The sequence below is a fragment of the Mytilus galloprovincialis genome, chromosome 11 (assembly GCF_965363235.1).
Source record: "Mytilus galloprovincialis chromosome 11, xbMytGall1.hap1.1, whole genome shotgun sequence".
Taxonomy (NCBI): domain Eukaryota; kingdom Metazoa; phylum Mollusca; class Bivalvia; order Mytilida; family Mytilidae; genus Mytilus; species Mytilus galloprovincialis.
Window position 1 is genome coordinate 44,099,677 of NC_134848.1, and position 72,089 is coordinate 44,171,765.

Below are 72,089 nucleotides of genomic sequence, written 5' to 3' on the forward strand. Positions count from 1 at the left end.
TGTTTTTAAGTAGTGACACAGTAAATCTTTTCCACTGCTACAATATTGCCTTATTAAATTTTGTCTTGGCCAATAAAGCACTTGTTACACATTTTAAAAAAATATTCACCATTTTAAATCAAACTGTTGTTTGCATTATCTTTCGGACTTCCGTGTCATAGCTTATTACGATCTCTCTTTGTTTTATACTGGTAAATTTGACAACGAGCCGGCATCATATATGAGAACATATAATACGATGTTATGAATTGTATAACACCACTGAGACTAACATTATATATTTGATAAATGTACATACAAAATGTTTTTTAATCAAAGTCAGCTTTTAACGGATTTTAAAAGTTCATCAATATAGAAAATTAAAATGATGATTTGACTGTGTACAAAATAACACTGAGATGTATTGTCGGATTGGACATAAACGCGTGTATAATTAAAAAAAAAAAATGAATTTTCCTCTTTTTGATTGACTAATTTAATGTTCTTTAAAAATAATTTTATTTCAGAAAAAAAGTCATCCAATCTTTCCATGTAAACAAGTCACAAATCACTTAACTATAATAGTGCACCGTATCATTTTAGGAAATACGATTTAAGATTAAATACATGTATCAATATTTTTTGTTCGACATATTGCACTGAAATGTTTAATCTAGCATCGACTGATGTCTTATAAATATACTGTTGTATTGTTTATTTATGTATTTCTCTGTCCTGAATGTTCCTGAGTTTATTTGTACTGTATTCCTGTCATGAAATGTTGTCATTTTAGTGTTATATTTAACATTGACATAAAAGCGCGAGGTTTGGGTATCCAGAAAACCAGGTTCAATCCACCGTTTTTTTCTTAAATTGTTCTATACGAAAATGGCAATTGTTTTCTTATAGTTAGTTTCTGTGTGTTACATTGTCATTTGTGTTTTGTTGCACTTCAGTGCTTTTGTTTTGTTTTGTTGTTTTCCTCCTATAGTCGATGTGTTTCCCTCGGTTTAAGTTTGTAACCCCGATTTTTTTTCTCTCAATCGAATAATGAAATTCGAAACAGCTTACCCCAACGACTTTATATCAAGACCGAAATCAATTGAAAATATCTGTTCGCAGATTCCGTTAAACGGTGTCTACAGCACCAAATTTAAATGACCTTGTTTACTCTAGAATATAAGACCGAAAAATATGCTGTAATCAACAATCCCACAACATTGGTTTCAAAATGCCGAACATAATGATGTTAGATTTTTAATAGTAAATCATTGCAGTTTAATTAAAAACCAATTATTGTTTGTAAGGAATGCCCTTATAGGTTTGATATATGTCAGTACACATAAATCTAATGTTGCAAAATAGTGTAATTTATAGTGTTTCCGAGTCTTAATATAAGAACGTGTATTCCTTGCCTAATAGAAATAGAAGTAATGTCTATTTTAGTCCTGATTTAATATAATTAATACAGAAAAGCTATAAAAGGACCGATAATCATCCACACCACACTAAATTTAATCATCTCAGCAAAGTGCAAGCTATATTTATCAGATGTAGGTTTATGTATAAATTTGATCACACATATATTATACTATGTATACAACTGAGGACATGATTTAAGTGATTTAAGTGTTTCAAATTATAATTTATCCCTGCATTTACTTGTTTTATGTACATTGTTCATTACAAAAATGTACAATAACGCCCAAAATGTATAATTTCGATGCAAATGCAACTAAGACGAAATATTAAAACTCCATATATAAAAATCCAATTAAAAGTTAAGAAAAAGTTTTAAAATGCTAGACTGTGTTGCTCCTTTATCTTGGACACATTTTCTTTCGAGATCAATTTTATGTCAGACAATAAATGTAATTTAATCTGTCCATGTGAAAAAATTACAAAGGGAAAGAAATATGCAGTCAGTCCTATATGTTTAGGAAAAAACGTGTTTTACTGAGAAAACAAATAGATTTCTAGCCTCCAGTGAGCAATTTATATCATAACATATGTTATTGATTGCATTTTCTATCATGCTTCTCTTGATAGAAAGTTGCTGCTAACAAGAAAACTATTAAACCTATTACCGAACGCCATCACGAGTTGGTTGACCGTTATGGAATAACCGTTTCACAAATGGTATTGGATACGTTCCTTACGTCGTAACTGCAATCCACTTCTCTTTCATGAATGTGACCTACCGAATTAGACTATTTACCGGATTTGCTATAAAATGAGCAACACGACGGGTGACACATTTGGAGCAGGATCTGCTTACCCTTCCGGAGATCTTAGATCACCCCTAGTTTTTGGTGGAGTTCGCGTTGCTTATTCTTTAGTTTCTATGTTGTGTCATGTGTACTATTGTTTGTCTGTTTGTCTTTTTCATTTTTTGCCATGGCATTGTAAGTCTATTTTGGATTTATGAGTTTGACTGTCCCTCTGGTATCCTCCGTACCTATTTTATTGACCATTCATGACAAATCTTTAAAACTTATTTTCTTATACTGTTAAATGCACTTTCAGACTGGAAATAAACGCATTTAAAAAAAGGATAGACTGTATTTGTTTCTTTGTGATTACCTAACGTATATTCTGTTTCTAACAGCTTCCATTTGCAATTGATTATTTCCATATGATCAAATTCTGGGTCTGGCAAGTTAAAAAGAGACATTTTCTAACTAGTCACTACAGGAACTTTGATATTCAAAGACAAATTGCATATTGCTGTTATCAAACAGTTCACTGTACTCCTCAGATCTATTGCACAAACAAAATATCCGTTTAGCATGTTCAACACTTCTGATAAGCTGCAATTTTATTTTAATTTTGTTAAGACCCCTTGATTTATGAATTAAATTAAACTATCGAAGCTTTATAATAAAAGACTTATGAATCTTTATTCTTATTAGAATTCTTTACAGAATTACACTGGTATTGGATACTGTAGTCGATCAGAATTTTGTTAAGAATTACATTCAATTTGGTATTTGATGCGACCGTCTTGTTAGAACTCTGTAAAGAATTACATTGGTTTTGTATGTTGTAGTCTTATCAGAATTCTGTTAAAATTACATTCAATTCCGTATTTGATGCGACCATCTTATCAGAATTCTGTTAAGATTTGCATTGCATGGAACTGGATGCTATAGTCTTGTCAGATTTCTGATAAGAATTGAATTGTTATAAGATGCTATAGTCTTATCAGAATTTTGTTAAGAATTATATTGGTATTAGATGCTATAGTCCTATATATCAGAATTCTTTTAAGAATTGTATTGGTATTAGATGCTATAGTCCTATCGGAATTCCGTTAAGAATTATATTGGTAATAGATGCTATAGTCCTATATATCAGAATTCTGTTAAGAATTATATTGGTATTAGATGCTATAGTCCTATCGGAATTCCGTTAAGAATTATATTGGTAATAGATGCTATAGTCTTATCAGAATTCTGTTAAGAATTATATTGGTATTAGATGCTAGTATAGTCTTATCAGAATTCTGTTAAGAATTATAAGGTAGAATTATATTGGTATTAGATACTAGTATAGTCTTGTCAGAATTCTGTTAAGAATTGTATTGGTATTGGATGCTATAGTCTTATCAGAATTCTGTTAAGAATTAGATTGATATTAGATGCTAGTATAGTCTTCTCAGAATTCTGTTAAGAACTGTATTGGTATTGGATGCTATAGTCTTATCAGAATTCTGTTAAGAATTACATAGTTATTAGATGCTATAGGCTTATGAGAATTCTGTAAAGCTATATCATGATTAAATTGCTATTAGATGCGACAGACTTATCAGAATTCTGTTAAAAGTACCTTTTGTTTGAAAGGCACATTTCATCATTGAGAATAGCATCTTTCAAAAGTTAAAAGGCTTTAGCACATATATAGCTCAGTGTGCTCTGAAATACATTTACCGTGCATGCTAAATAAATCTGATATATTTGTGTTTAAACTTTATTCCTCTTAAAACGTTGAATTACCATAGCAATAAGGTAATTCGTTTAAATAAAAGGCGAAGCTTTATTGGATACATCAGAATATTCATAAGATCACAGTTTTTATTGTATTTTTCTTATATAAATATATTAGTATATGGTTAACTGGATCAAACACTAACTGAAAACAAGAATATTAAAAAAGCATAATCATATCATGGCATGTCATGTTAGAAAAATGCTTGCCTCGTATACTTGAAAAATTAGAAGCACCGTACCAAAAATAAAATCATTTCAGTGAATAAAAGACATATAAATGAATGATTACACATTACATATTCAACGGGAATAAATAATTAAGAGAATTATCAAAGAAAAATAACTGCCTTGCTGATCTGAAAACCGCTCTAGACATTACATCAACTCATTCATTTATAAAGTAAGCCGAGTAATATGTAACATAAGTAACAAATGCTATGGACATATCCCAGGACAAGTTAGTTGCAGTGAACTCCTCTGTGCAAGTTTTGTGCTGTTTAAGCATATTTATTTGCGTGTTATATAATCCAGCGTTATATACCCGCTCAGGTTTAACAACTTTTCAACTTTTTTTTTCACGCTAACTATAGAATTGTCTTTCCAATGGTGTATCGCCTTCTGATCTTGTAGATTCCAACTTCTAGTTCCTCCTTTATATACCGGGTAGTTATGAAACTTCAAATAAAATACAATATTGGATATAATTTCCCATCTTTAATCATTTTACTAATATTTTTTTTTCGATCACATGCATGTCAATTACAATTACAAATTGTACATTGCTTATCATAATTGAAGGTGTAAACTTTGAAGAATATTTCATTAGTTTAACATGTTTATGCTAGATTTCAGATGCCGTTCAATTGGGTCTGTTTGTTGCCACCACATTATCTGTGATCAATATATATCCAGTATTATATCCGTTTTAATAAGACAGAGATTCAAAAACAGGAAGTAACCAAACTCAAGATTTCATTATACCTAACTCTTGGAAGAAATATTGCAATCTCCTTGTCATTCAAACAAATATTTCCGTAATCTTATTCTCAGAAACTTGATAAAAGAATGACGTAATATTTGTAGCTAGAGCACAGTTTTCGGATCTGTGGGAGTTTCTCGCTGCACTGAAGACCCATTGGCAGCCTTCGGCTGTTGTCTGCTATTTGGTCGGGCTGTTGTCTCTTTAACACATTCCCCATTTCCATTCTCAATTTTAGTGTTTTGTCAATAATTGAATAGGCTGTAAAAATCTGCTCTTCCGCAGAAAGTAATTATCTATACTAATATAAAAACAAGAAGACGCGGTATGAATGCCAATGAGACAACTCTCCAACAAAAGTCTCAACAACTACAAGGATGTCAACTATTTTAATGTAAGATATGTAAGTCATTCAATAATGAGAAAACACATACCATATAGTTAGCTTTAAACATGAACATGTTAAAAGAGCAAAAGATCAACCTCTTTTTTTATTTCATATTTTTGTATATTCTAATTTCTGTGTCGTTTTGTCTCTTGTGGACAGTTGTCTCATTGTAAATCATACCACATCTTATTTATTATAAATAAAATAAATCACTATTGTTCGTCTGGTTTTTTTATAATTAACAGTCAAACTCTGGAGGCATTTGTATGTGCCTCGTCTCTACTCAAAGAGGAATGTTTGATAGCATCAGAAATAAGTCATTGCAACAGGGCATTTACGGACACCTATGAGAGTTGTCGCGATAGTTTTTTTTTAAAGACGACGCCATTGTGGTGCTTTCTGTACCCGAGGTCATCGGATTAAACATATTCATAAAACAAGAGCGGATGTGGCTGTTTATTTATACATCCCGAACAAACATACCTACATATGTAGACCCCTGCGCTTGAGTCGTCGCCTCTCAAACGATGAACTGGAGCCATTCTCTGTCTTCTGTAATACCAGCAGGAGTCTAAAACATATGCATAAAATTGAGAATGGAAATGGGGAATGTGTCAATATATGCTTCTATACTAATGAATGGGAAGACGTGTTTTTATGGTGTCCCTTTTTCGATTACAAGATAAACTGAGTCAGTAAGACAACTTTGGAGCCTACATGCGCAGTCATGACAGTGAAGTGTTTAATTATTAGAAAAAGAAAAATGATTTCCATAGGACTTTCAAAAATATCATATTGAATGAGCGTTTCATGTTTATATACTAAACACAAATGAATGAAGAATTTTAATTTAATTTGTAGTGCTGATTTAAATTAAATAATTGTTTAACTTCAACGTGTTGAACTAAGTTTTATTTAACATTTGTTTAATATAAAATTTAAGAACACATTTTTTTGGCAAATTAGTGAGCAACCCCGGCTTCAATTAGGATTCATACTTATAACACATACTCACGCCTCAATTTAATTGCAAGCCCTGGCAAATACTCTAGAATTTATTCTATTTTTAACCGGATTTTTGTAACAAAAATGTCGGTTATTGATTTGGGGATGTACGGCGGGCGGCCGGGCGGTCGGGCGGGCGGGCGGGCGGCAATCAAATGTTGTCCGTGCGTTAACTCATGAACCGTTCAACCAAAGCTTCCCAAATTTTAATATGTTGTTACTGACAACTAAATGAAGGTCAAGTTCAATAATGGCGATTTTGACTTTTACCGTTCAGGAGTTATGGTTCTTGAACGATTGAAAAATGGAGTTTCCAGTCGTGTCCGTGCATTTACGCATGAACTGTTCTACCAAAGCTTCCCAAATGTTAATATGTTGTTATTGATGGCAAAATGGAGGTCAAGTTCAATAATGACGATTTTGACTTTTACGGTTCAGGAGTTATGGTTCTTGAAAGATTGAAAAATGGAGTTTCCAGTCGTGTCCCTGCATTTACGCATGAACTGTTCTACCAAAGCTTCCCAAATTTTAATATATTGTTACTGATGACAAAATGGAGGTCAAGTTAAATAATGACGATTTTGACTTTTACCGTTCAGGAGTTATGGTTCTTGAAAGATTGAAAAATGGTGTTTCCAGTCATGTCCGTGCATTTTCTCATAAACTATTCAACCAAAGCTTTTGAAATTTTTATATGTTGTTACTGATGACAAAATAGAGGTCAAGTTTAATAATGACAATTTTGACTTTTACCGTTCAGGAGTTATGGTTCTTGAAAGATCGTAAAATGGTGTTTCCATTCACGTCGTTGCATTTACTAATGAACCATTCAATCTAAGCTTTTCAAATTTTAATATGTTGATACTGATGACAAAATGGAGGTCAAATTTGATATTGACGATTTTCACTTTCAGCATTCATCAGTTATGGTTCTTGTGATATTGCCAGGACACAAATAAATGTTAATAAATCCGGTTTGCTGTCGTTGTGACAGCCTCTTGTCTTATTTTTACCCATATAAAATTATTTTTTGATTATTTATTTTTTCTCGTATAGAAATAAAAGATGATCGCCTGGGTTATAAAGTAGTAATACATGAACTTTATAATATTCAGGCTAAATAATCAAAGGTATTATATGTATTTAATAAATTAAGTCAGGAAGATTTCAAGAAGGGGAGCGGGGTTACATGGAATAATAAATGTTTATATGCACGTTAATTCCAGCTGCTTTATTGACCGCAGAGGAATATTTGTGAGTTAACATCCTTCTGATTAATCAGGTCACCGTGGTCACTGTGATCCCTACAACACCATGTGTTACTCTTCATGCTCTTTAAACTTTGGACAAGGTCAAGTCATAATAAATTCATCTTTTACATTTATTATATATTTTCTTTTTAGCTAATATTGATCCTTAAAGGTCTAGCAAACATTAAACGCTTGCGATAACTTGGTGTCCGTCGGCATCCGTCGTACGTACATGTAAATTGTTTAAAATTCCATCTACTATTGTAAAACCCAATATCTCGATTTTGCCAATATTGCAAACTGGATTTGTGTATGCATGCAAGTCCTACACAGAATGGAGTTTTACATAAACGTTTTACTAGAGTTTTCTGTAATACAATTTTTGACGAAAGGCACGTACAATTGACGAATCATATCTATGAAAGACCCGTTTGAGGAATTCTTCACTTTGAATATTCTATAAGTTTTGTCATATTTCCGTAATCTTAATCAAGACTGTTATGGTACTAAGATGACTTCCCGCCTAAATAATTGCCAAGTATGGACCAAGACATGCAACGTCATTTGTTAAATTGGATATTCATGCTTTAAAGTGCGTCTCATTGGCGTCTAGCTTAACCGATTTTTTCTAAGCGTGACGCGTGAAAGTCAAATTATTGTACCGTGAAAACGTGAAATGAAGTCTAGCGCGACACGGGAAATTACAAAAAAAAAAATGAGAATTTCTTACCTACATAGTGTTAAGCGGGATACGGGAATCTGACAAAACAATAAGCGGGAATTGACGAATCATATCTATGAAAGACCCGTTTGAGGAATTCTTCACTTTGAATATTCTATAAGTTTTGTCATATTTCCGTAATCTTAATCAAGACTGTTATGGTACTTAGATGACTTCCCGCCTAAATAATTGCCAAGTATGGACCAAGACATGCAACGTCATTTGTTAAATTGGATATTCATGCTTTAAAGTGCGTCTCATTGGCGTCTAAGCGTAAAGCGGGATAACCGATTATTTCTAAGCGTGACGCGTGAAAGTCAAATTATTGTACCGTGAAAACGTGAAATGAAGTCTAGCGCGACACGGGAAATTACAAGAAAAAAATGAGAATTTCTTACCTACATAGTGTTAAGCGGGATACGGGAATCTGACAAAACAATAAGCGGGATCCGGGATCAGACCCCCCCCCCCCCCCCCCAATGAGACCTCCATTAAAGGAATTTCGAGACGTACGATGTAAAAACTCACTAGAGGCTGTGTCGCTCACCTGGTATATTTGTTTACAATCGATGCATTAAATAATGCAACTATTATACTCTGGCTTTAGTTTCAGAGATATAAGCCAAAATCTGCATTATACCCCTATGTTCTATTTTTAGCCATGTTCGCAATGTAGGTTTGCAGGCGGGTTCATCGGACACATATTTTAAACTAAATACCCTAATGATGATTGTAAAAATTCGGTTAAATATGTCTCAATTGTTTCAGAGGAGAAGATTTTTGTAAATAATTACATTAAAAAATGTAAAAAAATGACTTTAAAAGGCAATAACTCCTTAATTGACAATTTTGACTTATTTATAGGTCTTACTTTGCTGAACATAATACAGTTTATTTCCATTTTTAATACTATTCAAGATAATAAGCAAAAACTCAAATTACTTTAAGATTACCAATTCAGAATCAGAAACCCAACAAAAATTTGGCTGATTTTTCTGAAAATTTCAGGCCAGATACATGAAGACTTGACCACATAAACAATTTAACCCAATGTCAGCTTTGTCTAAATGCAAATTGATTCGGAGATATAGGCCAAAATCTGCAATTCAATATTATGTTCTATTTTCAGCCATGGCAGCCATCTTTGTTGGCGGGCCAGGATGTCGACACATATTTTAAACTAGATACCCTTATGATGATTGTGGCCAAGTTTTATTAAATTTTGCCCAGGAGTTTTTGAGGAGATTATGATTGTGAAAGTTAATGAACGACAACGACGGACGACGTTTGATGGACGCCGCCAAGTGATAAGATAAACTCAGTCAAGGCCTTTTAGGCCAGGTGAGCTAAAAAGGGGAAGGAGACAACTCCACAAAATTAATTTGCTAAACACAGACTCGTCATCAGTGAAAGAAAAATATCTCTTAAAATTGATCTCATTCACCTCCCCCTTTTTTATTCTTTCATTTCATTGACTAACAAAGGAAAATGGCATTTCAAATACATTGCCCCCTCCAAAAAAAAATACCCCAAAAACAACCAAACAAATCAAATCAAACATTATCTTTCTAAATTGTAAACTTTGAAACCCCTTAAAGATCCTAAAATTGAATAATAACACCCAAAATACGGTGTAATTTTAAAGTTAAATGAATACAACAGAATTCCCAGTTATTTGATCTCTCTCAATAGAGCTCGGTGGCGGATTTAGGAGTGGAGTGTCCCCGATCGGTCTCTTTACTCAGACAAGTTCATTGTCAATAAAAATAATAAAATATTATATAAATTTTGTCATTAAATTACGATTATGATACTACAAAAATTTTGATAAAATGGGAATGGTCTATTGTTTAATGGTTTAGAGTCTATGTTTTATCCGATAAAACGGTCTTCTATTCTGAATTTAATGTATTTTTTAAAATGTTAGCGTATCGCGAATAAAACAGGCAGTTAGTATTTGAAAATAAATAAATATAGTTCAAGATATATACTTACGTCCCGATATATTACTTATGTTAACCACGATTGCACAAACTTGCGCGAGAATTGATGAAGCAAGTTTTTTTTTAATATTAAGATATTGAGACTAATCATAACTGTGAATCATCACCATGCATCTGCTATATATGTCTTATGGTTTACTCCCATGTTAGGGGTACAGTTGTCATGGTCATGATGGTTGTAGCTCTTAATTTCTGCGTCATTTGGTCTCTTCTTGAGACTGTTGTCTCATTGGCAATCATACCACATCTTTTTTTTATATACTGAAAGTAAACCATCACTGTATATAATCACTATCAGACATGGGTACTCTTGACCTGGTTCCCTGCTCTTTGTCTAAGAAAAACAACATTACTGTAGTCTGTACATATACCTACGGCCAAGGGTACATATATAACCCTACCAGACAGTATACACCTTAAAATTATGTTCAAATATATTAAATCTATTGCATATAGCATTTATATATTGTATATATATATATATATATATATATAAAATGACTGCGAAAACTTAACCTTGCTCACTGATCTAGATCCGACTTACCAAATATAGTTTTCCTATTTCTCATATTCATATGACAAAAATATATACAGGGTTGAAGCAGTCGCTGAACTACGAAAATTTGGGCAGACACAATGAACATATGAAACTGCGTAGCGTAGTCATGCTAATGCATATATACTTGTGCAAAAAGGTATGAAGCATCCAGGGATTTTTCATATACTGAAATATAAAACTTCATACGAATAGTTTAGCACACCTACAGCATGTATGTCTCGCATTATGCTGTTTTGTGAAAGAGATAAAAATTGTGCCAAATATGTATACTAAGTCACAGTGCTATCACAATAAAACAATTCGTGTGGGTTTTTTTATATTTTGTTACACGAAATACCGTAAGGATTAGTCAAATCGTTTTGGCATTTTTTTATTAAACTTTTTGCCAAGGAAATTAATTTAATTGATATAGTTTTCTTAACGTACAGTGGCGAATATTTCATTCCTATTCGAAAGTAAAATAAACGTTCTTTAAGGTGCAGAGAGAGAGAGACAGAGAGATAAAATTGAGAATGGAAATGGGGAATGTGCCAAAGAGACAACAACCCGACCATAGAAAAAAAACAACAGCAGAAGGTCACCAACAGGTCTTCAATGTAGCGAAAAATTCCCGCACCCGGAGGCATCCTTCAGCTGGCCCCTAAACAAATATATACTAGTTCAATGATAATGAACGCCATACTAATTTCCAAATTGTACACAAGAAACTAAAATTAAAATAACGCAAGACTAACAAAGGCCAGAGGCTCCTGACTTGGGGACAGGCGCAAAAATGCGGGGTTAAACATGTTTGTGAGATCTCAACCCTCCCCCTATACCTCGAGCCAAGTAGAAAAGTAAACGCATAACAATACGCACATTAAAATTCAGTTCAAGAGAAGTCCGAGTCTGATGTCAGAAGATGTAACCAAAGAAAATAAACAAAATGACAATAATACATAAATAACAACAGACTACTACATGTAGCAGTTAACTGACATGCCAGCTCCTGACTTCAATTAAACTGACTGAAAGATTATGATTTCATCATATGAATATCAGGCACAATCCTTCCCGTTAGGGGTTTAGTATCATACATGTACCATCATAACATATATGAGAAGAACATAATCTTTTTTACAAGGTGATTGTTTGAAGGCAACAACCATTTAACATGTTTAACTTTAAGGGGACCGGGTATTGTTTTTTTTTTTTATTCTTGTTTATTGTAAAATTTGTGTTTCAACAAATGGACACATTTATATTCTTTTTTTTTTAAACAAACGAAATCATTGCTTTCTTACGTAGTATAAACAGAATATTTTTTGGCAATACTCCGAATTAAAAATGAGTGTGTACTCCTATGAAATCAACAGCAGTAAATAAAGCATTAATTGGTATAGATATACATGTAGTTGAATACCCACATTAGGGGCGTATTGAGGGTCCAAGATAGGGGTGTAATTGTCCAAAATGGTGAACAAATTTAAATTTTAGCAAAATCTTGTATTTTTTTAACAGTAAGTGGTACACCCTCAACAAACCCCCTCCCCCGAATCTGCCACTGGGCGTTTGTTGGATGCACATGCATTGTTTATATTTATCAAAAGAAAAATGCTTTGATTGATGCTCTCCATCTTGATGAACGATTAATAAAAGGTCAAGTATGAAGAAAAAAAATCTGTTCCAAACTAAAGAAAGTTAGGTAATATGTAAATATGGCTAAAGAATTTCTTATAATAATTAGCATTTTTCAGTCAACTGTTGAATTATTCATTTCGAATGCCCATGCAGGTGATCTTTCCCCATCACTAACGTCCATCTTATGTTATCGGCCGTCGTTGGCGTCAGTTGTTCGTTAACTTTTAAAACTATGCAATACGTCAAATTTAAGAATTTAAGTCAATTTAATGAGTAAGAATTTAGAAGCAGAAGTCGTTTGTGTCTAAAATACTCTTACATATTTTTTTATCATTTGATATTATTGACTCTGACCTGGCTTTCAGTAACTGCGAGTTGTTCTGGGTTGTATACAAAGCTGTATTTTGTTGTTCTGGGGATGGATAAATACCCTGCCACTCTGTTTTTTGTTAAATGTATTTCTGTTTTGTATCAATCTGACGAGTTAAGCTCTTCTCAACAGATTTTTTTTCATATTTTTATGCCCCATTTATGGGCATTATGTTTTCTGGTCTGTGCGTCCGTTCGTCCGTCGTACCGTCCGTTCGTCCGTCTGTCCCGCTTCATGTTAAAGATTTTGGTCGAGGTAGTTTTTGATGAAGTTAAATTGAAGTCCAATCAACTTATACACATGTTCTTTATGATATTATCTTTCTACATGTAATGCCAAATTAGAGATTGTTTCACATTTTCACGGTCCATTGGACATAGAAAATGATGGGGCGGATTTGGGCATCCGTGTATTATGGACAAATTTTTGTTTTCTAATGTTGCTCTGTCATGTTTGTTACATCACTGTTCAAGGTTTGCGCCTTCAAACTATAGTTTAACCCTGCACATTCTGTATGTGCCTGTCCCAAGCCAGGAAGGAGCCTGTAAGTCAGTGGTTGTCGTTGGTTCATGTACACATCATTTGTGTTTCATATCCGGAATAAACTTCCGGCGGACATAAACAACGTGACCACGTCATTTTTCTTCAAAATTTTGGGTTCGTTAGATATCAACTTGCTGTATTCGACACACAACAGTTGAACAGCTCGGTAAACCTCGCCCTTCGACTGTTTTCAAGCCTCATGCATACACGTTGATATGTTTCTGACGTGCAGTGACCGAATATTGTATATTTCTACATTTGTTTGTCCATTGTTCGACATTATATTAGTGTTATGTAGTTCCTAAAATAAAACTAGTTCAAGTCTATCAACTGTTCAAACGCTTGCAATTAGTTGTCTTTTGTCATTTGTACATTTCAATGTGTAGTTTTGGTTTTTATTATGACTGATTGTCCTGTTAATCGTACATTTGTATGTCAGTATCAACGTGTCTTTTCGTTGTTCGTGTCATTGGGTTGCTGTCTAATTTTCATTTTCACACCCCATACGTACCTTACTCATATATTTCGCAAATAAAGGATATTAATGCGCTAAGGCGTTGTGCACGATGTTCATACAACACGACGTTACACCAAAAAAAGGGACATCAAAGAGTATTTTTCTGAAATTTTGTCATCGATTAGTTAAATTTGTAAATTTTTGTGATATATTTGTACCATGAATTACCTCAAATAGCGGAAATCTATTTAAAACATTTACCCTTAATTCACCTTAAAATTCTGTATTGTCGTAAGAAATGTAGGAAGGAAAAATGAGATAAAGGTAAACGGTTTCCCAGCAATATATTAAAAGGATCTACTAGTATATCTATTTCATGGTACTTCCGCAATGTAACGAAAACTTCACCTTTTACATATCATTGCATATAGAGGACTGTTTTTGTGTCTCAAAATAGAACATTTCATTGGCATTTTGAATGAAAAGTGTTTGCCTCTAGCAACAATAAATCGATTAAAGCTATAATTGATAATAAAAATAGCAAGATTTAATCTGTATCGAATGTACATGATGTATGTTCCGAGTCTGTCAGCAATCTGTGTCGAATGTATGTTCCGAGTCTGTCAACAATCTGTGTTAAATCTATGTTCCGAGTCTGTCAACAATCTGTGTCAAATCTATCTTCCGAGTCTGTCAACAATCTGTGTCAAATCTATCTTCCGAGTCTGTCAACAATCTGTGTCAAATCTATGTTCCGAGTCTGTCAACAAGCTGTGTCGAATCAAATATGTTCCGAGTCTGTCAACAATCTGTGTCAAATCTATGTTCCGAGTCTGTCAACAATCTGTGTCAAATCTATGTTCCGAGTCTGTCAACAATCTGTGTCAAATCTATCTTCCGAGTCTGTCAACAATCTGTGTCAAATCTATGTTCCAAGTCTGTCAACAATCTGTGTCAAATCTATGTTCCGAGTCTGTCAACAATCTGTGTCAAATCTATGTTCCGAGTCTGACAACAATCTGTGTCGAATCTATGTTCCGAGTCTGTCAACAATCTGTGTCAAATCTATGTTCCGAGTCTGTCAACAATCTGTGTCAAATCTAATATGTTCCGAGCTCAAGTCTGTTAACCATCTGCGTCAAATCTATATTCCGAGTCTGTCAAGAATCTGTCAAATCTATGTTTCGAGTCTGTCAAGAATCTGTGTCAAATCTAATATGTTCCGAGTCTGTCAAGAATCTGTGTCGAATCTATATTCCGAGTCTGTCAACAATCTGTGTCGAATCTATGTTCCGAGTCTGACAACAATCTGTGTCGAATCTATGTTCCGAGTCTGTCAACAATCTGTGTCAAATCTATGTTCCGAGTCTGTCAACAATCTGTGTCAAATCTAATATGTTCCGAGCTCAAGTCTGTTAACCATCTGCGTCAAATCTATATTCCGAGTCTGTCAAGAATCTGTCAAATCTATGTTTCGAGTCTGTCAAGAATCTGTGTCAAATCTAATATGTTCCGAGTCTGTCAAGAATCTGTGTCGAATCTATATTCCGAGTCTGTCAACAATCTGTGTCAAATCGAATATGTTCCGAGTCTGTCAACAATCTGTGTCGAATCTAATGTGTTCAGAGTATGTCAACAATCTGTGTCAAATATATGATCCGAGTCTATCAATAATCTGTGTCAAATCTAATATGTTCTGAGTCTGTCAAGAATCTGTGTAGAATCCATATTCCGAGTCTGTCAAGAATCTGTGTCGAATCTAATGTGTTCAGAGTATGTCAACAATCTGCGTCAAATCTATGTTCCGAGTCTGTCAATAATCTGTGTTAAATCTATGTTTCCAGTCTGTCAATAATCTGTGTCAAATCTAATGTGTTCAGAGTATGTCAACAATCTGCGTCAAATCTATGTTCCGAGTCTGTCAATAAACTGTGTCAAATCTAATATGTTCCGAGTCTGTCAAGAATCTGTGTTGAATCTTAATTCCGAGTCTCAACAATCTGTGTCAAATCTATGTTCCAAGTCTGTCAATAATCTGTGTCATATTACATATGTGTTCCGAGTCTGTTAGCAATCTGTGTCGAATCTATGTTCCGAGTCTGGTAACAATCTGTGTCGAATCTATGTTCCGAGTCTGTTAACATTCTGTGTCGAATCTATGTTCCGAGTCTGTTAACAATCTGTGTCGACTCTATGTTCTGAGTCTGTCAGCAATCTGTGTCGAATCTATGTTCCGAGTCTGTTAACAATCTGTGTCGAATCTATGTTCCGAGTCTGTCATCATGCACCATTCTTATTTTTGACAGCCTTTGATATTTTTTGGCAAATTTCACCACACGATTTGTTTATTTATCAAGAACATTTATTTATAACGTCAGAAAAAAGCGAGGTTTTTATCAGGTAAAAAAACCCACATTAATTGCTATAACAAATAGAAAATTAACTTGGACCAAATGACAACCGCTTGAAAAACGACTGTATCACGAACAATGAGGCAAATTATGTCATTACGTACTTTTGTAAAAAGTTATTATTTTTATTTTACTTTATTGACATTTTTCTGATATATCTCACTTTCAGTCGTTGGGTTAGCGAAAAACATCGATGGACATTTTTCTTATTCCAGCTTAATATGCAGCCGCCGAGCCAAATGAAAATTGACAAAATGACGACTTTAATGTCACAAAGAACCGACACATGTCATTGTTCCCGCCAAGTTTCAGGAAGATCAGATATAAAGAAATAGGATCTCGCTACATACAGATATACATGACATAACAGTTAAAAAAGTTGTTCAAAAATGTAACGTTGGACATCCGTTTTTTTTTTACACTTAGTTTTGTTGTTTCAATCCTTAAATTTACAAGATATTACTATGCATATGACCAAGATCTATAGAACATAATTGAACACATATTCTGAATTTGTTTTTATAGTGGTTAGATAGTGCTTGCTAACATTTTTTCTTTATTTTAGCGGAGGAAATTTCGAAGATTCTCTTTTAAATCCTATGGGTTGTAGGAACAGCGTGCGGTAACGTTTAAACAAATTACATTTGCTATCTGTCCTCTACCGTTATGAACGTATTTATTCAATGAGCTTCTGAAAGCGACAAGCGAAAATACAAAAAAAAAAAAACAGTTTCTATAACCAATTCAGTGTCAACTTTCATTTGTTTAAAAAAAAAAAAAAAAAAATGGGGGCAAAAAAAGGGGGGGGGTGCAGTTTTTCCTGCCTCTCCTAATTTTGAGAGCCATTATTTCATCTTTCTTAAGAAGTATTTCATCCGATAAGAAATGTCGTTGTAACACTTCACAGTTGGAAGTCTCATATCTCGAAGAACATTTATTATTATATCTCTCAATCCATGTGTATGAACCATATGGTTTTCTAGCTGTCTAAACGGTGTTTGTAATTTATAGCGTGTGTCTCCCGCCAAAATACAGCACACGGTTTGTTTGTGAAACCTATACACAGCTATTTTACTCTTGGAATTCTTAATGAAGGTAGGTATATACTATTTTTAACATTCAAATTCATGAAGATATTATTTTAATAGTGTTTTTGTTAACCTTAAAATATTCTCATAGATGTTTTAAAACTTCAATAAGTATTAATTGAATAAATGAATAAGTAAAAATAATTATATATCAATACCCGTGTGTCTGGTCAAGAACAACAAAAATAATAATATAACATGTATAATCATGATAATACTATTTCTGATAATAATAATAAAATAGACGATGATGATTATGGTGTGAATAAAAACATGCTGAAAGTATTTTAGTTTTATAGCATACATGTACATGTAGTGCAGAACTTCACGGACGTATGATAAACTGATTATTTTGATTCTTCCGTTTCTGCCTTAGAGCAGACATTTTTATTAATGTTCTTCCTTTTTTTTTTTTAATTAATATATATTTTTTTATGGCCAAAGGTTTTATTCATATTAAACAAATGATATTCAAATACATAATTATATATAAGTTATAAAATTAACTGGTGGGGAGGTTCGTGTTGCTCAGTCTTCAGGGTTGTGTTCTGTTGTTTGTCTGTTTTTCTTTATAGCCATGTCATTGTCAGTGTATTTGTCAACCTACGAGTTTGAATGTCAATTTGGAATCTTTCGCTTCTCTTTAAAATGTCTTTTTGGACTAAAAATCACTAAACATAATTGACAATTTCGTATAATGACAACGAAAACTATGATATTACTTTCTGTATGATATAAGTCAAGAATTAAGAAACTTCAAAATGAAATGCGAACCGAAATTTATCAGTTAAAAGATTTATATTGGATTTGTTATACCAGTTCAGGGTCCAAAAGGGGGGGTAGAGGTTCGGAACCCCTGGTTTTGGACGATCCATGCATTTATATGGGAACTTTTATTTGGAACCCTTCCCCCTTTTTCCTGGGTTGGAACCCCCTTTGAAAATCCCCCCATGTTTACATATTTTAGAAAGGGCGAAGTCGAAATGATGATTTACTGGTTTAACTATTGTATTAGTTAAGATATTTTGAGAATTAAACATTTATTTTTATAAAGACACTTTGTGAATGAAAGAAACACTTACCATTTTGACTAGTTCCATCTCCATAATTGAACTTCTGTCATAATAATGTAAAGTCTTCCCAAAGTATCACAAAAAGATGTAAGACTTGCTTGTAAAGATTTCACCACACTGGTTGATAGATATTTGCATTGTTGTTGTTGTTGTTGTTTTTAATTCCACAACACAGTATATTCCAAAAATTGTGTATGACTAACTAACACGGTTTCACAAGTATCAATAATTTTCAATTTGTAATTTGTTGATACGAAACAAATATTCAGTATGCATAATATATATGTCTATAAGTTTTAAGATTATCATATGGCGTGCTAACATTTTTATATTCTGTAACTATATTTCCAAACGTATTTCAAACATTTAAAGTGGAACGGAAGTAGAGTAAGTTTGAAAATTTTGAAAATAAGCGACGTATACTCATTGGTTCAAAATTCAAATTCGATTCCAGGTCATGGAAGGCAATATTGAGAATGTAGTCAATATATTACGAAGAGGACGTTTCAAAGAAAACTGATAAAGGTGAGTACAAATATTGTATACATATTTTTCTTGTAATGGAAAAAAGGTTATTAGAAACGTAACTTTGTAGACGTAACTATTTTGTATAATCGAGAATGGTCGTAACAAGCCTTCCCAGAGATGGTGTCATGTTAGTCCAAATAATTATGACGTCTGCCCCTGTCTGGCAAGGCTATCTGTTTCGGGGACGCTTTCCTACGACGAGCGTCCCAGATTTATTTTTTAAAATAGCCTTGCCAGACGTCATAATTATTTGGACTAGTGTCATGTTGTAGCGGAAGGAACTTTCACTTAAATATTTCGACAGATGTTTTCAGTTTAAAGTTCTGTTTTTTCAACTAGTGATTCTTGTGCATCATTTATATTTTCTGAAAAAACTAACAGATGGGGTTATCTCACCAAGCCGATCAATGTATTCGTGTACAAATCCAATTTTATAAGATTTTTTTATAAGAAGTGTTATTTATAGATATAGGAAGATGTGGTGTGAGTGCCAATGAGACAACTCTCCATCCAAATTATAACAGTTTAAAAAAGTAAACCATTATAGGTCAATGCACGGCCTTCAACACGGAGCCTTGGCTCACACAGAACAACAAGTTATAAAGGACCCAAAACCATGCAAACGGGAAAACCAACGGTCTAATCTATATAAAAAAAAATATAATTATAATTTCTACATATGCCTCTTGTTTTTTTGAAATTATAAATACAAAACTTGTCTGGTGTATGGCAAAAAGACAGCGAACAAAGACTAGAAGACAAACTTTAAAACGCATTGTGTCTGCAATTTACCAAATGGAAGTGCAATATATTGAACAAATTACTATATGTGACAAACACGTTTTTCGATTGTTGACAGGGGCTGCTATCATGGCTATATAATTTTGCTGCTGCTATGTCTAAGCAATCTACACTTATTAAGGCACTTGTGAATATATCAAGTTTAATATTTTTCATGAATCACGAGATTATTATATGTATCTTTTTTTTTAATTATGTTAGACAAATTTAATGTACACACTATTTAGTTGTAATACTAGCGTCAATGATAAACGCAACTTTTATATGACAAATCAAATTCGTATAACAAAAGACTATTTTGAAGAAATTGAATAATTGTTAGGAAATTTCTTTTTGTTTTATGAAATAGCAAATGCTATTAATCTTGCGAGTGGAATAAACCATTTTGGGAAATAAATATATGCCTACATGATGTAGTATCGTAAATTTCTTTGTTCTCTTCTCTGAGATTCCCACCTATATACAAGGGTCACTGCATTCATGAAATATATTTATTTTTCTATTTTATTTCAAATTTGAATTTATTTATATTTAAAAAAGTGAGGGAAAAAAGAAAAATGAACTTGTATTTAGTACACTGTATATACATGTGTTTGAACTGACAAGAGATTCAAACATTAGAACATTTCTAAAATAAATAAACGTGTTGATAAAAAGGAGGTTGAAGATACTAAGGGATGAATTAATTAGCCATTCTTTGGTTTATGAGTGGATTAAAGTTTATCATTGTTAAGATCGATGGACAGTATTTACCGCACCGCTTGTGGTTTCTCAATTTTTATATCAATTTGAAATCTAAAAACTAGTATTTATAAAAAAGAAGATGTGATATGATTGCCAATGAGACAACTATCCACAAAAGACCAAAATGACACAAACATTAACAACTATAGGTCACCGTACGGCCTTCAACAATGATCAAAGCCCATACCGCATAGTCAGCTATAAAAGGCCCCGATAAGACAATGTAAAACAATTCAAACTAGAAAACTAACGGCCTTATTATGTAAAAAAAAAAAATGAACGAAAAACAAATATGTAACACATAAACAAACGACAACCACTGAATTACAGGCCCCTGACTTGGGACAGGCACATATATAAATAATGTGGCGGGGTTAAACATGTTAGCGGGATCCCAACCCTCCCCCTAACCTGGGACAGTGGTATAACAGTACAACATAAGAACGAACTATAAAAATCAGTTGAAAAAGGCTTAACTCATCAGATAGACAAAAAATACAAGTGGACGTGGCCGGGTATGTTATCAAGAATATGAGGGCTCAAGAATTATGTATTGAATATATGTAGCACAGCACATAGCATTAGTTAATGATAAACTATAATAGCATTAAGTTGTTATTATAATTTTTTTTATAGTATTGAAACAAATACTTGAAATATACACTATTTGATTATTGATAAGGACAATCTCTTGAGAATTTTTGCTTGTCTGATTTGACAATCCTTATCATTTTGTTTGCATTTAAATTATGATAATATTAGCCAAGAAATCCTCCGGCATACTGGAAAATAATCATATGGACTTGAGCTCTTAAAATTGACTGCTGCTGACACTGAATTTCTATGAAGAATTTTTTATCGATTTCATACATTTGTCATATGACTGCAAAAAAAAATACGTTCGTATATTGCTATCACGTCGTCGTCCGAAGAACATTTGGGTTCCGGACAATAACTTTAGTTTAAGTGTTCGGATCTGTATAAAATCAAAACCACAGAAGGGAGGTTGGGATTGTATATGGGAGGTGATGGTTACATACCTATAGGAAAAAAAAGGGCTAAAAAGGGGGCAAAAAACAAGCATTTTTCGAGTTTCAGGACAATAACTTGTGTTTAAGTATTTTCATTGCTCGAAAATTGTACTACAAGGTTCAATACCATACGTAGAAGGATAGGATTCATTTTGGGGTTAATTGTCCAAACCGTTCAGGAATCAGGTGCCAAAACAAGCATTTTCTAGTTTCAGACAATAATTTGTGTTTAAGTATATGGATGTCTCTTACAATGTAAATTGAACCACAATTTAGAAAAAGAAAATTTCTTCAAACACATTTTTTTAGGGAAAGGGTACAAAAATATTTTTATTTTAGGGGTCGGCGGTCAAATTTTTCCCTCCGAAAATATGAGAAATTATTTGTACAAAGGCAACTACATTTTATCTGAATTTCATTTTCAGCTTTTTTTTTTGTTACTTCTTGGTATTTCTTTACATATCTTGCACTTATAATGAGTTTTGATGATAATTAGTTTTATAAACAAATGCACGTGTCTTACTGATACAAGATAAGAATATGTGGGCAGTATATTGTGGTTAAGTATTAGATACAATACAAAGGTAACAAAGAAACAGTCCGGTAACAACCGTTGCCGGATAGTTTTTCTGCACGAGTAGTCAGGTCAGGTCCGAGGCGCTAGCCGAGGACCTTGACCTGACTACAAGTGCAGAAAAACTATACGGCAGTTTGTTTCCGGCCTGTTTTTTTGTTACTTTTGTTTTGTATCTGACTTGTACGACGTTTCAAGGAAGAAGTATTACATTTTGCAAGCTTAATATTTGAGAAACTTAAATGGCCTCAAATCAGTAAATGTAAGTTATAGAATAAACACATTTTTTTCATTTTCCTTCAACGGAGTTTTTTTTCCAGAAAAAAAAATCAGGAATCTAATAATTTGATAAAAACAAAAGAAACCATTTCAAGTATAAGATTTATGTTATCAAGTTTGAGACTTTTTTAAAATGCAACTTCGTTGAAATGTAATATATTTAAGAAATATTTTAGTGGTAAGTAAGCTAACGTTTAATTTTATGGGTGAAACGGAAAGCGGGAGGGGGCCTTAATGGATTTGAAATAAACAGGCTGTGATCTTTACTTTGATGAAAAAATGCAGGATGTGCCATTTCATTTCCCCATTCCCCCTTTAAACATTTCGTGAAAATCGCACGTTTGCTGTCAAATACTTGAATTTAATATTCAGTGGGGGGAGGGGTGCCGGGGGTTGGAATCCCTTTTTTTGGACGATCAATGCATGTGAATGTGGACAAATAGTGGAAACCCCCTTTTTCTTGGGTTGGGAACCCCTTTCTTAAAATGACTGGATCCGCCCCTGATAGATTTGAATTCAACTTATAATTAAATTTAATAACAATATAAATGTATCAAAAGAATGAATTTTCTACTTCATTATTGAGTGAAATGTTATATAAAAAAGGATTTTGTTCTGTTATTGTATATATTAAGACAAATACTTAAAAAAAATAAAATCATGCTCAGTCTCTACAAGTGTTGATCGCTATTAATTAAACACGTGTTACTATATGACCAATCGCAGCCAACCGTCCAAAAGTGAGGCCTGACATAAGTTGGATGATTTTCTTCAAGAGTTGCTGCTTATTTGGACATGTATTACACGAACACTTTTTATTTATAGGATCAATCGTGCATTGGTGAGTTGATAGGGATTTTATCTTTTGATGAGATTTGTTTCTTATTTACATATTTTCTGTCTTTTTTAATTGAAATATAAACGTCGGTATCATCATTTCTTCACTTTCAGCATTATCTAAAATTACTATTCATATCCATGCTCCATAAAAAGGGGGGAGAGGTATGTACTTTTCTAATTATATTAACTATTTACCTTTACAACACCATCACCCAACATATATATATATATTTTTTTTTTTAAATTAGCACTATAATATATATATACGGTATTCGAAAAATCAGGAATCATGCAGATCATTAATTTGTTATCTGCTTGACCATAGTAATTTTTTTCTCATAAAATTTGGGATCAAAATATCTTTTTTATTCGAAGAAAAACATACCCCCCCCCCCCTTTTACGAATCTATTAGTATACTGATATGAATAGTATTTTACTGGAAATGTTTTAAAAATTATATTGATGATAACGGAAATATTTATTAAAAAAAAGACAGGAAATATGTCGGTGAACCAAAAAGTTCAAATCTAATTGAAAGTTAAAGTGCCCATGAACTCATTGTTCATGCACGAGTGATTCTTTTCATAAAAAGTGTCCGTGTAACAACTAAAAAGAGTCCGTGTATCGTCTAAAAAGAGTCCGTGTAACACCCATTAATGTACTGTTTTTCTATAGCTCTGCGGGGGGCAAAGTCGTACAATCAATATAATCATTTCATAGCTTTATAACTACTGACACTTTTGAGATCATTAATAGTAGGTTTATCCTGGTGGGCGGAGTTTTGGCCATATCAGTAGCAACTGACTCAAGGTCAATAATGATATAACATCTCCCGCCAGATCTGATTTTCGATGCATAGGGTGTGCATTTCCATTATATATTTAAAATAGCTGAAATGGAATGCTTTCTTACTGGTCAAAACCTAATTGATATATGATAATTAAAAGGCCAATCCTGAAGTATCTCCATATTTTACATGTGTGAATTATATTGAATTTAATGGGGTGCAAGTAGGAAAATCCTTATTTAATCAATTGTCACACATTCATTGTTATCATGAAAATGAAGTTTTAAATGAAATTAGCTCCTAGATGAGTGCCCCTATATTCCTGATTTTCACACATGTTGTTCCTTGACCAGTTATCTTCAAAATTTTGTCTTAGATTTCCAAAAACATCAATGGAACAAATTGTATACTGGTATCTAATTAAATTAAGGTAGCACTACAGTCAGAATTTTCTGACTCCAACCAACAGTCTTTAAAGATTAATTTCTCAAAAACTACTCAAGGGATTTTTAAAATCTTTAGCTCATTATAGAGGTGAAATATTAATTCTTCTTAATCTGTAAATAAATTAATTTTTGGTATGATTAATCTCAAACTATAGCTCCTTAATTGCCAAAAAAGTGGTCTTCCAACTCGGATGAAAATGACACATTCAGGTCAAATGGTAGTGAAAATTTGTTTTCATCGCTTTAATCAACCATACACTATAAACAAAACTGTGTCTCAGATTTTTGATATATGCCTCCAGTAAGAAGATATATTGATTTAACTGCTGGGTACCACACCTCATTTCACCTTTCATCTTTGGACAACTATAAATTCATTTAGAAACAAATTATCCAAAAACTGGGACACGGTATTGTAGAAAATACTCCCTTTAATCACATATATCAAAGTCAAACCAAAAGGGGTACCAATGAAGTTTCTATTTTCATTTTTTGCTAACAATTCTCATGAAAATTGTTCAGAGAAATTACATAAAAACTGAATTTCCCCCTTAGAACCCCTATAAATGCATCATTAAAACAAAAGTTCCAATGAGAACACCCCAGGAGTGTCCTGACACCATTATTTTATCAATATAACCACACACTTTGTGTCTTTGATGCTCTAATACTGTAAATTTTGAATTATATGTGCACTGACCAACACTAACTTAGCATTTGGCGGGAGTTTGACGTCACAGATTTGACCAACATCTGTGATGTAGCAATTTTAAAATATAGACAAAGCTCCGCCTCTCTCCAGACAGTCTAAGATAAGAGAATAACAGGAATGACCAGCTGCATAAAAACAATTTTTAACATCATTATATTCACTATAAAGAATGATTTCATTTGTATTTTAAAAAGAAATATACTATGAAATTAGCTAGAACATTAAAATTATGCAATAAAAGACATGTCCCAAAAAAGATCAAGACCTGATCCCCCTTGCTGGAAATAGACTGCCTCACATGATTCTTCAGTTTTATGGAATTTAAAAATTTCACATAAACTTAAAATTGGTTAAAGTGCCTGAAACTCCTAACAAAAGACAGATTCAGAGACATATACTTCTTGTTTGTAGTAAGAACCTTAAATGTTTAAAGTTTGTCAGAGGCTTTCAAAGATACTTTCACACTCTTATCCTTATATATATAGTTTTGTTCATTTTAGTAAGATTTTTTTCCCTTTAGATTTTCTCCTTTTTAATGATCTTTAATAACTTTCCCTTTTCACTGTTTACTTCAAAGCTATATAGATTACTTTGTTGCAATACACATGATACAATGAGATAAGACCACACTATTCTTCTTGTGGTCAGTGATTAACAGCTGGACACTGGCATTAACAGATGATTGACATATTAGACTCTCCTAAATGCCTATATATTTAGATTAATTACCATGTGCCTTTATTTACATAATTTCATTATCAATTTACTCCCTGTTGTGATTTGAAAATTGATTTTTGGATTTTTACAAACTGTGCAGAATAATACTTACTTTAAAATTATGTGATAAAAAAAATATCTTAAAAAAATCACTGTTAGACTGTAGTGCTACCTTGAGAGATCTCTTATGAATTGAGGTTGCAAACTTCGTTGAAGGTTAACGAGAGAATGAAATACAATAGAAAAAATCCGAGACACTCTTTTGGAGGTCAAACTGTGTTGTACAAGAATCTATAAAATATTTTGGTTTGGTATGAATAACAAAGAAGCTAATTTCATTCTAGTGTGAACATCCCAATACTTGCATGGAGCTTGCATTTATTATGTTTTTACGCAAAATGTGTATCTTGAAACATGAATTAATATGAAAATGAAGAGATGTGTATTGTAGTTTGTTTGGATCCTATATTAGTTATTTGTCTCTGTGACTCGTATAATTAAAGTTCTCGTGGATGGTCAAAAGCACTTGCCACAGAAAGAAATCACATCTCTATACCTGATACTGAGGTTAATGTACAGAGATATTTTTTTTTCTGAGACAAGTTCGAGCGTGGATGATGAAGAAATGACAGGAAATTCAAAATCATGTAATAACTATTATATTGTAGTGATACAAATCAGTATACACTGGTTTGTTGTTATATCTTATATTAATATATCAGTTACATGTATATATAATTTTCATCCATTTGTATATTATTATATTTTACTATTCTAAAAATAGTGCAGTGCAATTGTATGGTGGACACTCTTCTGTAGACATTCGATTTTTTTTCTAAAGGATTGGATATATGAATAGGCATTCTTATCTTCCCGCAAACACAATCTTCTATGCAGAGTTACCGGTCATTGCCGGGATTGCCGCAACATGTTCTTGAGATATCTTCCGCATGCTTTGTGCATAGATATTTAAATGATTTTTTACTTTACATTACAAGGAATTTTATTTTGCACTCGTTTATGTGCGCGTATTTATCATGTTTAAAGATCGGTTACAAACCCGAAACGAAAGTTACGTAATGGAAATCTAGGCAATAGCAATACATCAGAATGCCCTCACGGTCATCGCGATGTAAAAATATGTTCCATACATTACATGTACTTTTTTAAAATTGTTTTAAATATTGTATTTCAGGTTACCAAGATGATTTGGATGAGGAGACTGACCAGATGACCAATCTACACGAACTCAAAAGATAGGTAATCCTTATTAATCATTTTCAAATGAAAAACAAACAGAAAACATTATAACATTAGTAACTATAATTGTGCAACTATATTTGTTGAATATTTGTATATCTATATTTTGAGGCCTTTTCAAAGGTCCAAATAATTTTCTTGTTTGTTTTTTTTAACCTGGCAGCTCTTAAATATTAATTTCTTTAAATAGTGTAACTCTTATGTTCATATCTTCTGTTTTCTAAAAAAAATAACAATCAGATACTATATGTGTTTACAAAACTGATCATCTTCAAAACTCATTAACAGAGCAATTTATGGAAGTATATGTGTCGTCTGTGGTTGAAAATATTACTAGGTAACAAAAGCAACTGGAAAAGAAATTTGAAAAATCGTATTGTTATACCTGAATATCGCTTTCCTTCGTACATCAGACCACAACAACGAAGACCCGACCCCTACGAGAAATACATATACACAGACAAAAAGCAGAACATAACACATACTATATTAGTCTAGATAGACGGTTTTGCTACCGGCATGACATTTTGTAAACTAGTGTTGCGTGTGCACAAACGTTTACAATGTACTCATCTATAATACAGTCCAACTTTAAAATAACTTGCCTAGTATCTTTGCAGAGACAATTAATGTGTTTTAATCAAAGAATATATTTCCATACAGACAAAGGTGCTTGTGGTTCATTGAATGACCGTCATGATCTCATTGCTTGTGGAGGGTGTTTGCCAATATCTCAGGATATGTGTCTGTCAAGATCGCGATGCTTGTGGTGTATGAAAATATCTCAAGTAAGTTACCGTCAAGTTCTCGATGCTTGTGGCGTATGAACATCTTTAAGTTGAGTGGCTATCAAGGTATCGGTGCTTGTGGTGTTAGAACACGTCTCAATATAACTGACAGTTACGTTCTTGGTGCTTCCGTTATTTTACTGTTTCTCCAGACAAGTGACTGTTAAGTTCTCGGTGCTTCTGTTGTTTTACTGTTTCTCCAGACAAGTGACTGTTTAGATCGTGCTGCTTCTGTTGTTTTACTGTTTCTCCAAACGAGTGACTGTTAAGATCTTGGTGCTTCTGTTGTTTTACTGTTTCTCCAGACGAATGACTGTCAAAATCTTGGTGCTTCTGTTGTTTTACTGTTTCTCCAGTCGACTGACTGTCAAGATCTTATTGCTTCTGTTGTTTTACTGTTTCTCCAGACGAGTGACTTTCAAGATCTTGGTGTTTCTGTTGTTTAACTGTTTCTTAAGATGAGTGACTGTCAATATCTTGGTGCTTCTGTTGTTTTACTGTTTCTCCAGACAAGTGACTGTCAAGATCTTGGTGCTTCAGTTGTTTTACTGTTTCTCCAGACGAGTGACTGTCAAGATCTTGGTGCTTCTGTTGTTTTACTGTTTCTCAAGATGAGTGACTATCAAGATATTGGTGCTTCTGTTGTTTTACTGTTTCCCCAGATGAGTGACTGTCAAGATCTTGGTGCTTCTGTTGTTTTACTGTTTCTCCAGACGAGTGACTGTCAAGATCTTGGTGCTTCCGTTGTATTACTGGTTCTCAAGATGAGTGACTGTCAAGATCTTGGTGCTTCTGTTTTTTTATTGTTTCTCAAGATGAGTGACTGTAGAGATCGCAGCGTTTGTGCTGCTTTATTGTTTATCAAAATTAGTGACTGTGAGTCTCATTGCTTGTTCTGTTGTACTTCATATCCTGATGAGTGACTATTAAAAGATCTCTGGTTTTGTGTTGCTTTACTGTTTCTCAAGATCAGTGACTGCGAGATCTCGGTGCTTGTAATTCTTTTCTGTATCCGAAGATGAATGACTGTCAATATTTCGGTGTTGTTTTACTTTACTGTATCTCTTGATGAGTTACTGTGAGATCTCTGTGCATAGATGCATTATTGTATCTGAAGCTGAGTGACGAACAGGATCTCAGTGCTAGTGTTGCTTAACTGTATATTTAGATGAGTGACTGTCAAGATATTAGTGCCTGTGTTGCTTTGTCGTTTCTCGTAATCAACGACTTAGAAATTTTGGTTCTTGTGATTCATTATTGTATATCAAGATGAGTGATTGTCAATATTTGTCGTTGCTTGTGGTGCATTACTGTATCTCAAAATGAGTGATTGTGAGATATCGATGATTGTGTTGCTTTATTGTTTTCATGATTGACTGAAATATCTCAGTCATTATTGTATCTCGAGATGAGTGACTGTCAAGAGTATCAGTAATTATATCGGTGCTTGTGTTGCTTTGATGTATCTTAAAATACATGTACCGGTGTATGTGACGCATTACATAATCTCAAGACGGTTGACTTTAAGAAAATTTTGAAATTTTGTTTTTTACCGACCCACGTTTATATTCCTGCTTAGAACCGGTAACCTCGTCAGTGTTTCCTGTAATTTCTATTGATTTTTATTGTGTGTAGATTTTGGTGTTAAGTGCAAATATTTGGAAGTTTAAATGATCTGAACTCATTTGTTCAGAAATCGATTCGAACGATATTAACTATACATTATTTTGTTGAACAGGTGTTTTGACATTCAGGATGTGATTAGATTGCTGGTTCATTGACATGTACCTCACTCCTCCTTTTATTCATACTTAATGTATCGAAGAAACTTTAAAATAGGGTGTTGAAGTTTTATTTTCTTTCTTTTTCAGGCAACATTTCCTGGTTTAGAGAAAAACTGAAACACCAATATTGTGTGTACATGTTGCGATAAACAATTATAACAACACAACTCATTTGTTCTCTTGTTAGTTTGGAAATACAAGTTGACGTCGGAAAGGAAACTGAATGCTCTACAACATTGAAAAAAGTGTTATATATAGTGCTTCTACGTGTATGTGTGGGACTCTAAATAACTCCAAACAAGTATCAGCAGCTATTACATCATGTATTAGGAGGATATGATCCAGAATATATACATATATATGAGGATAAGATTTACAAATCCTTAAAGTGTGAATATTGTACAAATGTACAAAATTGTCACTTACAATGTGCAGAATGTCTTACTTACTATAATATTCAAAGACGTGTACCAAAGTTTCCAGCTATAATTTTTCCAGACGTTTAAGGTCAAATTCAATTCTATTTGTATCTTTCAGTAATCATTCATAATCTTAATTGGACACATGACAAACATATTGCTGTTGTATGTGTGTACTTTTAATCAGACAGTAGCCTGAAATTAAAATTTATTTAATGTGCTTAAGGGAGTTTATTAATGTTTATCAAAATTTTATGTTTTTGTAATGAAAGGAAAGGATTTAGTGTTTACCAATCATTTGTCAATTTTTTATTCTACAAAGACTTTATCACAAAGCAACAACTCTCACCTCACTGCAAGGCCACCACAATTAATTGAATTCATTTATTATTATAATATTGCTTTTAAAGTAGATGTATTTTCTTTTCATACGATATATACATGTCTATGTTTCGTTTTACCTTGTTAACAATAATGCCTTTACCATAATTCTTATAACACTACATTGTGTTTTTGGTCAGAATTCTGATATACATTACATGTCAATATTATTCATGTCCTTCTGAATTCTGATAAGAAGCTAATATAGTAGCAATGAAACCTTAAAAGAATTCTGATAAGACTAACATCTGATTACAATAACCTTCTTAACAGAATTTTGATAAGACAGTCGCATCTCAAGCAATAACCTTCTTAACAGAATTCTGATAAGAATCATCGAATATAGTACCAATGAAACCCTTAACAGAATTCTGATAAGACTTACATCTGATAACAATAACCTTCTTAACAGAATTTTGATAAGACAGTCGCATCTCAAGCAATAACCTTCTTAACAGAATTCTGATAAGACTTACATCTGATAACAATAGCCTTCTTATTAGAATTCTGATAAGAATCGAATATATAGAACCAATGAAACCCTTAACAGAATTCTGATAAGACAGTCGCATCTCATTACAATAGCCTTCTTAACAGAATTCTGATACGAATCGAATATATAGAACCAATGAAACCCTTAACAGAATTCTGATAAGACAGTCGCATCTCATAACAATAGCCTTCTTAACAGAATTCTGATAAGACAGTCGCATCTCATAATAATAGCCTTCTTAACAGAATTCTGATAAGAATCATCGAATATAGTACCAATGAAACCCTTAACAGAATTCTGATAAGACTTACATCTGATAACAATAGCCTTCTTAACAGAATTCTGATAAGACAGTCGCATCTCAAGCAATAACCTTCTTTACAGAATTCTGATAAGAATCATCGAATATAGTACCAATGAAACCCTTAACAGAGTTCTGATAAGACTTACATCTCAAAACAATAGCCTTCTTAACAGAATTCTGATAAGACAGTCGCATCTCAAAGCAATAGCCGTCTTAACAGAATTCTGATAAGTTAGTAGTATCTTGTATCGATGGCTTTCTAAACAAAATTCTTATTTGTCTGTAGCATCTAAGCTGGTCTCTTATGGGATATTGTTCTTCTGATAAGATGATTGTTTCTGAAATACATATTTTGACTCTATCAGAGTTCTGTTAAAGCCTCTTAAAGTTTAATTTGGGTAAGATATCTAGTGATCTTAGCAAAATTTGGAAACAGTTTACAGCTTATAACAAGTGTTAAAGTATGTAAAACTGATATGCAAGTAGTGAAATAGATCCAAGGAGTACGTTACACAGTAAGATACATATCATGTGGCAATTCTTCTTTGAAAATTAACGTTCTTATAGTTGCTAGTTAGAAATTGTCTCTTTCTTAACTTGCCAGACCCAGAATTTGATCATTTGGAAATAATCAATTGCAAATGGAAGCTGTTTTCTACAATTTCAGAAAAAAAATCAATCTTTACATGTGAACATGATACAATGAAATGAATAATTTTTACCCTTACCAGTTTATTATATTTATTTGCAGTATTAAAGCAATATCTACCTTTATTCGAGACTTTAAATTGAAGATCTTTAATCACCTGTTTATTAGCTCTGAAGTGAAACAGCTTACTCCAGAGACTATATCCTAGTATGAAATCATTTCATAGTATCTTTAGCAGATTCAGTTAAACGGCGTCTGCAACACCTTACATACATAATCTTGCTGTTTACTTTAGAATAAAGTCCTTTAAATAAATATATTTCACGTGATTTCTGTTATCAACAACCCAACAACATTGGTTTTCCAATGCCAAACATAATGATGTTAGATCTTCAATAGTATATTATTGTGGTATATTTATATATCCGGTTATATTTAAAAAAGTATACCTTAACGGGTTTGATACATTTCAATACCCGGATATCAAATGTTGCAAACTATTGTTATCTATATTGTTTCAAAGTCTCATTAAAATAAAATGGGTGATGTATACCATTACTATCTTCCTTGCTGAATAGAACTAGACATAATGTATATCTAAGTTCTTATTTAATACAACAACCATAAAAGGGCCGATAATCATCCACACCACACCAAATTATAATTATATTTGCAAAGTGCATGCTATATTTAACAGACATAGGTTTATTTATAGATTTAATCACACATATGTTGTAGTATTCATATGAATAAAGAAATGATTTAAGTGTTATGGATTATAGTTGACCCCCTACAGTTACTTGTATTTATGTGTGGTGTTTTTTTAACGATAACGCACAAAATAAACGCATTTAATTTCTATGATATATAAAGCACTCTAAAACCGAATTGAAGAACACGAACCAGTAAAAAGTATGGTTTAAGATTCATTTGAATAATGCCAAAGCACATTTTCATTAATTATTCTCATAGTTTAACATGTGTATTACATAAGTGCTGTAAATCATATAAGTCGCGTTGTTGTGGTTGCTATCAAGAATAATTCCCCAATATTGGAAATCCAATACCAAACACAATGATTTGAGATCTTTATCAGCTTTTCATTAAAGTATCATTTATATAAAAAGCAAATAAAATAGAAAAACACTATGGTTTCAATACACGAACCTTACTTCTATGCAAACGTATGTTTTCTTTTATGGTTTTCAATTATGTATTTTTAAAATAATTATTGTATGTGGTCAATTATATTCTTTCATGTTAATCAAAATTAGCAATTGAAACCTACTATGTTGTCCTCAATTAATAAAACAAATATTACACAATACCGATAACCAAGTTTATTTTACATATCAAATAATTTATAATCTATAACAAGCATGCGCAGAAACATGTTATTTATAAAAGTTAAATAATATTTAGAATTTAGATTAGGCGTTTGTGATATACACTTAATCAGTACATATATTGAAGTCTAGATGGATTTCAGTTTTAAGTAACTAGTATACATCTTCAATTACGTATATCAAATAATGTGCTATACCAAGTGTCAATATATAAAAAAACACTATTGATTGGAGGAAATGTTGAAACGCTGATATATGTTCATTTATTACTAAAATTATTTATTGAAACATGTTTATGATATAATGACGTGCTCACATTTTTGTAGAGTATATATCATGTTGTTGACTATAAGAGATTTAGATGAACATGGATATTTTCATCTTAATAGCTTTGTAGTATCACGTATCGTGGACAGAAGTTCAAACAGGAAATGCATACAAAAATACAATCAAAATTTTTGTCTCGTTGTCAACATAATATGTATTTGATTAAAATTTTATTAACTTGTTAAGTTTTAAAGATGAATCTGTAGCTCGTAAGTAAAAAAAAAATACCTGCTAGTAGATATTCACACTGTGTTCAATATATGACCTTACAATGTTGGCAATCTGTTTCAACCGTTGTCTTTGTGGCTTATTACTCCGTCTGAGAATCCAAATCCTACTGTTTAATAAAATTGCTATCCTTTTTTATTTTCAGTTAAAACATACGGGGTTTGATTGCCAATGAGACAACCTTACACCAGCATCAACCTGATTAAAATGTCGCAACTATAGGTCATCGTAAGGCCTTTTAACAAGAACTAAGGGCATAGCCCCCTATTAGTTAAAACCATAATTAAAACATAAACATTATTACTGAGATACATTGTTTTATCTTTGTTGCATTTTGACTCGTTGAATTAAATGTTTCTATGATTGATGTTTAATAAAATATACCAAGAACGGGTTATTCTAGCGGGTGTTTAATCTCGCTAGAGGCAGCATGGTCTACGATTTTTTAACAGATTCATAAATTGCAAATCATTATTTTGGCAGAAACTCGTAAACAAAATATCTCATAAAAAAAAAAAAAAAAAAAAAAAAAAAAACCAACATCATGAGTACATTACATGCTGGAAGAAAAACCCAACATCATATTGCAACAAATTAAACTTGCATGAGTTAAACGCAATCAATCACACTAGTATTATATTCATATTTTCAAAACAAAGATCTTCATTCACCTGTTTATTAGCTCTGCAGTTGGACAGCGGACATACAGAAACGCCTTGTCTTCATATTCTTGCATAGTGAATACATATTTCTTTTATAGGATCACAAGAACCACCGACAATTCTTGCATAGTGCAATACAGAATACATTTAAAGGGTCACACGAACCACATACTTTTATATCAGATATATTACTGTCACGTATCACGTTAATGATCTTGCTAAAGACAAGACCAATCCCACAACATTGGTGTTCCAATGCCAAACATAATGAGTTCTGATCTTCGATAGTTATTTTATATAGTAGTCTATATATATATGCAAGTTTTTGTACATATCAAATGTATGGGTTTGATATATTTGAATACAACGAAAGCAAATATTGCAAACTACTGTTATCTATAGTTCTTCAAAGTCTCATTATAATAGTGTGTATTTTGTATATTTATTACTATCTTCCTTGTTGAATAGAAATAGAAAGAGTGTCTGTATTGGTCCTTATCTAATACAATGAATACACATTACCTTTAAAAGGACCGATAATCATCACCAAAGTTTATTATCTCAACAAAGTACAAGCTATATTTATCACATAAAAGGTTTATTTATAGTTTTTATCACACATATATCATAGTAATGATATAATAGAGGAGAATATATAAGTGTTTCGAATTATAAATGAACCCATACTATTACTTCTATATATGTATGGTGTTCGTCACAAATAATGCGTAAAAGGAACAATTCCGTTGCCAACTCATCTAAGGCAAAATATAAATTATCCTGTGTATAGCACACCAGTTAAAAGTAAAGTAAAAAAAATGTTATAATGCTAGACTATATTGCTTCTTTTAAAGAGACATATGTTTGTTCGATATCAATTGTATGTCAACATTAAAAAGTAATCAAATCTGTCAATGGGAATAAATTACAAAGGGGAAAACATTATGCTGTTTATCTAATATATTAAGGAAAATCACGTGTTGCACTGTAAAAGTTAGTTTTCAATCCCAAAGTGACTGAAGTGAGCCATCTATATCGTAACATATGTTATTGGCTCATTTTAAATCTTTGAAATTTATTTTACATAAAAATGTCATTTCTGTATTTGTTATCTCGATTACTGTACATATAGTTTAAGTTATATTTCAAAAGAAGATCTTCAACCACATGTTTGTTAGCTCTGAAGTCAGAAAGCTATATTTTAGTGACGTCATCAAATGCATTCCACATTCACATGATCAATTTTAGTGACAAGTAAGTTGACAACCATATTTGCAGTTAATACATCATTATTGTCCTAATACCTATCAGCTATTTTGTACCAACACAAAGTATTCATACAAAACAATACTGAAATAACCGACTAAATGATTATATAACTACTGTCGTAATACATACAAAAGTCATACATATATTTATATATATACACAACTCGTCTAAACATCTGAACCCAACCATGTTAGATCTGTAAATTTGCTTTCGCAATTTTTTTGTTCTTCCCTCGTCGGGATTTGAACCCATGCTACTGAGATATCGTGACACCAAATCGCCGTAGCCGTCCCGCTAGACCACACGACCACCTGGGCTTCATAAAAAGGAAGCTTTCGGTGGCCGGGTGTTACCTTTCCACGTCAGTTTTAAACTAGCGTCGTACTACAGTACGTGATATATAAGGCATGGAGATATTATTTTTACAGATCAGCTAAATTATCTATAGTAAAGGATCCTACAAATTAATGTAAGATACAGCCACAGAAAATAATAATATTTATAAGTACGTCTGAGCCAGTGACAACTCTACAACAGATTTATCCATTGGATCACCAGCAGTGATGGTGATACATGGCTGTGTACATTATGTATATACAACTCGTCTAAACATCAACCCAACAATGTTATATCTGTAAATTTGCTTTCGCTTTTGTTCTTCCCTCGCCGGGATTCGAACCCATGATACTGAGATATCGTGACACCAAATCGCCTGCACTGTAGCCGTCCCGCTAGACATATATATTTATACATAATTAAAACTGCCACAATCTGTATTTCAACCGACACCTCCTTTCTTGATTGATCAAGTCGAGCATAGCATCAATGCTAGACATAATGATTCAAGATTTCAATACCTTATGTGCAGTCCATAACATTTGTTTCTTATGAATCATTCAAGACGAAATGCCTATTCGTATGGTTTTTTACTTTACACAATGTGGTATAAAAGGACCGGCAATCATCAAAAAGTTTTATTTAGCTGAGCCAATGGTAAGCTACATTTAACCGATATAAACGTGAATGTATATTACATTATAACATTAATTGTTGAAATCCGGATATGGCAGTCAGCATGGTTAAAGAACATCAATTGTTCGACCTGTTAGTCAAATGCGTTTTGTTAACATATTCTTTTTCACTTTTTTGGTCTGTTGTTTGTACTGCATTGACACCCCTCTAAACCGAAATTTGTTTTGCATGCACAAGTATAAAAATTGCGGTTTTTATCCAACACAATCATAGGTCTGAAAGTTGTTTTCAATTTAGACTTGTTTATATTGTTTTGCTTGGGCTTGTGTTATAGTTTTCCTCCGGGTTATATAATCCGTTCATCCTATCTTGACTCTTTAAAATTCAAGGGTCTATCCTGAAATGAGGTAAATCATCTGGCCTTCCAAATACTGTTTTGATTACTAATATCACTGAAGAGACATCAATTGTCGAAATCCGGATATGGTGTATTAATATTTGCACCTCATGTTTGTCTTTCCGCAAGTTTATTGTTTTCTGTTTGGTTTTAAATCAATAATAAGATCCATTTTGTAGCATCTTGTGATAAATATATTTGACAATCGTCAATGGCAGTCAGCGGGGTTAAAGAACTAAAAATGTTCGACCTGTTAGTCAATAGTTAGCAAAGGTACCAGGATTATAATTTAGTACGTCAGACGCGCGTTTCGTCTACATCAGACTCATCAGTGACGCTCATATCAAAATATTTATAAAGCCAAACAAGAACAAAGTTGAAGAGCATTGAGGATCCGTTTTGATAAAATATACTTTTTCATTTTTTGTTCAATTAAGACTTGTATATAAAATGTATTTTATATATAAATATATAATTATTTATTTTGAACAGGTTATCTCATGACTAATATTCTTTACTTGGCGTTTCCATTATGCTATACATTAGTAACAATACTGAATGGTATTTAAAGATAAACTGATATAAATGCTTCTAATTATGATTTTCATCTTTTACTACTTATGTTCAAGCCTCGTCTCCATTATTATTTCATTTGCAATTATGTTATCTTGAAAACAACGTTTTTCTGTATGTTGTCCATACGACAGTACCAAAAGAAACATCAATATATGCATGATATGTCAAACTTTCGGATACTTGTTTACATAGTGTAATTTGTGTTACCCGATTAAATTGACATTTTATTATTTTCAAATATTTTCTTAAGTCGTAGTCTCTTATATTGCGGTACTTCCATCTCTAAACCAGTTTCAAATGATATTGAAGTTGTCGTTCGTTATCAAGAAATATTATTGAAAACGTGAAAACAAGGATTAAAAACGTTAACAATGAGTCGTTTAGTTGCTATTTCATCGATTCACACCAAACCTCCGTATAATAAAACGAAGATTTTCATTCACCTGTTTATTAGCTCTGAAGTTGGGCACGCCTACATCAGAGACATTGTTTAAACTTGTTTATATATATAACATATGCATCGTCTCTTCGAGTCGAAAATCTATGAATTAAATTGCTAAATAAACATCATCATATTTATTTTTACCTGTATATACCAATTGCCATGCGTGATTGTTGAAGAACAACCACATAACATTGGTGTCCCAATGCCAAACACAATGATTTATAATCTCCAATAGCTAATCATTGTAGGATTATTTAAATAAGGAAGTTTATCCAAAAATGAATGCACAAGTTTGATATATTTAAGTAAAGAGATATTATGTTATGCTCAATTTTTACTTCTTATATCAAATTTAGACTTTAGTCATATTTATCATTTGCAAACAAAGATATTGTTTCTCGTATTTATGAAAATCGAAGTATTAATTATTTTTGTCCTCGTTTGAAACAAAACAAATATTACACCACGAAAAGAACGATAATTATTCACAAATTACCTCGGAATTGTTGTCTATTTTTAAATGTCATCATATAATTGGTATCTAAAAATATTCTTGTACTATTAGTTACATAGTGTTCTAGTGACCTAATACGGTATATATGGGGTCAGTAAATTCCATATGGGATGAAAGAGAAGCTCGAATCCCCATATGGAATTTACTGACCCCATATATACTGTATTACGTCACTAGCACACTATGTAACGCATTTATCTTACCGACTATCTTAACATGTAAAATTTAGACTTGTGATCTATCAAAATGAGCAAGCCAGTCTTCAATACTGTTAGCATTAAGAATCTACTTACATTGATCCTACAAGAACAATAGCCAACGATAACAACTTGATAGGTTTTAATGTGTTTATGTCAATCCTAATGATCAATTTCTTCAAGTGTTGAAACCTTTAAGATTTTTTCTCAGTTCCGTTTTGTTTTTATTTCAATCTTAATCATCAATTTCTTCGTATGTTGAATATAAGATTTTTTCTCAGTTCCGTTTTGCTTTTATAAAGGGACGTAACACCACTACTAACCGTGTATGAAATAAGCCCCGCCTCCCTACTACATAATATGGAATATAAAGGGACTTAACTCCACTACTAACCGAATATGGAATAAGACCCGCCTCCCTACTAACCTAATATCAAATATACTCGTTCTTCACGCGGACGCTTTTAACCAATCAAATTCCTAGAAATGTATAGGTGGTAAGATAAAGTACACTGCCCTTATAATATGGGTTGATGTTTTTTTAAATGATGTATTTCTTTATTAACATTGTACCCACAAATATACTCTATATAGATACCATCTGCAGAAGACTCATCCGTGGCGATGCTGGAATCAACGAAGATACGAAAACGAAAAGCATTGCGGACCCAATTTATTAAATGTTTTGCATATTACAGCTAATTTAATCTGTCATGTCGGGAAACATCCTTAGTGTTTCGAAAAAGTAGTATCTAATAGTGTTAAATGCACAGTAAAACTGAACCGAAACGCACATCGTTAAATCATTTGTCTCAAGTCGACATGCTACTTTAAACTGTAGGTATATACAAACTTGTACGCTTTCTTACAAGATGCATGCGAAAATTGCATCATCAGTATGCCAAACCAATTGTCATTTAATGGAATTATGTAACATTTAACAGCTTTGATACTATTTATCCAGTTCAGCATTACCTATGCAGCATATGAGTCTGTCTACAGACTTTGCTGTTAAGTAATGCTCAAGGTAAACACATCTATAGAATAAAATCCTACTCCAAACTGATTCATTCATAGAACCAAACTTGCCCGACGTAACGTCCGATTTGAAAGGTATTGTGAATACTTTACTAAAGTAATGTATACAGATAAAAACCAAAAAGATTATTGCAAATAACACGATCAAAGTTAAAAATGAAGTGTAAGCAGTTATTGGTCACCATTCGGTTTTCAAAATGAGAAAAATCAATTCAAGTATCTGTAAATGCCCTGACAATACAATATTCACAGGCTTCTAACTTAGGGTAGTCTCTTGAATATATCAGCGAGTTAAACATAACATGTTTGTAGGCGCTTTACTCTCCCACAACCGTAGGCAGTGGGATCACAAAACATCATACAAAAATTTGAACAAATCAGTTGCAAATAGCTTAACTCATCAAATCTCTAAATATCACAACAACCACTCAAACATAAAATCAACAATCACAAGACATATTTAAGTATACTCGTAGGTTATGTACTAAACCAATTTCAACTCATAAGTAAATCATTTTCTCACAGATTACAATATAATAACTACACAACCAATGGAGCAAGTGTTTATATATCATATACAGTCTGAGTTCTCAGAACAGTATATATACGTTTTTTAAAATATGTTGTTTCAAAATGCTGTTTAATTTCTTGCACAGGCTAGAAAATTAATTAGAAAAGGGTTCACTGGTCTCTGTGTAGCGCACATTACTCGACTAAATTGTTCATGTACATATCATGATTATGTGATTTAAATGTATATATGTGATGTTTTGGTAAGTAAGGATTAGAGTCCATCGGGTGTTTTTAATTAAACAGTTTTTACCTATATATTAGTATGAGAGGTCACGCTAGCTATTAAACCAGGTTCAATCCAACATTTTCTACTTACGAAAATGACAATACCAAGTAAGAAATATGATAGTTGTTTCCGATTCGTTTGATGTGTCCGAGCTTTTGATTTTTTGCAATTTGATTTTGAACTTTCCGTTTATGAATTGTCTTTGGTGCTCAGTCTGTTTGTTCTTTTACTTTTTGCACATTCAAAAAGATGAACATTTTATTTTTTTTTAAGTTGTAATCTCTGTTCTACCTTTTTTTTTGCACTATAATTGGTCCTGCCTCTTCTGTTCATCTTGACTTATTTTTGCAAGTGTCTAATCCTGTCTTTTTTTTATAAAAACTTTTGTCCTGCCTATTTTTTTCCAATTTCATCTTAGCCCCCTTAAATATAAAGTATCTCCCTTACTCGACATGCTCGACTACAATAGTTTCCATGGTTAACATTTCGAAAAACTTCATGTATTGCGTATAAGTGGATTTAAAATATATTCGACACTTTCAAACGTGACTTTGCTACTGCAATATTTAAAACTACTAATGAACAATTTTACCAAATGAACATTATTACGTTACTTTTCTATCCCAAATTCAATTTAGTTTTGATGTAATATTTGTTATTCTCATCCGATTTTTTCTAATGCTTAGTTTGTTTCTGTGTGTATTACATTTTAATGTTGTGTCGTTGTTCTCCTCTTATATTTAATGCGTTTACCTCAGTTTTAGTTTGTAACCCGGAGTTGTTATTTCTATCGATTTATGAGTTTCGAACAGCGGCATACTATTGCCTTTATTTATGCATGTACTTTTGAGACATAAGGAGAACAGGTATATCGGTTAATTGAAAGGTATAAGAAATGATGTATGGGATGTTTTGGCAAGTATTGATTAGTGTACATCGAGCTAAGATATATAAAAACTGCATAAAACTGTGTTACTCGACATGCTCTACTACACTATCTTCCATGGTTTACATTACGAAAACAATCGTTAATGGCGTATAAGTGTATTTAAAAATAAATCTACACTTTCAAACGTGAATTTGTCCATGCAAGAATATGAACGACATATATGGAATTCTACCAAATGAACACCAATATAGATTATACATGTAACGTAAAGGGAACGGGTAAATCGGTTAATTGAAGTCTCATTTCAACGGATATGTGGGATGATTTTGGAAAGCAATAATAAATAAATGGTGTTGTTAATAGAACTGTTATTTCTTGTATATTTGAAAGTTATTTACATTCAACAGCAATGATATCAGAAAAGTGTGAAAAACGTGAATGATACTCGACATGCTATTGTAAACAAAATGAAAATCATCATTTATTACCTGAAAGATCCAGGGTTTTTAAAATATTTTCGACATCCACGAACGTGACATTGTCCGTGCAAGAATTAAAACAGTTTATGGGCAATTCTACAAAATACATATTATGAATTATACATATGACATAAAAGGAAGGCGGTTAATTGAAATGACATTTGAATGGATATGTGGAATGTTTTGGTAAGCACCTGATAAAAGTACAATTTTAAATTTGACAGACCCGTTACACCTGCTGTATGACATTTTTCACTTAAAGTGTGAATTGGGCTGAAACTTGAGTCAACATCCAAATCCTACTTACTTGCTTAACCTTCCAGGATAAATTATCATGATCAAATAAAAATCTTCTATTCTTAACATAACAATAATAGAATTATCTGTATTTCACAGTCAGATGTCAATCGTTAAAAATGTTGAGTACAGTTTTGATCCAACGTTGAATTTTGAAGAAAAAAATACAAACACGTTGTGTTTCACCAAATGAGTTCCACATTTCTATTCTTTGCATAAATATACCCATCTTTTCAAAGGGTAAGCACGGGTAGATTTTGATGGGCAAACAATGGGAATATCATCTCCACATAAATATGCTCTGTATTTTGGAATCAATTCTTTTATATAGTTATCTTTTAATCAATCTTTTTGAATTAAGAAAAAAACATGTGTTGCGTATTTTCATTAAAATAAAAAAAAAAGAAAAACATCGGTTATTTTGGCATAAAAAAAGATACAAATAATTTTCATACATAATCAAACATATCGAACCAACTATAACTGATAAAAAGCAAAGTTCATGGACTCGTTCAAGCTAATGTTTAGATTTGACAAAAATGAATATTTCCCCAATAAGTCATAGTAAGACGTCGCCACATTCAATCAAATTTGCTAGAAGGATTTCAAACTTTATTCTTCAATATGTTGACTAAGATTTAATACATGGTTATTATACTTTTTTGGGTAACATTCTTATGTTCAACGAGGTTCCCTGCTAGCGGCGGACTGCTGTTGGCGGCCATCTTGGATAATGAAAAAGCACCTCATATAGAGCATTCATACTATGTTTGGTTTCATTCCGTTCAGTGATCCTCTAAAAGAAGACATTTGTATGTATTTTCCATAGGGTCCTATGTAAAACAAAGTCCCCTGATGCCAGTCATCTGGGATGAAGGTTCGACTTCAAAGTAACAACACATGGTCAACACCTAACGAGGAACATTCATGCCATGTTTGGTTTCATTCTATTCGGTGGTTCACTAGGAGAAGTTTAAAATGTGAACAGTTATCGATGAGACGGATGATGACGAACGACGGTCATCCAATAAAGTAACCGGCCCACTCAAACTCATATGTAATTGGGTAGAGTGATGCTGTTATTTAAAAAAAAAGTGTTGCGATAACAATCAAAGTTCAAGGTAAAGGACCTGCAAATGCACTTTGAATCTGACTTAGATTTCCTACTAATAGATTAAGGAAATCATGAGCATTCTCTACGTATACATGACTATATGACTGAAGCTGTATGTGTTCCACAAATAACTCAATTATGTCAACATATAAAAGGCTAACCCCTAATTGCATGTGACTGAACTACCCTGACTCAAAAGGAAAAAAATAATATTGAGGACATTTGTGATGAAAATGGATCTTGTAAAAAAAAACGTTGGAATAAGAAACAAAATAATCACAACAAAATCTTTGGATGGTGAAATGACTTGAATCACATGTGTTTGAACTATTAATATATTCAGTTAAAGTACATGTTGCAGTTAATTAAAAACATATTGAGTGTTATTGGGATTATAATTGCCCATATTCGAAGTTTATCCTGTCATATTTAAGTTTAGATTTCTTATCAAACATATTGAACCATAAGCTTCTAAAACTAGTTTCAAAGTGTTTAGTATATGTGTTAACTATGTAGACTTCATTTAGCTTTACATTTGAATTTTGATATGTCTAATTGAATGTAAATGTCTTCAGGTCAAAAAGTCTTGGAAAATGCTCGAAATAACATATATTATACTTGCATGACAATAAGCAGTTGTGTCTTTTTAAGATTAGAGGTGTTATTGAAGGTCTAGAAAATTTTAATCTACCCTATGTGTTCACCTTTTGTTTTATTTATTTAAATATTGCATCATGAAGTAAAATAAGGTTTTTTTTCTTTAAATTGAGTTACAATTATTGAACATGTCACCACTGCTCCTTCTGCGGTTTTTTGTCTAAATATTGAACATATATCAATGCATATATATCTTTGTAAATAGTTAAAAAGAAATGAACTAAACTGTTAAACCTTTGACCAGTACTGCAGGTAAAAGAGAAGATCAGACGAGTCTTCAAATGTCGTTTTCAGCTACATCCTTATATTTTGTCGCTTAGGCCCGTATCTAATATTGTCTGTTGACTCTTAACGTAATAGTCTAGGAATGTCTGATTTCCAACAGAAGATCGGTGTTTCCCCATGACACCAGTATAAACTTTCCGTCAGGAAATAACACAGTAGAGCTGAAAGAGGGGATTAACATTAATCAATCAATCATAATGGTGACATTATGATACCCTCTACCGATATATATTATCTCTGCAAGTCATATATAAATACACAAAGACAAAATTTGATAAACATCGTATCAGAAAATGTCTTCTATTTATTAAGACTGATATTATAAAAAAAGTTAATTTTATTTTATCCGAACTGATGTCAATCCCTACAGTTATCATTATATAACAACCACGTAGTATCAATTTAAGTTTTTTTAATTAAAACCTTATCTTAAAATTTAAAAGTACGGTTTCTCTTAGTACTTACAAGAAGTAAAAAAGGCTGAGAACACAAACAACAGTAAACAAAAACACAATATAGAAAACTAACGTCTGAACAACACGATCCGCACCAAAACATTGGGTTGATCCTGTGTGCTCTGGAAGGGAAGGTATATTTTGCTTCAAATGTGGCACCCTTATGCTGCTCATTTTAGAACAAAGCTTAATTTTGGAGATGACATTGTGATGCAAAGGAGTAGAATACGAACTTTCAAAATAAGAGTAAGTCAGAATGAATAAAGGTCAATAAAGAAACTACTGCATTTAGAAATAAATGGATAATTAAAAGATCATGCTGTTCCAATTGCATTAAGACGTTGCTATAAATATGTGACATGTGGTGTTATGTTGTGTGTTTGCGTCAAGTAATAGTTGGTCAAGTAATATGTCTTGACCCAGAGGCCCATCAAGCTTGACATTTAATGTTACTTCATTAAAAAATAATTGCTATACATGTGCTTCATATTAATTTCTAATGACGAAGTAATTAAATCAGACATACATTTTGTAATACCTCTTATTGACACCTACATATGTGCTAAACATCGACTGCAAAAACATTAATATTTCAATAAAATAAACTATTGAGCTTCAACATTTTGACGACTGTTATCAAAAGCTTATTATACAGATGCCATCAAAAATTGCTGGTGGTTTATGTAGATAAAATTGGACGCTGTTATAAAAATTATTAAACAAAATAATAATATATGCTTGTATTATACATTTTGTTGTTGGCATTTCTTTGGGTAGATGAATATCATTGTAGCATAATTGTCATAGACCAGTTTCATGAGATTCAAGTCAGATAGCTGAATCTTCTGCAATGTGTTCAAACAGGCCAACATTTTAAGATTATGTATAAAAAGTCGTTTACAAGTTTGAAACTAACTGACACGAAAATAAGATCCTGGACCAGTACAGCTAAGATTTTTTTGGCCTAGAGAAGCATGTTTCCCTTCCTGTTTTTTTGTATAATGAGTTGATAAATGTTCCTATTTTGTTATTTACATGTAGTATAATATACACTGCTTCATACGGTTTTAAAGATTCGTAGTATATAAAAATCTAACTCACTGGCTTTCAAAACTAGACATATGAAAGCATTGTCAATGCAACAACTAACCACCAGAGAGCAAGTGACGTGAATGGCAGGAATATATCAAGGCCTGCAACATTAAGCCAAACTAATATTGTTTTGAAAGCTATAAAGGCCACTACCACGAGACTCGACAAATTTAAAAAAAAAATCAAATATACCAGGCACATACATGTATATTGGTTCACAAGAATCACCAGCTACACTAGAAACAAAACAGTTAAAATGACGATTTGTGCAAGCTGTTAACAATCATTTAAAAGGGAAATTTGTGAGAAATTGATTTTTTTTTACAAATAAGGCTTTAACAATTTCTAACGCGGTGCAAACAAGCCTGAGGATATTGTTTCATTCAACGTGTTTGTAAACTGTAAATGAAACAATATAATATCAATGATATATCGGTTTAAAAAAACAGACTAAAGATAGCACGTTTCCAAATTATTACATCAGGTTGGCGTTTCGCCTGACTGTGTGTGAGAAACATCAGTGTCGAACGTCATATCGAATATAAAGTTTTAGTATGTTTAAACCCGAATAATCGACCGAAAAAGCACATTGACCGACTCAAATAGTTGCCTTCACTTGTACCAAGTCAGGGATATGACAGTTGTTATCCATTCGTTGGATGTATTTGAGATTTTGATTTTGCAATTTGTTTACAGACTTTTCTTTTGGAAATTTCCTCAGAGTTCAGTTGTTTGGGTTTTTTTTAAAACTTATTTCGGGTTTCAAAGTCAAGAGTATTCATAAATCTAGAAAAAGTTCTGATGTTTTCAAAACTGATTATATTTGGTAAGTTAACAAATTTATTTATTGCAACTCTTCATTACATTGTAAGTATTTACAAAGGTAATGTTTGGGTTAATTGTTACAATTGTAATAAAATATAAAGACAGCTGAAAAGATAGTCCGTATTTGGTAAAACTTTTTGAAGTTTTCGGCTTTGACGATTTTCAAATAATTATTTTGATTAGCCCCTCTAAACCTTTTGATACGAGCGTCATTGCTGACTCTTGTGAAAAAGGAAAGTGCGTCTGTAGCACAAGATTATAATGAGAGACTGAACAATTTAATGAATGTTTTTATGATAACCTCATATTGAACGATTCAGTTTCATTGTAATCTTTTAAGCTTGAATATTTCTGCTTTTAGGGTTATCTGTATCATTAAATTTCAAACTGATTATTAACACGTTTTCTTTTTATGTCTTTGATTTAATTCAAAATATCCAAATTGATGGCCTTAGATGACAAAGTCAAAATTATGATACCAACGGAAAGATTTTTTTTTTATAGAATGACGCACTCTTTACCAAAATCAAATGTCAACAAATGTCATCATGGCAGCCGACCATTACATATTTGAAAAATATCATCATTGTAGTCGAACATTAAATATTTGATAAATTGCTGCGAATTAAATACATAAATGTTCATTTTTAAATAATTAAATGCACCAAAAACCCCTAAAATATGGCCAGTATTTTCCCGAATATGGAAAATTTCAACCTATTATAAAAATTATAAAAAGGTTAACGATTTCCTTGTTTCTTATCTGAAATAGAAAAAAACAAAAAACAGACGATGCACAAACTTCAAAGTAAAAAAGTGTAACAAATAAGGAAAACACAACATAGTTGCTTTCTATCGCTTTTTTTTTTTGGTTTTGTCAGATATATATGATTATGAACTTATGATAATGGATATTTCGTAAGTATGATACTTTTCCCCCAACTTTACCTTAAGGCATTTTCTCTTCTTTTTATAGAGAATGATATTCGTATCTGCATTCCCTTTAACTAACTAGAGACATACTATTTTGATAGTTCGTCGGGAAAAACTTAAATCGATTTACCATATCATGGAACCTGAATTTTTATACCCCTTGGAAGATCACGTCCAGCAGAGATCATTATCGGCATAGTGGTTGTAATAAATAGTTATTTTGGCCTTGAATACAGGTATAATTATAAAAAAAAATGGATTTTTTTTAAACACATTTAAAGGGGCATAAGCTGTCGAATGAATGTTCACCGATTTGACTCAAATACTTACATTCACCATATAGAATAAAAAAAGGTATAAAAAGTACAATTCACGATACTTAGACTTGATAGTACCATACAGCGGGTTATTTTTGCAGGTGTAAAATATCGCGATTTTCATTAGTATACGAAATATTTTGGCGGTTATTTTTTCGACGGATTCAAAACTTTTATCAATACCTTTGCATGTACACTGTTAAATTAGCGGAATTTACTTTCGCGAAAATAAGCTAAAATGTACATCCCATGAAAATAACCCGATATACTGTATGTGTCACATTTTTTATTGTATTTTAGGCTAAACGTCATATAATTGATCATTTAGGTGACACCCGAAGACTACCGATGATTGTATAGTCCGATCTAAATATGAATATATTGCGAACTCATGCAGTTGTATTTTTCTAGGTCTTTCAATGTCATATTCTAATATGACGACCTATTATCGTCATCGAGTATACTCGCAATATATCTACTTTTAGCATAAGCGCATAAGTACACAAAAGCGTTTTTTTCGCGTTACGACCAACTTAGTTATACTATCAGATATTCTCAAAGTTCGACATCAAAACCCCAAGTTTGCATAGGCTTAGGTTCTGATACAATATATTTCTTTCTATTCTACATCAAAATAAAAAAATCAGTCCATTTCAATTTATTTTTTATGGTAAAATTTCTTAAGAGGAAAATTCCGCGAAATGATATTATTGTCTTGGTATGGCAACGAAACAAGGTGACGTCACAAGTATGTTTCCGTAAATAAAAAAATCAAATGTAAATAGCGGGTTTTTTCAAGCTTCATGTACGCCTCAGAACGAATAGAAATGCTTTGGAAGATAATATAAAAAAGCGATTTAAAAGATAATCATTGAATTGTATAATATACATGTATTTACCGTGCCTGATGGAACTATGGAGATTTGTTCACCCCAAAAAAAAATCATATTTCACGAAACCAAGGGAAATGAATGTTTTACTCCACTGCCTTTACTTTTTTGCTTCTGAAAATAAAATTTACATAATTGTTTTCTTATCTGTTTTGTTTTAAAACTAAACACAACACAAAAATGATAACCAGTACCGATTTAAAGTTAATTATTATTTTTTTCTTTTCTATTTGTTAAGATTTGAAATATTTTTTTAAAACAAACCTTATCAAAATGTTTTATTTAAACAGTAACCGCGGTTAACGTCGCACAAGGCAATCCCGACGTTCAGAGGGGAATATGAAGATTTGTTCGACGTCACGTGGGATAGTTTCAACCAATCAAATGTTGATTTCGCTATCAAATCACCATGCAGTGGAATAATATTACTTATATTATCGAAATTGAGTAAAACAAAACAGACAAAACAGTATCGTTTGTATAGGGCTTCCACGGTTACAAAATTACCGAACTTGTCCTATTAGAATCGAAATAATTCATGGCAGCCGTAGATTTGTTTTCATTTAACCATGGGTTAGGCATTTATATTCGTATTTTACCCCTCGTTAACGCTCAGGGTAAAATAATCGAATATAAATACCCATCCCATTGTGAAATTAAAACAAATATACAGCACCCAATTATTATTATTTAATTACTATTAAAAAAAATATGTTAATAATCATGTAATTGATTTGTACATTTGAAATGATTGTACACATATACTGGGTGCACATAGTTGACGGCAACTGTAAAATGCGCTTTTAAAAGTAGCTTAATGCAAGTGTGATCAGCATATATTTCAAACAAAAAGTTTTTTTGTTGGTGATAAAATGATAAAAGCTAACCATTAAATCCACATTTATTAATCAAGGTGATCAAAATTAAATCTATAAAGTATGAAACGAACAGGGAGAAAACGGCAAAAACATGTGAATCTTGTAACATGAAGTGAGCATAAAATATAGTTTTTGACCTGAAATTTGTACAAATTCAACTTATTTTCGTGCATTTTCGTACAAGAGAATGTTTAGATTCGGACTATGAAATCATAAGAACTTACCTAAAAAAAAAGAAATTGGCCATGGTGGATGAGTTTGGAATGTAGTTCGTTATGTGTAAGAAGTATAGATTTGGAAGGAATAATATTAGAAAATGGAAGAAACGATAAAAAAGAATTTGTTCTTGCTTTTTTCATATATCGAAATGACTGATTTTCCAATGTGCATAACAAGAGGTCTCAAACAATCAGCAATATATGAATGATTCGATAGACCAGACGGAACAGCGGATATTTTTAAATGTCCAGCGATTATGTTACAGTTTTAAAAAATGACGTTTTAATGCTATTTTTTTAATGGTGTCCAGGACGTAGTCGCTTATTTTGTCCATTACACTACTCTAAGCATATTTTTTTTATATTTCCAGAATGTGAATTTGCTGTGCTTTGAAAAAAAGAAAAGAAATATATTGGACGTTTATGTTTGAAATTATGTTATGAACTAAGTGTCTTGTATTTTTGTTACGCTTTTGTTTTCTGGGGAGGGGGAACGACGTTGTAAATGGTTTAAGTAATTTGAAAACGTTACGTTTGTGGACTCAGCTTTGTGCAAGCTGTTTAAAAAAGGGACGAAAGATACCAGAGGGAGAGTCAAACTCATAGATAGAAAAAAAAAAAAACTGACAAAGACATGGTTAAAAAATAAAAGACAAACAGACAAATAATAGTACAGAAAACACAACGTAGAAAACTAAAGACTAAGCAACACTAATTGAACATATAAACATCATAACGTATCATATGCTTCAATATAGACAAATGATACATTCATCTCAATTTAATGGATGGAAGACTTTGACTGTATGTTTTAACTCAGAAGTTAGAATAATATTGGCTGAAACAAATCGTAAAATATAATTCTACAGAAATATTCATTGCATACTCTGCTTTAAGAAAACTTAGAATATAGATCAATAGACAAATCAAGTGAACATCCATTTATTACTTATCGCATATCAATAAGTTTAAAAGACTGTAGTTCATGCTGTGTATGGAGGCAATGCTTAATGTACATTAAACGATGGCCATTAGTGTGTGATAATATTGATCCATTTGACAGACAATAATTAAGGTGATAATTATTGATAATGTATTGGTATAAAAACAATTGTCCTCTACAATTATCCCACTGCCTGTCTCGGTTTCATAAATAGATGGATACGGTAAGATGGTTTATTAATTTTTATGTCTGTTTTTAATTAACTAATGTTTTACCTTATTTATCATTTTACATGCATTTATTATCAATGTCATTGAATTATTATTTCTTAGAACATTTTTCTTCTTCAAAAACTATGAAAAAATTACAATAATTGAATAGAATTTAAGAAAAAAATGAATTTTCAAAAATGTTATGAAAAAGGAAAGAAGTGGTAAGCCAGAAATATTTTCCTATCACTATATGAATAACTAGAGGATTTCGAATGTCTGAATAAAAAAAGGAAAGTAGCAAACATCCTTATTTTTATCATGGTTATTGATATTATATTTATTCTTATTATTATTATTTCTATTATTTGCGGTATGACTTCAAGCTGAGGTTATAAACTTTAAGCTCCTGTTAAGTCATATATTACATATGTAACCAAAGATTACGAACTTGATCTGTAGGTAGGGTTTTGAATGCCAAAGGTGAAACTATATCAAATCTATATTGCAGGATATGTTAAATGCTACACGAAACCTGTCAAACGACTACCTGTTCTCATCTCTTTATACATAATAAAGTATACCTAAAGAAGCTAAACCGTTTGAATATGAAGTAAATGATACACAGCGTTAACATGTTTCCTATTCTTATCTGAACTTTCATTTCGAAAATGATAACTGAAGGCGCCATTTAACTTCGTTGGCCAGAATTGCGCAACCGAAAAATGGTCTAATCGGGTTAGGGTTGCATGTCTTTTCACAGACTTTTTTGTGAAATAGAAGAAATATTTTTTACAGCAAAACAATATTATGTAATATCATAACAATATTGTGAAGTAGCAAATTTGAATTTGCTCTGTATGTTGGTCGTGTATAAATCAGGGTTAGTTTTAATATCTAATCAATTTGTATTTATTTTACTGGTCGTAGATCAGAAACATTTCATTATCATAGTCTGTCCGTAGTCTGTTTATATTTACCGCTGCGGTCTGCCAGTCTTCGTCAATAAGTTTTGATTTACATTTTTCTTTTCTTTTGTTTCAGGTTGCTAGCACAAGTGCTTTCCACACAGCTGTTGCTCAAAGAAAGTTAAAATTGATAAAGATCCTTCTAGAAGGTGGGTCAAATATCAACGTACAGGCATACGATGGAAAGACAGCTCTCATGATTGCCTTGTCTTTTTTCCGAGCGGACGAGCAGGTAGAAAACAACACTGAGGTAATACAATTACTTCTTAAACACGAAGCAGATCCTAACTTACAAGATCTTCAGGGTCGAACGGCACTGATGTATGCCCTGCGATATAAAGCAGCGGCGAAAGTCGTTCAAATGGTATTACAATTCGGTGGAGATCCTCATATACGGGACCGATATGACAAAAGTGCGTTTTGTTTTATCAAATCAAGTGATTGGTCTAAGTACATTACTATTTTGCGTCCATATTTCAAGCAAGACAAAAGATTACGAGGTAATTCAAAACAAGTTACTGTTTGTGATAGTAATGTAAATAGTATTGACAAAAAGAACCAACTAAAAGTTATGCAGACAAATATAAAGAACACACAAGAGGAAGAAATTGATGTGTGTATACCTACAATCACATTGAATCTGGTGTCTGAAAGAAAACATTCAAAGAAAAGCGATGTTTACTTGAAACGACGTTATTCTGCACAAGTTAACTTGTTGTCCTTTCTGACGCCTACATCTGACGAACCTGTTAATAGCAGAGATAATAAAAATATAAATTTATCTCAACTGGATGGAACTGATGCAGACTATCCTCGCAATTCAAATATAGATACAACAGACGTTCAATCACAGAATGCTGGTGTTGAAGTTATATCTAGCGACATGAAAAGCAGCACGTCATTCAATGGTGACTTGTATCGACGGTCAAACTCTTTATTTATAGAACATCGTAAGATTCCAGTATCAGTATTTGCTCGACGACAGTCGTGTCCAGAAGCAATCGCACGTCAATTGTATAGCAAAAATGCAGGACAGACAAGCCAGAGTCCAAGCGTAGAAAATATTTCAGAACATATGATATTTGACGACAGCAAAAGGAGGAATTCTGACATAGATATTTCAATTGTTGATAGAAACATTCTTACGCATTGCAATGTCAAGTATTTGCCTAAACTTCCACCCATTGAGAAGCGTTTAAACTGACATTGTAATTATATTGATTTAAATATTATCAAAACAAAATCAACACAACTTGTTAAATGTCAGTCGTAAATACGTCTACCAGTTAACATTATAATTGAGGTGCAAATACCTTTTAGAGAAAGATTATATTTCAAGTATACTGCTACGAACGTAAAACAAAATGATGTGTATGCGTATCCTCTATTTTTTGTTTTGATCAATTTTTACATGTCGTCGAGAAGGTTAAATGGTTTGCCCAGATGGGGGGGGGGGGGGAGGTTCCAGCTATATGTCTCCATTCAAATGCATTGATAGTCCAAAAAAAGGGGGGTTCCAACCCCCAGAACCCTCCCCTTGGATCCGCTACTGACCTCAATTAGTTCAGGACAAATACTGATTAAATTATAATCGAAGTGTACACAATATCGTCATGATGATCAATTCCCTCATTCCAAGAGTTATATTTCACATATAGGTGAATGCCAGCTATTTAAAAGTCCACTAGCAGTATATGCTAGACGTCAATTTAGTACCTAATATGCAGAAAAAAACCAGAGCCATGCATTAAAAAACATAAGGGACTAATGAACTTCGACGATAAAATTCAAATGTTGATTTTTCAATTAACTTGTGACTTAAATTCTACCTAAGCATGTTGTTGTAAAAGCGAGGCAATATCTAAACACGTTTGTAAAAAAATATATTTAAGCATTTGATCAATCAAATTGGAATAACAATCACTCGTGCTTTTGTTTAAATTGTAAAACACAGAATTTGAACTTTCAGCAGGGAACATGACGGTTACAAGTAGTGAGGCAGGATCAGATTAATTTTTCAGATCACAATCATCAAATATTATTATCTTCGGGTTTATTTTAGCGTTCGTTTTGCTCGGTCGTCAGTTTTATACCAGGTAGAATTAAGAGATAACTGTATTGTATTTGAAGCTTTAAGGACGTCCATCGGTAGTTTTACTGTCGCAAATTTAGTTTACCTGGCGACGCGGAGCGGAGACAGGTAAACGGGTATTTGCGACAGTAAAACTACCGATGGACGTCCGCAAAGCTTCAAATACAATACAGTTATCTCTATTCTAATGCAAAACAAGTTCATAATTAAATTTCAATCATTATGTCAGTGTAAAATCTTCATTAAAGAAAATTCCGCTAAAAGATGTTATCTTCTTTGGTCCCTACACTAGGTGACGTCATAGGTATGCTTCCGGCGTCAAACATAAACACCGGGCGTTTTCTGGCTTCTTTGCCGCTTCAGAATGTAATAAAATTTTATAAAAAGAAGATTGTTAGGCGCATCAAGTGAGTTTTTTGTTTCTTATTGCAGAAATAACATGTCAATACATTCCGAAATTCAAAATGTCGGCTTCCTTAGTTACAGACAAGGAGATAGAGAATTTTACGCTTGCTGTCATCCAATCAGAACAATTGTTACAACATAATTGCATTAGAATAATCGGTCCTGTGTTTGTCTTTTGACAGAAACCAATAAAAAGACATGTCAATGGTTGTTGATCTGATAGGCGACGTGCCTTTTAAATTGAACTTGACATCATACACGTTTTACACGTTTTACTACCATCAAACTAGGGATGGATATTTTTATTATTATTTAATGTTACATATGACCTAAGCCAGGCGACAAACAATGTTCTAGCAGGTTTACATTATTAAATTATTTAGCTTATCGGTTATCACCAGACTTTATACTTTTTATTGATACCCCGACGGTCGTAAATATGAAGAAGGTAAACTTTATTTTTCATGAACACTTAAATTCAAAGCGGCTTTCAATTACGCTGCTTAATCGGAAACTTGGTTTAGTCCTAAGATAAATTTTCTTCTAATTAAGCGAGTGTCTAACAAGTATTTTGGTTAGGTCAAACACCAGCTTTAATAATTTTCTACATAATGTGATGCTGGAACCAAGTCCGGATTTCGTCAGTTGTTGCTATTCATTTGATTTGCTTTAGTTTTTGATTTTATCATTTGGAAGAGAACTTTCTGATTGGGGATTTTTTTGGAGGGTATTTTCTGTTATATTTTTTTCTTTTAACTTGATTACACTCTATGATTTTTGTATGCTTTTACATTGCTTTGCGACTTATATGACTGTTAGGCAAAATTTGACAAGTGAAATCTGGAAAAAAAAAAAACACAACAAACAAAGAATGTCGTTTAACAGCAGAAAAGTTCATACATTAAACATTGTTTAAGACGGACTACAAAAGATTACATAAAATAATATAGTTTTTTTTTTAAATTGATTAGTATGAAATGAGAACTAGATCAAAATGTAAAAGTAATGAAATCACTAATGAAAAAAAAATGTAAAGAATAAAGCAGTGAACTTACACACGATTGAACAACATGTTTATCCGACTTTCTGTCACGATAAAATGATTAGCCATTTTTATTATTGTTTTCCCATATAAACACATGTTAAGTAAGGCTTAAACATATTTGTTTTAAAGAAATTAATAAATATTCATTCTGCATGTTCCTAATTTATTGTAGTCAATTGTGTCCATCTATGATTTTTATCAAAATATAAATTAAGTCTTGAATAAATGGCTTCGATCAAGAATGTATGAGAAATAATAAAGGAAACACAAATCTTACATTATAAAGCTTCCTTTATTTAAATAATCATGTGCACAGAGATGCGATGGATATTTGGTGATTTGGCAGTCGTAAAAACAAAAAAACAAAAAACAAAAAACAACCTGAAAGTGCCTTTTTTGCACAATTAATGACATTCCATTTATCAGTTGGTTTATCTTTGAAAAACAATAATATGCAATTACTGTCTTTTGATGAGGTAAGTATGCGGTTTTATTGACTTTTGAAAAACTGATATTCACTGCCGACGACCAAAGTGAATATCAGTTTTTCAAAAGTCAATTAAACCCCATATGTACCGAAACAAAAGACTGTAATTGTTTTATTCCATATTCGGAGAGAAGAAAATGTATTTAATGTCAAACATATACCAACGCAAATTTTACATGAAACATGTTACCATAACGTTGCATGTAAATGCGCATGACGTTTATCGCGGGGAATAACACTTTCTCAGGTGAGTATGCTTTTTTATTCAAAATCTAATTCATATAGAGAAACCTACTTAAATAACACCAATAGGGAATAACAAGTTGTATTTGAACCATCATATCGACGTCGTCTGACAGTACGAGAAAAAAAAGACAACATGCAAAACAAATGTTAAGATGTTTTCTATTGTAATACATTAAGGAACGAAACACATACAATGTATCAAAAATAAAATAAAACAATAATATGCTTATTTTAAACCCTTCAACTGATACTACTTGCTCATGCGAAACAAAAGTAGAATCATGTCATATAAATGTAACGCAGTTGTTCATTGTTATACATTTTGGTTGCATAAAAACATAAGATGTAATTCTTTGAAAAGCAATAACAAGCGAACCGTTTTAAGAGAGAGCCATCTATCTTGCACGTTAAAGACACACTTGTAGATTTTTGGACAAGAGCAGGTTAATGCCGCTACAAGGCATCACTCGCACCCGCAAAGTGGAAAGGGATTGATATAAGTTGCAAAACTTGTTTCCAAATCCACTATCAATAATCATGTTTAATATAATAACAATCTACATTAAGTGCTCGTCTACCTAAGAATCAGGCAGTGGTGAAAACATGACAAACAAAAACCCACTCAAGTTGACATTAATTTATGTTCAAATTGTATAATGGTGCACGAATATAACATTCGTTTCCTTTTCTTGTTCTAGTAATTCAAGATATAATTTGGTTAAAATGCACTAGAAAATAAAAATTAAGGGGAGCTAACTCCGTTATTTGCTATCATTCTAACCAAAAGTTATCTGGAGATTTCTCGAATTACCAGACACGCAGAAACAAAAGATCTGCCATTTCTAACTCAGGATAAGGGTAACTTCAAAAAAGGATGGTTAGGTCGGTGGGTTGTTTTCGGCCATGTTTTGAAATTTTTCTATTTTGCCTGATTCTTACAAAGACTGGCACTTAAAACCTAAAAGGCGAAGTCATCTGACAGCACGAAACAAAAGTAGAACCATGCCAAACAAATGTTGAACTGTTGTTAATTGCAATATATTTCTAATACATAACATAAATATAGTATATTATTCTGAAAGCAAACAAAATGAACAATTACAAGCAATATTAAAACCACAATAGTGACGTCGACTATGACCTGATTATGCGAAATAAACGACGAATTATGTAAAAAAAAAATAAGTGTTAATTGTTATATATTTTAGTTATATAAGAACATCGGATGTAATTCTTTGAACATCAATTACTACCTATATTCAAACCATTATAGTGACGTCACCTTAAATAAATTTAAGTAGTTGTTAATTGTTATAAATTTTGATTACATAAAACAGATCATGTAATTCTTTGAAAAGTTATTAAAAGCTATATTTAAACCATGAAAGTGACATTTGAAAAAGTAGAACCATGTCGAATGAATGTTTAAAAGTTTAAAAGATCAAGCATCATCAAATGTATTTTTATAGTAACAAACAACAAGCTAAATTTTAACCCTTATTTTTGTTTATTATACTTTGTTTCCCTAAATAATGATCTAGTATCTCAAATTCATTTTTGGAGCAGGCCATAATTACTCTTCTAAGATCAAATCCGTTTTTATTTGTATTAGTGTTGCTCAGTCTGTAGTTTTATATGTTGTGTTTTGCATAATGTCGTTCAACTTTTGGGTTGTTTTTGATCTATGCCATGGCAATATGAGTTTGTTCTTGAATCACGAGTTTGATAAGTACTTTGAAATTTTCTGCCTTCATTATTTCTAATTGTTCATAGATATAGGAAGATGTGGTGCGAGTGCCAATGAGATATCTCTCCATCCAAATAACAATTTATAAAAGTAAACCATTATAGGTCAATATACGGCCTTCAACATAGACCTTGTTAAATATTTCTTTACATTTATTTTAGGTCGAACATATAAAATTGACAACGCATGTAATATAAAATTAAACAGCAAGACTTTTACCATTATTCAGTTATCAGCGTTGTCAATACATAAAAAAAACATCAGAGAGATAACGAGGCTGCTTTCATAATTTGGAATATAACATCAGCTACTTTATTTAAAAATGACTGTACCAAGTCAGGAATGTGACAGATGTCCAGTAGATGTGTTTTACCATTTGATTAGGGACCTTCCGGTTTAAATTTTCTTTAGAGTTCAGTATTTTTGTGATTTCCTTTTTTTATCTACCTACGTGTACTATATCTTTTATAATTTACTTTTGTCATAGGAAGACAAATCTTATTACTATTTAATAACAAATCAAGCAGATACAAATTAATACTAATAACAGGTGGCAAGCAATGTTCTATTCCGACACGTATTTATGGCATATTCTTTTACATGTAAGGAAAGTACATAGGTTCAACGTATTGATTTCAGTGATCGCTAATTGTTCATAATGTATGTGAGCATAAAAAGTAATTTCATCTGTTAATTGTCATAACTGAATCTGAATATCTTTGAGAGATGAACATGATGAACACAGTGAGTGATTCTTAATACAATTAGTACAATTTGTCTATACATTATTAATTATTGTTAACTTCTGATGATTAAATTTGGTATACATATATATCTGTGAGAAAAAAAAACCAGAAGGTGCAATTTAATTTTATTCAAATGATTAAAACATATTTCACCATTTTTGAATGAAAAAAGAATGTAATATGTATTTTATCGCTATTATAGTTTTTTACAATTTTATTGATTTTAATTTGAAAACTTGAAAATTTTAATGACTTTAAGCTTGCGACGAAAATCATATATACTTTTTGTTTTATATGTTTTTTTCTTATTTTGTTTTATGAAAAACAATACCGAACCAGAACTTATGTTCCCGAACGCATATTCTTAAACAACAAAACACATGTTGCGCGTATGCAAATAAATTTCGCTCAGTTGTTATACAGAGTTATTTTGTCATTTTCCTGAACAGAGTTCACTGAATTAGTTCTTTTTTTTACTTTGTTGTTTGGGGATGTTTTGCTTCCTTTTCTTAATCAAAGTGATTTTTTAAAGTTTTATTTTTTTTATCATAGTAAAAAAAAACATGGAGTATTTGCAGTTATTAAAATTTAGTTTAAAAGCTAATTAAACATACTTAATGCATCGTGATGTCCGCGACAGAAATATCAATTAGTAAACTGCCAATGGATTTAATTTTTAGATGCTATAGTCACAGAAAAAGAAAATTCTTACCAATATAAAATATATATTGTCCATTGTTTTAAAAAAGATATGTGTATAATAAAAACCATTTTTACTTTGTGAATTGCAGTTAACACGATTGATATGTTCGGATTTATATGTTTTTATATTCATAATGGAAGTATAATAAAGGTTTTTATCCTTTATATTGGCATTGACATCCGATTAAGGTGGTACCTAACACTACAGGGAGATAACTCTGTAATATCAGCTAAACGTTTTAATAACGTTGCGTTGTGAAGGCAATATAAAGCTTCTCAATGATCAAAATTAGTGTTTGTGAAACTGCTATATAACCAGTCTAATTTTTCTGATAAAACGCTTGGTTCAAATTATTTTAATTTTTTATATTTTTGTAAAAGGGTCAAAGTAAATACTTTGTCAAAATTTTATGGAAATTAAACGAGCCAAATAATTTTAGTGAAAGTCTTGGGTACCACCTTAAATAGGCTATCTGCAATCATTTAACACAATACAGTACGAAAATGTTCACGAAAATCAAAATTGTAAGACAACTTTGAATTCTTGAAATTAGAGCGTATTTAAAGTTATCAAAGGTACCAGGCTAACAATTTAATACGGAAGAAGCGCATTTCGTCTACATAGGTCTCATCAGTGACGCTCAGATCAAAATAGTTATTTAAAATTGATTGTGTTTTTTTAATAAAGAAAATCAAACTGCTAAACTCACTTTATATATTTTTAGGCAATTGCATGTAATGCCCTTCATGCAGCAGTGGCTGAAAAGAAAATAAAACTGATTAAAATTCTTCTTCATGGAGGAACCGATGTCAACAGCCGAGCGTACGATGGAAAGACAGCTTTAATGATTGCATGTTGTCATACCCGAGAGGAGAAGCACGAGGGCGATGTTAATTTGATTATCAAGTTACTTCTTGAAAATAAAACAGATCCAAATTTGCAAGATCTCAAGGGTAGATCAGCACTGACGTACGCCTTGATGTATTTGGCACCAATAGCAACAGTAGAATTACTTTTAAAATATGGTGCAGATCCTTACATATGTGAAAAATATGACAAAAATGCATTCTGTTTTATTGAACAGAAGTATTTGTCTCAGTACATGACGCTCTTATGTCCTAACGCCAGTTCAAAGAGAAGAGTACTGCAAAGAGTCGCTTCGATCAAGATGCCCGATCATGCTGATAGTGACGAGCTTAACCCATTTCATGAATCTGACCATAAGGATACCAATACACATAATCCAAAATATCAAACGAATATTAATATACTAATCATATGTTCGACACCTGAGAAAATTATAGATGAAACAGATGATCAGAGTATGAGTCAAGATTGTGCACAGGAAAAGAATTGTCTATGTTACATTCCGACTGTTACAAAAAATTATACTATCGAAGATGATATAATGCTTGAAAAAGCACTTAACATACAAGGTTGTCAGCTAAAGCATTCCCTTTGTGAGCCAGAAATAGAAGGATTTCTCCAAACTACACTTGAGAAAGTCATACATGGAGGAAAACAACGCCAAGTTAGCGCAAATTCCCTACATGGGGATAACCTACAAGTACCAGTTTCAGTATTTAAAAAACCCGTAGACGGAGAAAAACAAAGCCAAGTTAGAGATAATGCCCTACATGCAGGCAACCCACAAATACCAGTCTCAGTCTTTCAGGAAGCCGTTGATGGAAGAAAACGATGCCAATTTAGTGCTAATTCCTTACAAGGGGATAACCTACAAATACCAGTCTCAGTGTCTGATGAAGATGCGAACGGAAGAAAACGACGCCAATTGCGATCCAATTCCCTACCTGGTGACAACCTACAAATACCAGCTTCCGTGTATGACGAAACTGTGGACGAAGGAAAACAACGCCAAGTAAGAGCCAGTTCTCTACATGGTGATAGTCTGCAAATACCAGTTTCAGTGTTTGAGGAAGCTATGAACGGAGGAAAACGACACCAAGTTAGAGCAAATTCACTACATAGTGATAGTCTGCAAATACTAGCTTCAGTGTTTGAAGAAGCTGTAAACGGAGGAAAACGAAGCCAAGTTAGAGCAAATTCGCTACATGGTGATGGTCTGCAAATACCATCTTCAGTGTCGGATGAAGATGCGAACAGAGGAAAACGACGCCAAGTGCTATCCAATTCCCTACATGGTGACAACCTACAAATACAAACTTCTGTGTATGACGAAATTGTGAACGGAGGAAAACAACGCCAAGTAAGAGCAAGTTCTCTACATGGTGATAGACTGCAAATACCAGCTTCAATGTTTGAAGAAGCTGTGAACGGAGGAAAACGACGCCAAGCTAGAGCAAAATCACTACATGGTGTAAACCTACAAATACAGGATTCAGTATTTGAGGAAGCCGTTGACAGACGAAAACAACACCAAGATAGAGCCAATTCACTACATTGCGATAATCAGGAAAAACCGGCTTTGTTTTTTGAGACAGATGTGCACGCAGGAAAACAACGCCTAGATAGAGCTCATTCCCTACATGATAATAATTTGCAAATACCAGCTTTGACATTTGGAGGAGCTTTGCACAGAGGAAAACAAAGTCTAGATAGAGCTCAATCCCTACATTATGATAATTTGCAAATAACAACTTATGCATTTAGAGAAGCTGTGGACGGAGGAAAACAACGTCAAGAAAGAGCCAGTTCTCTGCATGGTGATAGTCTGCAAATACCAGCTTCAGTATTTGGCCGACGGCAATCGTGTCCAGAAGCTAAGGTTGATAAAGAATGTAGCAATAATACGTTACAGACAGACAATAAAAAAAAGTGTTTGAAAAACTCGAACATAGATATATCATCTGTGGATAAAAAAATACTTACAAATGGTGTTTTGAGATTTGCCTCAAAACTACCACCTATTGAAAAGTGCTTCAAATAATGTTCAAAGAATGTGTTTTACTGCGTTCGTAAAACATATACATAGACAAGATAAAAAAATTTTAAAATCGATTTTATTGTAACATAAATGGATCTGGTTAGGTCAATATACAAATTATAACTGATCACTACTCTACATAAGCTATTAACTTTAATAACATAAGATATACTATTTTAGAATAATAATTTCGCAAACACGCATAGTTCATACTGCTAGATAATAGCTCTTTTATAATGAGAGAGAGCGACAAACTAAAAGGACATCAATCTTAAAAAAAAAAAAAACAACAGTAAGCATCAATGAAAAACCCTACATATGGGATATACATTTTACAACTTATTCAAGAGCTGGTAGTTTCTACTCATACTTTATAATTCCTCACAAGTGTCTGAGAAAAAATGTTGGTGAACAAGGGCTATGTCAGAGTACTATCTAAAAAGAAAGTATGCTTCAGAAGATAAAAATTCCGTATCAACTTCCCACAAAGTAAATGAGGGTCACCACGTATAGATTGTAGGTACTGACGTGTGTTCTCATCTAGATTATGTGTGACTGTGTTCTTTATTTTTTCCTTGTCTTTCTTTGTTGCTTATCTGTTATGTCTATATGCCATTTTCAATAATATATTTATTTGTTTTAATAGTGATTAAATTAAAAAAAAAACAATATTGACTGCTGCACCTTATTTTTGATATTTTAACTATTATGTTGGTTTGTTTTGTTCACACATTGTTGTCAATATAATGAAATGATTTGCTCTAAAATTTAGGTATACATGTTGTTATCTCTTTATTTATGAAACATTTTACAAAAAAGCTAAATCGAAAAACTGTTGAACAAGTAAAATCCTCACTGAATTCTGCTATCCATCACCATACAGTGATTGCCATGTTACGACCTCACCAAAACTACAGTCCAGTATTTTCATAATCTCTTTTTGATAATATATGTTATGAGAATCGGTGCGGTGTTTCACATTTAGAATTACGCACCCTTAACAAAGGATTTATATTTATGTTCTTACCAATTTTTTGGAAATATCTCTGTTGAAATATATCTGTTTGATAATACGATGCAGTCGATCTCAAGTCTAGCATGGGTAACAGTTATGAAAAACTTAAAGATAGTCAAGATGATCAATACCACTATAAACATGTGATGCAGGATGGTGCAGGATCTGCTTACCATTCCGTAGCACATGCTATCACCCAAGGTGTTTGGTGGAGCTCGTATTGCTGAGTCTTCATTTTTCTATGTTATGTTTTGTGTACTATCGTTTGTCTATGTGTTTTGTCTTTTTTAGCCATGGCGTTGTCAGTTTTTTTTTACGAGTTTGAATGTCCCCCTTGTATCGTCACTCTCTTTTGTAATCATTCCTAAGATTTAAATGACACCCCTGTTTTATTAACCTCATCACAATATTTTACAAAACAAATAATTTACTGTAGACGTCAACTTGATGTGTCAATCATGTAGATTATATCTGATGACGAAAGTAAGACGCAAGTAACAATAATGGGTTCAAAATTGACTTATTTAATTAACGTACTGTTGACATAATCATATTAAACACTACTAAGCTAATACATAGAATATACGCCACTTAAACATGAGAAGTGTGCGAATATCGATATGTGTAAGCACAATTATAAATGTACGTCATACATATCATACTATTAGATTACGAATCTACATTAAAACATGCTATGTACAGAAAGGATCAACGACACTTTTTGTAATCAATCATGACTTCAAATAATTAGGAAAGCAGTTATTCATACTATCTCAAGTGAATGATATGGTTTACATGAAGAGACTATATCTACAACGGGTTTCATATTGATGATCAACCATATGTCTACATTCTGTATCATGCATATTTAAATACTTGCAACCATACTTTAATCATTTTCGTGTTTTAATATTTAAATAAAGTCGTGCTCAAATCATTACACAAATTACATAATTGTTTTCAATATTTACATCAAACATAGATCAATAATGAAAAAAAGGAATAAATTTGATAATACTATTGAGATATGGCATATTTTTGTTTTGAAAGTTTTATAATGTTTAGTGTTATCTAGTTATCTAGTTTATTGAAAAAATGTCTCTAATGATGGATCTGTCGTTTTATAAATATAGTTTTTATAAACAAAAATATGTTTTTCGTTGTTTTTTCCTCTCTGATGTTTTTATTTTTCTCTGAAATATATAGTTCTCTTTAAATTGAACAATACTATCCAAATACTGAATACTAACATAGTTATGTATATTTCAGAATTGATAATACTAACAATTGTTAAGTATTTCTTTTTAGATAGATATAAACTATAGTGTTTTAATGAGGCCAATATAAGGTAACAAATGTTTTAAAAGTATTGAACAATTTATGTTTCCTTTTTTTTTCGCTTTTGGGGTGATATTTTAACATGGTATGTAGCCTTAAACAATAAGATTTGCCTCTTCCCTAGTGTGTGTGTGTGGGGGGGGAAGGGGGGTAATGTTTTTTAAGAATGTCATTAACTATCTACGATAAATATTTTAACCGTAATTTGCACAATTTTTTAGCACTGTCATCTTTGTTATACTCTTTAAGTCGGCATTTCGTTTCAAACATTAATGCTCTGGCATACTTATCTATAACTTTGGTATTTTATTATGATTTCTGTTAATCTATTAATGATTTACAGACAATTCCTATGACACCATGTTGGGCTTGTTTTTCAGTTATCTTAAAAAGCAGTATAATTACCCAACTTTTGAATTGTTTTATAAACTCCCTGAGTATCATTAATTGCACAGTATAACAAAGATGAACGTGGGTATACATGCATAAGTTGATTCCGTACTTTTGCTGGTTATGTCATATGAACATTTATACGAACAAGCTATAAATAGCAACATATTCAGGTAGAATATGCCATAACATGTCTAGAACTTTATACATATTTGGCTTACAATTTTTCTTACAGAAATATAATACTTCTTACTAAAAATGTACAAAACATGTTTACATATAATGTACCAGAGGTACTGTAAGGGAAGTGAGAAATATGCTTTTTCTCAATAACATAAATTATACCAATTATCCTTCATGTACATAGTTGAAGGCCGTATCGTTACCTATAATTGCTTATATCCACATCATTTTCACTTTGAAGGATAGTTGTGTCATTGTCAATCATACACTATTTCCTTTTTTTATATACAATTGTTTATTAGTGACATTGAAGTTGGAAAATTTATATTTCTTCTCAACTGGAGTCTAAATAACTATGTGACTAGAGTTAAAGACAATTCATCAATGTATTGCTTCTATATTTAGTATTCTAAATTGCATAATTCAGTTTAATAAACATCATTTGTCAATGAATTATATGAATAATTGAGAATAGTGAGCGAATTAATACAATTTATATGAAACCAAAAATAGCGGTTTCTATATATATAAGTAGATGAAATTGTAATTGTACTTTCGAATATTTAATTACTGGCTATATGAAAACTATTTCTGATACCTTGTACTGCACACTTTCATGACCTGACTAAAATCCTACTAATGTTAATATTCAATTGAAATTACAAACTAAAACCTACAACTGCTTGGAAAAATCGATCGGATTTATTAGGTGGTCTCATTTATCAACTATGTTTGCTTAGACATGTGGTGTTCATTTAAGAGATACGAGGACTTGATACTATTGAATAGGTTTAAAAGCACTGGCTGTCGTATAGACGAAATACATTTTTCGTCGTCTTTGGTGGAAGTTATAATTCAAAATATTCGTTTAAAGAGCTGAAAACATTAACGTGTTATCTATATACTATAAAATAACATTCTTTCATATGAATAAAGGCATTAAATTTTTTTCTCTTTTCGTTTTCTTCATGTGTCATTATAACCTCAAAATTTTACAGGTCATGATCTATCCCCTTGGGTTAATTTCATGATGAATATATTATCTAACAACACCATCAAAAGAGGAGTATGTAAGCAAAGTACTTTTTAAAGGAACACTAGCTACGAGATATATATAAAAACAAATCTTATACATCATTTTTGTTTGCTCAATCATTAATGAATTGCAATTAGGAAAATAACTATTCGCTTTTAGCAGCCAGTATGGTTCTTTTTTTGTCAAAATATGCCCAAGACATAGATTATGAGTTATTCACTTGCAAGTGAATAATTCGACTTCATTGAATCTGTATTCATGTGAACTTTAATTAAACCCCTGCGTTTGAGATGGATAACACGTAAATTGTATGTGTAAAGTTAGTAGACATGTTACGAAAAGGTATATTATCGACGTTGAGGTTGACAAATTAGACTTTAAATTTGGGGACGGTGTCAAAACATTGATTATAGATTTAAACAGGTAAAAATTTGAATTCTGCACGTCTTGGTTACTTCAAATCACATTTATCTAGAGTCTCATTATGTAACATCCCTATATGACAATTTCTTTTGTGTTATCATTGCTTGCAGTGGCGGATCCAGCCATTTAAAAAAGGGGGATTCAAACCATATGTTCCCTTTCAAATGCATTGATCGTCCAAAAGGGAGGTTCCAACCCCCGGACCCCCTCCCTTTTGATCCGCCACTGTCCAGCCCATCGTGACATAAAATGTGTACGCGTGCAGGAATGGGTGGGCTAGAAAAAGGAGGGCTGAGAGTTATACAAGTTCATTCGATTCTAGATTGATAACATAAACATAGTAAGGTGGCTAAATATTAGTCAGTTTTATTTGTTGTAATACAGTTCCTGACAACGTTCAACCAGTCGCTCCACTAATCCCGCACAAAGCTCTACAGTCTGATTGATTCGTCAGTCTGGTGTCTCCATAAACTTCCAATGACTCTGAAAGTTTTTAAGCGCCTTGTAGCGTGTTCGAAATATACACGATACTCTGATATACGCAAATTCATTTCTTCAATATTTTCTTATTTCTGCTCGTGGTTTAGCTCAAAGTTAATGACGCCTGTAGCAGCAGATAAAATAGGCGATCGACATGGATGATTTTTTTCTCGCTAAGATGACAAAATTCTGGGGGAAATCGAACTCCAAACCTTGTCCAATTAAAGGCAATAGAGTATACTGTTGAGCATCATTTTGGTGTCCTATATATGAAACCACTTCGAATAAATCTTATATGATTTCTGTTGTCCACAATCATCTATGTTTAAATGCAATATCCGCAAAAGTTGGAGTTAAGGTGTAAATGCAAAGTCATTATGCAATGCTTTTGAAACTCTGTAGGGATGTTCAACCGGTTATATATATTTTTTATTTTTTTTTTATTGATTTTTCTACTGTTATAGGGGACTTCGTCCCGTTAATATGAGGTAGGCATTACCTGTGAAAGGGGACGAAGTCTGAGTGAATTATTTTTTGTAACTTTAAATTCTGTTAAAAAAGAAACGGAAACACCGTAACGTTTATGATTTTGGTTCTCTTGTTATGGATTTTACTTGTTACATTATTTAAGTCATGACGTCCTGTTCAATGTAAATAACGAAACGCGAAAATCAGGTAACGTTTATTCATATCAAAGACAAAGAATTTTTAAAAAAGAAAATGGTATTGTGTTCCTTGAGTTCCTATATTTTTCTAGACCACTCAAAGTCTCATGACAACGAGACCAGAAGAAGAAAGTAGATTCCTGCGTTTTGCGCAAATACGTTAATTAAAAAAGGGACAACAAAAACCCTTACTAAGGAAGTCTTGATTATTTGTAATTGTGTAGATATGTAATTCCCTGCTGATCAATGAGAGATAACTCAATTTGAGCAATGTTTTATTGTCCACTACAAATGTACTATACATGCGATAGTTTAAATTATGTACAAAATATTAAGTGCGGACGTCAGTATTATACATGTATCAGAAATATTCTATCATTCAATCATTCCCCGACAAAAAACAACAATAGACAATGCCAAATTCGTTAGGCCAATGCACCCCCCCCCCCCCCCCAAAAAAAAAATATAAATAAATTATAATACCAATACCCGGTATGTTTAAATTTTTATATACGTATGAATAAGCCGTACCTAAAGAAGATCCAAATGTACATAAGGTCGACTACAGGTATGCTTGATGGAGTTGGAATCCTAGCACTTTGTAAAACAGCTAAACATGCTGATAAATTGAAATGTGTTTGAGACACTCTTTTTATTTACATCATTAGAAATGTACATTTCTTAATTACAACACACATCTAAAGATTTAGTATGTTCATTATTGCCAATCATATTTTTCCATACTAACGTATCTAACAATTAGCAACACTCAGTAGGTGTTATGGACATTATAATATAAATTAATGTTCTGCTGCAATAAAAGTCCTTCAAACGTTAGTCATTAATGCAAATCTACTACAATTTAAGTCTTAATTGTAAACACATAAACTCGTCTACACATGAAATGTCAATACTTTGGAATTTAACTCACGCGTCGGCTATGCATTGCTAATTTATCCGATTAATTTATCTTTTACCTTTCAACTCCAAAATTTTTTTTTTTGATCAAATGCATTGTTACATCCACCATGGACGTAGAATACACCTACGAACAGATGTTGATGAAATACACTGTTTGATCCTGATCACCCAACATACATTGACAGAGATGTGCATACTTAATAAAAAAAAATGCTTGAATATGTATCTGTCATCCCATACTCAGTATGCCTTATTTAGTTATATATTTCTAAATTGGAATTGTGTTTTATTCAATGGGAGACAATTGAGTTTGAATCCTGTATAATCGTCCATTGCAATCGATAAAGACCTGCAATATCAATAAAACGTAGAGATCATTTCCGGCTTTAAAAATTCGTCTCTAGAACGGGTTTCCCAATCCCGTCACAAAAGTTTTCTACAGAAACTGTTCGACTGTTCAACAGTTTTAAAAAGTTCTTATAAAGATTAGAATTATACGTTTTGAACATAAAAATGGTTTTGACAGTTAACCCTTATTTTTTTATCTAAAACTTGTGTTCCCCTATAACGAAAGGTTATACAAATGTATACGTGATATTTCACACAGTTCACATGTATGTGTCCTCTAAAATAATAGTAACCACGTTGGGTTTTTTTTATCCGTCAGACGCGCGTTTTGTCTACAAAAGACTCATTAGTTACGCTTAAAATGTTAGAATGCCAAACAAGTACAAAGTTAAAAAGCATTAAGGATCCACACTTCCACTCGGATAATATTTTTTTTTAGTATTTTAAATAACTCATCCTTTTGCAAACATTACATTTATAAAAATGACCTTATAATTGATATGCATGCCAATATCAAGGCGCTGCCTACTGTCCTGCTGGTGATACTGTTGGAACACCAAGAAACCTTTCGTGAACCATTGGAAATAAATATTAAAAACGCTAATGCACATGTCTAGTTACAAATTATCATAACAAATGGTACCAAAATGAGATCATCTATTGCTTCTGTTTACGCACTTTTGTTATTATATACTTAAATAACAATATACATGAAAATTGAATTGATAAAAAAATATAGTATACGTTTAAATCATAAAGGTCACACATTATAGATATATGTCTTGTAACAAGATTTTCATTAGTATTTTGAGAAATTATTAATAGAATTCATTTTTTTTATTGTTTTGCTAACAAACAATGACCTTTGCAACCATTTTCAAGGTGAGCAACTATATTTCAAATTATTTTCATATTGTGTGTTTATTTTTGCCAGTGCCCGTGTGCTTTGGTGACATATTGTCTTTTAAAACTACCAATTTTCACAGTTTTGTTATTGTAAATTTGATTAATAACAGGCGTGAAAACGAGAATTTATGAAAAATACAACAAAGTATAAAAACTGATGTCCAGCAGTCTATATTTGTCTTTTAACAAGCTAAAGATAGATTTGATGGTTATTAATATGATTCCAGGTTTTGTTATTGTCTTGCTAACAAACAATGACCTTTGCAACCATTTTCAAGGTGAGCAACTATATTTCAAATTATTTTCATATTGTGTGTTTATTTTTGCCAGTGCTCGTGTGCTTTGGTGACATATTGTCTTTTAAAACTACCAATTTTCACAGTTTTGTTATTGTAAATTTGATTAATAACAGGCGTGAAAACGAGAATTTATGAAAAATACAACAAAGTATAAAAACTGATGTCCAGCAGTCTATATTTGTCTTTTAACAAGCTAAATATAGATTTGATGGTTATTAATATGATTCCAGGTTTTGTTATTGTCTTGCTAACAAACAATCACCTTTGACATGTTTGAAACCAGTTTAAAGGTAAACAATTATATTATCCTATTGTTTTCATAGAATGTGTTTTTATTTTGCCGGTATCCTCATGTAAGAGTGACACATACTCTTATAAAGCTACTACTTTTATTTACTCTAAACATTTGCTAATGTAAATGTAAAACAAGTAAGTTGTTTGGTGCATTTTACAAGGCGGCGATTCCAACATTTGTGATATATATTTATTAAAAAAAAATATTCTTCATTTTATGTCCGATTTTTCTCTATATTTATGTGGTCAAATAATGTCTTGTTTTTAATGTTTAATTAAAAATTTCAAAGCATAAAAGAATATTTATTTTAGATCTGTTCAATAAGAAGATGTTTTAGAAAGTATCTTATAATAACATTATAACCGATTTTGTTTAGAGGATACATATGTCAGTTTCTTTAATGTCTGCCTTCATTTGTTTTATTCATTCCTGATTATTTCATTTGAAATCTTTTCAATTGGAGGAAGTTTCGGGAAACATCTAATGGCACCATGCTTTAGAATGTTTTTATCATTTAACGATATATCAGTGTCAGAGTTTCCGAACATCGATGATCTTTCTACTTCATCTTTGTTGAAGATGAACAAATCAGTCGTACTAGCATCTACACTAGAAGAATGTCGGCGTTTTGGTTTTTGTTGACGTTTTCCTTTCCAAGAATTTGCTCGATCTCTCTGATAGTCGTCTTTCTTTCTTGTAGAAGGGTTTGAATTTACCCTTTTTTGCCGGGCATTGCCAAACTCTGCCTCCTTTATCTTCGAACTAAATTCAACATTTTCATTCTTGTAACTTGGAGTATGTGATGCCCTACGCACAATTCTATTCTTCATAGTAGTTCCATCTTTTTTCTCAAGTGGAGCGGAATGTGGAGAAAACACATCGTCGCAATAAAGACCATGTATATCATTGTCATATGTTTTATCTTTATTTTCGTCTATTTGTCTACGCGTCAATAATCTGCATATGGTATCGTGATACTCTAAGCTATAGACACGTTTCTCTTCTTTTTGTTGGAACCTACATGCCTTTATCTTGTCATTACATTTGTCATTTATAGCAGAAGTTGTTGGAATCAAAAGATAATGTTGTTTTGTTGGTTCGACATACTGACTGAAGCTTTCTTTGTACTCGGACCAATTCTCTGTGTCGATAAAACTAAAAGCATTTTTACCGAAATTGTCACAAATAAATGGATCTGCACCATGTTTCAATAAATTATTCA

General features: G+C 32.2%; 2 long non-coding RNA genes across 2 annotated transcripts; both read left to right on the forward strand.

Annotated features, from left to right (window-relative positions):
- Positions 1-17,208: 17,208 nt before the first annotated feature.
- On the forward strand, positions 17,209-30,366 carry LOC143052232 (uncharacterized). Its single transcript, XR_012971046.1, has 4 exons — positions 17,209-17,369; positions 18,890-18,960; positions 27,091-27,155; positions 29,815-30,366. It is a non-coding gene; the product is annotated as an uncharacterized LOC143052232 (long non-coding RNA).
- Positions 30,367-51,185: 20,819 nt separating this feature from the next.
- LOC143051170 (uncharacterized) lies at positions 51,186-53,579 on the forward strand. Its single transcript, XR_012970627.1, has 2 exons — positions 51,186-51,238; positions 52,269-53,579. It is a non-coding gene; the product is annotated as an uncharacterized LOC143051170 (long non-coding RNA).
- Positions 53,580-72,089: the final 18,510 nt, after the last annotated feature.